This window comes from Phodopus roborovskii, unplaced genomic scaffold (genome assembly GCF_943737965.1).
Source record: "Phodopus roborovskii unplaced genomic scaffold, PHOROB, whole genome shotgun sequence".
Lineage (NCBI taxonomy): Eukaryota > Metazoa > Chordata > Mammalia > Rodentia > Cricetidae > Phodopus > Phodopus roborovskii.
The window spans coordinates 40408768-40480030 of record NW_026126511.1 but is presented as its reverse complement, the minus strand read 5'-3'; the positions used below and the strand labels follow the sequence as shown (position 1 = coordinate 40480030).

General features: G+C 41.3%; 3 protein-coding genes across 3 annotated transcripts in view; 2 read left to right on the top strand and 1 right to left on the bottom strand.

The window, feature by feature from the left end:
• Positions 1–5059, top strand: part of Med4 (mediator complex subunit 4) — an 8534-nt gene extending 3475 nt beyond the window's left edge. Inside the window, exons 4-7 of the mRNA XM_051195387.1 lie at positions 1452–1509; positions 2960–3046; positions 3499–3630; positions 4381–5059. Coding sequence (XP_051051344.1) covers positions 1452–1509; positions 2960–3046; positions 3499–3630; positions 4381–4553 — 450 coding nt within the window. The 3' untranslated portion in view covers positions 4554–5059. The remainder of the gene's footprint in view (positions 1–1451; positions 1510–2959; positions 3047–3498; positions 3631–4380) is intronic.
• A 2360-nt stretch (positions 5060–7419) lies between these two features.
• On the bottom strand, positions 7420–12537 carry Nudt15 (nudix hydrolase 15). The gene is made up of 3 exons (XM_051195385.1): positions 12300–12537; positions 10025–10221; positions 7420–8061 (listed from the first exon to the last, which is right to left on the bottom strand). Exons 1-3 carry the CDS (start codon positions 12452–12454, stop codon positions 7901–7903), a joined length of 513 nt encoding a protein of 170 aa, XP_051051342.1. The 5' UTR covers positions 12455–12537; the 3' UTR covers positions 7420–7900.
• Positions 12538–36220: 23683 nt separating this feature from the next.
• Sucla2 (succinate-CoA ligase ADP-forming subunit beta) lies at positions 36221–69249 on the top strand. Its single transcript, XM_051195384.1, has 11 exons — positions 36221–36384; positions 43426–43606; positions 50121–50220; positions 50328–50490; positions 55152–55280; positions 57442–57580; positions 63631–63792; positions 63884–64026; positions 65567–65687; positions 67265–67353; positions 68838–69249. Exons 1-11 carry the CDS (start codon positions 36295–36297, stop codon positions 68910–68912), a joined length of 1392 nt encoding a protein of 463 aa, XP_051051341.1. The 5' UTR covers positions 36221–36294; the 3' UTR covers positions 68913–69249.
• The last annotated feature ends 2014 nt before the right edge of the window (positions 69250–71263 follow it).

The following is a 71263-nucleotide window of genomic DNA, read 5'->3' as shown; positions in this document are numbered from 1 at the left end:
GCCTCTAACTCGAGAGATCGCCTACCTCTGCCTTCCAAGTGCTGGAATTAAAGGCGTGCGCCATCACGCCCGGTTCTAACTATATATTTTATTTGAACATTTTAAATTACAGAAATAGGAAGCTTTCCTTGTATTTGGCCTAATTCAAGTTTGATATTAGTAGTCAAGAACTCCAGTTTATGAAATATTTTGGGTCAGTAAACATATACTAGTTTCAAAAATTTTTAAATTTTATTCTTTTGTTTGCCCTTCCATCTTAAGATAGGTGAGCTTCTTAGTGATCAAGGCTCTATACTAGGTTTTCTTTTGTTCTCTATTTAAAACAACATTTTTATTCACATTTTTAAAGTGAAGTATTTTTATGTATATGAATGTTTTGTCCATGTAAGGGCACCAGATGTGTACAGTGCTGGCAGAGGCTAGAAGAGGTTCTTAGGCCCCTGAAACTAGACTTAGAGATTATTTTGAGCTGCAATGTGGGTATGGGTGCCTGGAACGGAACCTGGGTGCTCTGCAATTGGTCTTAACTGATGCGTCCTCTCTCTCAGCTCCTTGTCTCCCCCTTTGCCTTGAAACAGGCTCCCAGTGTAGCTCTGGCTGGACCACAAGTCTCTAGGTAGAACAGGCTGGCCTCAAACTGCCTCTGCCTCCTGGGTGCTGAGACGAAAGATGTGCACCACCATGCCTGGCTTGGCTACTTATTTTGAAGTGATTTATTTGCTTTGATTAGCCCAGTTGTTTTGCTTACTGCCAAAGTAAGTTTTCTGTGCTCATATTACAGAAACGGCTGAGCTTAACTTTCATATGATCCAATGAGCTGCCATTCTTGTTCCAAGTATGTCACAGTGGGCTCCAGGAAAAGGAGCCTGGGTGGCTTAGGATAACTTAGAACCCCCAGAAGAAGGAAACCCCAGGAAAATGCTTTGGGGTTTTTGTTTTTAAATAAATGCTTTAAAAAAAAAAAAAAATCAATGAAATATTTACTTACCAGGAAAAAATTCAGAAAATACAGAAAAGGAGAAAAAAGAGAAAATTTGCCTTTTGTCTCATAGCTTGAACAATGGCTCAGTCCACATTTTGTTATATTTGTTTTTAGAGACAGGGATAGTCTATTACTTTTGAGTTCAAGCATATTATTACTTGCTTCCCCTCATTTTTTTCTCCTGTCCTCATCCTCCCAGCCCAGTCCCTCCAGTATTTCCTCTGTCCTTCCATGTCATGTATTCCTAGCAGCTTTTTATTAATGGGAAACGAAGTCATGAATATATTTCTTTCATTAAACAACTGTGATGCAGATGCTATCAAGTGTGTTTCAGAAGGTCACAGATAAATTTTAGGGATTTCCAAGCCTTGTAAATTGTTCCTGTGAGTGGGTAACCTTGTAGATTAATCTGAAAACTCTGCTTATTATAACTAAGAGTAATTTGTATTTTAAATTGTGTTTAAATTAGGCAACAGCTGTTTACCAAGCAAAGGAGAAACTCAAGTCAATAGAGAAAGCAAGAAAAGGTTGGTACCAGGGGCAGCTGGCGGGCTTTATCAAGTGTGAGGCTGGGCGTGTCTCAAGAAGCCGTGAAGGCACAGGCAGATATTCAGTGGGTGAAAGTTTGTTGTGCTTGTGTGATCCCTAGAACCCATATAAAGCTGTGCATGTGCCCATGCTCAGACACACGTGCACGCTCTCACATGTGTGCACACATAAAGTCTTTTAAGCTGATAAAATACTGCTAGTCACACTGTTGAAAGGGTGCTCAGTAGTTTTTATTGTAAGTGTGTTGTGTTCTTACATTGTGCTTGACATCCCAGAAAGGGTAGACATATCTTACAACTGTCCTCTAGTTACAAGACACAGCCACAGAAGGGATCTTGTGCTTTTTATTTACACGTATAGTAAAGACAACGGTCTACGAAAGTGTTGAGAAAAAAGTGGGTTTACATGGGCTCCTGGGGGCTGTACAGGAAGAACAGTGGCGGCCACTAAGATGGGAGCACTGCCTGCCAGCCCTCACTCACTTGAAAGCCTTGCATCCTGAGCTCACTGGGTCTTCAAGTACTGAGAGGGAAATTATGGTTCTTTAGCTAAATGTAAACCAAATACTTTGTGCATTTGATTTACATTTGGCCATCTCTGATCCCCCCCCCCCCCCCCCCCCCCCGTTTGGAATCTACTTTCTGATTATTGAAACAGCTAATATCCTTTGAGAGGTGGGTGGACTTCTATAGCAAGAAGCAGTATTTTTTAAAATATTTTATTATTTTTATGTACATTGGTGTTTTGCCTGTATGCATGTCTGTGTGAGAGTATCAGATCCCCAACTGGAGTTATAGGCAGGTGTGAGCTGCCATGTGGGTGCTGAGAATTGAACTTGGGTCCTCTGGAAGAGCAGCCATGGCTTTTAACCACTGAGCCATCACTTCAGCCCCAAGAAGCGAATCTTCAGGAGTGGTGGCTGAGTCTTATCAGTGAGGACTGTGGTTAGAAGTCCATAGTCCCTTTTGAAACAGGTCTAAAGTTTATAGAATGAAGAGCTATTTCTGTTCCTTGGAGGTAGCTGATATCACTACTGTTTTGTGCACAGCCCATTTAGCACCTCCTTAGAACACAGAGGCTATGGACTGCTGGCTTAGCAGCCTGGATGTCACTGGAATGAGGCACTTGCCCCTCATTTTACAGGTCCTCGCTGTGCTGTTTGGAAGTTTGCATTTGATGGCAGCTAGTAATTGAGATTATTGAATATTATCATGCAGGTCTCATTTATGTTAGCTGGTTTTGCTGAGTGATGACTTGGTTCTTAGGAAATGTTTTATAATAGTTTCAGTGTATACGCAGGGGCTAGGGAAGATGGATGGCTGAGATTAGCTTATTTTCTGATTGTTGGAAATTAGTATGATGTGACTGATGTGTGCCGTTTCTAAACTTATATTTACTGGTCTGACTTGTTCTGTTTTCTCAACTCAGGTGCTATCTCCTCTGAAGAAATCATTAAATATGCACATAGGATTAGTGCAAGCAATGCTGTGTGTGCACCACTGACTTGGGTTCCAGGTAACAATGCTTCCTGTCAAATTAAAACTGCTAAATGTAGAATGCACTTATCTAAAACAACATCTGCTGATGAAGGCAATTCTCTTCAGTGGCCTAGTAATGCCATCTGTGTGACCTCTTCTCTCTCCAGAGGATCTATTATTGTTGATATTTCTTACTAGGAAATAGAATTAAATTGGAAGAATTGAGATTACTACAATTTGCCTACCCCTGCCTCCTGAGAGCTGGGCTTAATGAACCATGCCCAGCTTGAGAATTCTAAATGCAGTCGGGCAAGATGTGATGGTATGACTGTAAAGCAACAGCTGGAGAGGCAGAGGCGGGATTGCAAGTTTGAGGCCAGCATAGGCTACATACAAAGAGCTTGAGCATTTTCTTGTGTACCAAGGAACATTAATACATCAAAGAACATTTTTTTTTTAATTGAATTAAAACTGCCTTTACTGTTTTAGGAGACCCTCGGAGGCCATATCCAACAGATTTAGAGATGAGAAGCGGGTTGCTGGGCCAGATGAACAATCCTTCCACGAGTGGTGTGAATGGTCATCTCCCAGGGGATGCTCTTGCAGCAGGTAGACTGCCAGGTAAGCTGACTAGAAGGGTGTTTTCAACAGGCCAGGGGTTTTCAGAAGTGCCAGCAAGGCATCATCTAACAGGGAACACTTAAGATTCCAGGCCCAGCCTTGCCCATCTACTGCCTGTTTGCTGTTCTGTGCTTGCTTCAGCCAAAGACCCTGCAGTGGCATGCATGCCATGAGCTTAAGGCCTTCTGTCCCTGTGTGCATCTCCGGCCACCCTCCTTAGTCATAAAGGACCTTTCCTTTATGACAGTGAAGAACATTTCCCATCTGAGGCATGCTCCCCAGATAGACTAAGCATGTTTTGTAGGTGCCATTTTTTAATATGAAAGAATCTTTCAAAAAGAGAAAGGACGTGGGGGGGGGGCATTGTTTCCTTTAGCTGTCCCTTCTGTGCTGAAGTGTGGATTGGGGATTCTGTGCTTATTAGTTCCCAGATATTCCTTGTCTTTCTCATTGCAATTGTACTGTAGTAAACCACACCCGTAACTTGAGTAGGGAAAGTGAAAGAATTATTAACTAGTAACATATATGGATGCCATTATATATAGGACCATGGCACAGGACCCATGGCTGGGGTATAATGGATGTAGTTTGTGGTTTGTGTGTTTAGCATGTGTGAACCCCTATCTTATCAGGTCGTTGGTACTACAAGTTAGATGAGTAGACAGAATTAAGTTACTTGCATAAAGGGAGGATGATTGACAAGTAGATGGGTTACAAATAGAACTGATCCCATGTGCTTCTTTCCTCCAGATGTCCTTGCTCCGCAGTACCCATGGCAGTCAAATGACATGTCTGTGAACATGCTACCACCAAATCACAGCAGTGACTTTCTGTTGGAGCCTCCTGGGCACAACAAGGAAAATGAAGATGACGTCGAGGTTATGTCAACAGACTCTTCAAGCAGCAGTAGCGACTCGGACTGAAGAAGGTGTGTGGCAGCACTCCACTCCAGGGCTGCAGAGCTCTGACAAGAGGGACATGCAAACCGCGGCCCACTAAAAATCAAGGGGGGGGCGTTTCTTCTTAACACCCAGCCCCCTGGTTTTGTGTCTCTTCTGCTGAGCAAATGTGTGAGGATCAGTCAGCATTACTACTTTGGTTTGAACATAGCTCTGGAGGTGAGACTGCAGGAAAAATGACAACTCATGGGGGTGGCCTGAAAGGGCACAGAGCCAGGCATGGCAGCTCATACCTGTAATCCCAGCACCTGGAGATGGGGATTGCTGTGAGATACATCGTAAACTCAGCCGTCAGGGCTACAGAGCAGCCCTGGCCAGCACAGAGGCAGTAGGGCTGAGTGTGGTATTTCAAAGTGAAAGTGCTCACTTGAAAAGTCGGCTGCTGCTGTTACAGCGGCAGAACTATCACTATTTATGTGGTAAATACTGTAATTTGTGTAAATAAACTTGCTTTTCTTTGTATTTTTTAATTTTTTCAATTGTCTTTCTGATATATAACATATAACACCTTCAGTATAAGAAGGAAACTTACTTAGATCTGGTTGCATTTAAGCTGGGCTGTGGTGGCACATGCCCTTAATCCTAGCACTCTGAGGGCAAAGGTAGGCAGATGTGAGTTTGAGACCAGCCTGAGTTACAAAGCGAGTTCCAGGACAGCCAAGGCTACACAGAGAAACCTGTCTTGAAAAACAAACAAAATTCAGTTGCATTTTATAATATTTAAGTAAGGTCCTGGTATGTATCAGAGTATATAAGATAAAATGACTATATCTTAACTATTAATCACAATTGGGCTTCTGAGAACACTAATAATTGACATTTATTACAATCCCATACAGACAGTAAATTTTATGGAAGGTTTTGGGATAGGAGGCCACTATCTCCTGCCATCATCTTATCTCAACTTATTTCTCATAGGTTTCTCTGTTTATGTGATGTACACAAGCCTGGGGCTTGCATCACCTGCTTTAGCCTGTTAACTGTAGTTTGTCAAAAAGGAGTTACATTGAACTGTTTTTAAGTTCAAGCTGTTAACATCTATGTCAGATCTGTTTAGTTATTGATTTTAGGCAGGTATTTTTGATTTCCTCCAAATGTAATATAATACTATATTACATTTAGACAGCATAAAACAAACTTGGCCTACCAGATTTAGTACAAAAAGTTAACATTTTGGTACAGATTACTTCTTACAAGTCTACACAGGCATACCTTTAATACCAACACTTGGGAGGCAAATGCAGTTGGACCTCAGTGGGTTAAAAGCCAACCTGGTCTACAGAGCAAGTTCTAGGGCAGCTAAAACTATTGAACAAAGAAACCCTGTTTTTTGTTTTGGTTTTTTTTTTTTTTTTTTTAAATTCACATGTGCAGGGCTGGAGAGATGGTTAAGAGGACTGGCTGCTCTTCCAGAGGACCCAGTTTCAATTCCCAATCCACATGGCAGCTCACAACTGTCTATAACTCCAGTTCCAGGGGATTTGATGCCTTCACACACATACATGCAGGCAAAACACCAACATACATAAAATTGAGAGTCCACATGTACCAGGCATGGTGGTACATGTCCCAGCACTGTGCGGCAGGTTTTGAGTTCCAGGTAAGCTGATGTGGGTGCTGGCTCCTTAAGACAGAGCAGGGAGCGTCTCCCCAGTCAGTCCCAGAAGTTTAGGGGAGCATACATTTACCATACTTAAACACAAACATTGAGAAAACTTTAAGTAAGAGAAAATGGGATTTATAAGTAGGTGTAATTTTGAAAAAAAATATCCTTAACAAATGTCATGTAATGCAGTATTTTAAAAGAATAAAATTCATGTCCCAGAGACCAGATAGGATTCACAGAAATGGGCTTGTAAATGAAAAGATGAGCTATTACCTAGTGCAATCATTTAAAATGCCTGTCAAAAAATAAAAGTGGAAAAAAGTTAATGATATCTGGATGTAACTGGATTGTGCAACAGCACTCTTGAACCATCTGCCAGGGCTGTGCACGGGAGGTGTGACCATCGTTCCCCACTATTTTCTTTCTTTTTTTTTTTTTCTAACCAGAAATTAATCCATGAAAGCGTGGCGGCACACACCTTTAATCCCAACACAAAGGCAGAGATGGGTGGAGCTCTGAGTTCTAGGCCAGCCTGGTCTACAGAACAAGTTTCAGGATAGCCAGGGCTATACAGAGAAACCCTGTTTCACAAAACAAAAACAAAAACTAATCTATGTGAAACAGGATCGCTGGTGAAACAGACCCAAAAGTAACGAGTACGGAGCTCACGAGGTGCCTATGCAGCAGAGCGGCCTGGTAACAGTGAAACGACCTCACGTGAAGAGCTCACCAGGGGCCTGTGCAGCAGAGTGGCCCAGTGATTGCCTGGCGACAGAAACATGGCCCAAAGCCATGCCCTGCCTAACCATGGAGATACAAGCAAGCACATGCGATCCAAGGGCTTGGACGATGCTTAACATGGGCTATAGAGCATTAGCTAAGTCCAAGGCGATCCTTATGCCAAGATGGTGACTTTGCCAAACCCAAAGCCCCCTCGGAAGCGAGAAGCAGGTTAAAGAGCAATCCTCAGCTTTCATTGTGGACAGAGTACAGCCCCGTGCGCGCCACTCTGTGACATTTTAACTGTTCAGTCTCTCACGGTAAGACTTTATGATTTGCTGGGGGTTGGGGGAGGGCAACCAACCAACCAACCTTTGGCCTTGTCCTGCAAAGTTCTTGAGGACCCCGGGAGAACCCCTACATCCAGGAGACCCAGTGCACTGCTCTGTGTAATCCCAACATACAAGGACTCATACAAGATCTCAGGCAGAGAAAGAGAGAAACGCAGATGACTTGGCCTTTAATAGTAGGATCCAAGTTTAGGCTGTCTCACATTTAACACAGATTCCTGTTAGAAACCAGGGAAGTACATGTCATGATCTCTCTAGTTACATGGTCACTTAAAAATTCCTTTCAAGTAAAAGGAAAAAGGAAATCAACAAGCATACTGAATCTTGCAGTGGGCAATTTGCTCCTGAACTTGAATGAGTTCTGTCCGACCTCTATTTGAATCAGAACAGTAAGACAAATACTGTGACACTCGTCTTCATGTAGCCATCAATGGTAACTTACAGCAGTTCAGACAGTTAGCCACAAGGTCCTTATCCATCTTCACAGCGACACGCCTCAGGAAGATGTTCTTATGAGTTCAAGTTACTTTAGGAGACTGTAAACTGGTGACCACGTGGCTTCGTAGATAAAACAAAGTTGTCTTGAAACAGTGAACCTTTCATTTACTAAGTTTTTTTTGTTTTTGTTTTTTAAATTAAGGAATCTCCTTGGGTTCTTCGAGGTGCTCACCTCTGTACCCGTCCAGGTGGCTCAGGTCCTCTCTAAATGGGTCGTAGCCTTGCTCTTTTAAACAACGGAGAGCCCAGAAAAGCTGGTGCGATGGAGGGAACTCTTCCCAAGGAACCCACTCCCAACCTAGAAGAGAGACGATCAGTGCGCAGGGATGGCAGGGCAAGGGGCTGTCATTTGGTGAACTAAGCTATGGGACATTCAGAGGAACGTTAGCTGAATTTACAAGTGACCGAGCACTAATCAAAGCAACAGTGGTGTCTGGGGCTAGCTGGGCTGTGCAAATCAAACCTAGGTTTAGAAGGAAGACTAGGAAGACAGGGGCAACCTGGGAAACGCTGGGCTGTTTCCTTTCTTTGTTTGGAGTCAGGGTCTCATGCACCTACTTGAACACATGTGAGGTGTCTACTGTTCTCACACAGGAGAAAAAGATGTCCCACCACTAACTCTGTGCACTTACACTCTGGGCTCAGCTCAGGCTGGTCTCTGACCAGATAAATGGAAGTACTGCTGGTACATACACAAAAGCCTAAAAGTGGCATTCCTTAAAAACTGGTTCTCCCTCTCCCTAATGCTTCGACCCTTTAGTACAGTTCCTTGCGCTGCGGTGACCCCAACCATAAAATGATTTCACTGCTACTTCATAACTGTAATTTTGTGACTCTTATGAATCCTAATGTAAATGTCTGTGTTTTCTTAGGTGACCCCGTGAAAGGGCTGTTCGACCCCAAAGGGGTCACATCCCACAGGTTGAGAACTACTGCTTAAAGACTTGTGAATAGGGTGTCTGTCTGTCTGGAAGAGTCTCTATTTCCCTTACCTACCCCTACAGCTCCATATGGGACATCTAGTTCTATATAAGACATACCTGTAACATATATCACAGTCCCCAAGCTGGTATGTCCTTTCTTATCTGCAAAATCCCCCCACCTGTAAACTTCCAGGCTAGTCCAGTTTACAGGCTTCCTCCCATTACAGCCTATTTCTTTAGAACCGTCGAGGCTTGTCCCGCCTTTCATTACTCCCGTTCCTCCCTTCTACCCCTGGAGATAGCCATGACAACTTTCAATTTTGCCAAACAAGCCTTTCTTTCCTCATACAGAGTGGTCCTGTTCGGTAGTTTCACTGCATCCTCGCAAGAACACAGTGTATGAACCATGGCACAAACCCAGGCAGGCTGCATTTCATATCCTCCAGGATCTGTGTGTTCACATCTCTATATTGTCTGTCTGTGCTGCCATAACAGGATAGCTTGCACTAAGTGGCATTTATTTCACACAGTTCTGCAGGTTGGAAGACTTCAATCAAGATGCTGGCAAGACATGATGTCTAGTAGTGGCCCGTTTCCTGGCTCACGGGACAGCCATCCGCCCTCTGTACCCTCATATGGAGTAAGTGGTGAGGGTGCCTCTGGGGTCTCTTTTATAAATGTGAGCACTAATCCTATTTGTGACAGTGGGTCCCAGCTGCTGCTGCTATTCTGGGAGGCGACGGTAACTTTAGGAGGTGTGGACTGCGTAAGGAGGTCACTGGGGATGTGCCTCAGAGGGCTACGCCTGGCCCTACTCACGCTGCCTCTCTGCTGAAATTCTACCTCACAAAGGGCCCCAAATCCACAGGACCATGGGCTAAAACCTAGGAAATCAGAGCTAAAGGAATCTTCTCCCCTTTATACTGTTAATGTTGGGCATTTTGTCACAGCAATGCAAAGACTAAGCTTTGCCCTCATGACCTAACCACATCCCAAATGCCCCATCTTCTGTTACTATCACCTTGAGAATTAGAATTTCAACAGGGGTTTTCATTTTTAATTTTTTGTGGGTTTTTTTGAGACTGAATCTTTCTATAGCTTAGCTAGCTTGGAACTTGCTATACAGACCAGGCTGGCCTCAAATTCAAGAGTTCTGTCTGCCTCTGCCTCCCGAGTGCTGGGATTAAAGGCATGTGCCACCACTCCTAGCTCCAATTCAAGGAATTTTGGAGGGGCGAAGACAGAAATGTGAGACTCCAGTTCTCCTTACATGACAATGATACACTCAGTGGCATGTTTCTTTGAGGAAGAATGGATTGTTATATATGATTCTCTTACTTTCATTTTTCTCAGGCTCCATGTTCTTTGGCTCTGAACCGTGAGCCACGTCCACCTCTCCTTTCATTAGTATGGTGACATAATGGTAATTCTCCCTCTCAACAAAAGAATTCACCACAGATGCAAAGCGCACGTTCTTCAGGTGTAGCCCGGCCTCTTCCCGGGTTTCCCTCTGAGCGCATTCTTCCCAGGTCTCACTGGAAGAAGAAACAGAGCCTGTTCAGTGTACAAACAAAATTAGATTCTTGGTGGAATGCTGTAGTATAAAATAAAAGCAACAGTAATTAATTTATGTTTTAAAATGATAAAAAAAAACCCTCTGCCTTCACATTCTGCATTTCTATATTAGTGATCTGAAGACTCAGCGTCTTTTATATAGGACAACAGTCAGCATTTAACCACCAACATTGCCATCCAGGTCTGCAGCTACTACCTAGGCAGCTGGGCGCAGTTCAGAGTGTCAGGTAAGAACCCAGGCTTTTAAGTCAGCTGTACCCAAGCTGGAACCTGAAGTTCTACTTTCGATCTTAAATAGAAAAGGGAAACATTAAATTTCTCGTATTGTTGTTGTGTTTCGAAAGTACATTAAATGCCTTCCCTAGGCTTCAGAATCTCAGTTTAAGCCTCAAAACAGAGGCCATTACGCAACCCAGAGAGCAGAGTGCTGGCATTTGGGGACTTGCTGCAGTAGGCCAGGACAGTGTGCTCCCAGGCCACACAGCAGGGCCAGGTTACCTTCGAGGGGAAAGGAGCTATGCACTTTCAGCCTGGCAGGAATGTTTCTCTTTCTGATGACGAAGAGCCAGTGTGAGGCACCTCCAATGACTCAGTTATGCCACAACACCCAGGAAGCTGAAGCGGTAGGAACATCCTAAGTCCAGGCCACTGTGGGCCACAGTGAGTTCTAGGCCAGCATGAGCCAGAATAAGACACTGCCTCAAAAACAACAAAATTCCCCAACACAAAAGCAAAAGCAAGAGTTAGTCATAGAAGCCGGGGGATATTGGCACTTTGCTCCCCTGTCAAAGGCATACTGAGCTGCTGAACTTCAGAGCAGGTGTGGTAAGGCAGAGCTCACAGGTAAATCTGACTGCACGGCGGAGGAGACCATTTGGCATAGGTCCCTGTGCTGAGATAGAGAAGGGCAGCCACACACAAGCATCGCTTCCATCCTGGAATGCATGTCTGGCCCAAGCAGATGCCACAGGAGACTGCTGGGGCCCAGTGCAGTGGTGCAGGTCTTTGACCCCAGCACTCAGGAATGAGAGGCAGGCAGATCTTTATGTGTTCCGGGCCAGCCAGGGCTAGTGAGAGTCCATGTCTTAAAACAAACAAACAAACAAACAAATCTGTAGAGAGCCACCGGTGCCATTCCCGAAGATGGCGCCGGTTTCCTGTCCATAAGCCAGCAAGGCGCAGATGCGCGATCCACGTCATGGGGTGACCGTTACGAGCGTTGCAGGCTGCACCTGTCAGTAACGGACACGACTCCTCTGAGCATATATAAGCAAAGCCCTTTTTCCTCCTGGGGTCTTCCCTCAACTTGCTGTAATGAGCCACGCAATAAACATAGCTGCAGAAGAATCCTGTTGTTGAGCGTCATTCTTGCAGGCAAGGCGATAGTGCTCGACACAAATCTATTAGATAATACAGACCCACATATTTACAGATAATAGGAAGTCTAGGATTTCTTTTTAAACCTTAGTTTAGAAAATCAAGTATGATACTTGAAGAAAGAGCCGTAGGAGGGCTTGAGGAGCCACCTTACACGTTTTATATGTATATTATCATACATTACTAAAGGAGACCACATTGGACCGTGGGGATTTAGAGACTTTTATCAGTTCTATTGAAAACTCTTTTTAAAACTCACTTATGAGCACAAGGTCAGAGTTTCTTCGTGTTGTGTAGAAACTGACTCAGCCACGCTTCCCACTTTGTGGGTCTGACATCCACCACGGGCCAGTCTCATAACACGCCCACAGGCAACGAGGCCAGAAATTAAACACATCTAAATCTCAGGGGACAAAGTGAAAACTCCCAGATTTTAATAAACATCCTTTTTCTGTGAGCGCCAATAAATACAGACGACTCCCACTTGCAGTCAGGGTAGGGAGGAGACAGTGCCCCCTCCTGGCAGGAGCCCGGAAGACCCCGGGGCCGTAGAGAACGCACGGAACGCAACTGCGCAATTACGCGTGTGACACGGACGCATTTGTCAGGCGGTCTAGAGCTACTCGCACAACTTCCGTTTTCCCGAGATTGACCCGCTCACCCGAATTCCAAATGGCCCCCAGGAAGCTGGAAGCTGCCGGCTCCAAACGACCCTTTCCTCTTCCCCAGAAGGACGCAGCGAGGATGCTCGCAGCTCAACACCACCACGCCAACTCCAACTCCGGGGCGCCGCCTGGGCTCCGCGTTGGCGGTCATAGCTCTTGGCTGCTCCCGGAAGTGGTTGACTGCTCCACATCCGCTTTTAAGCTGTACGGGAGCCGCCTGGAGCCCCTTGTGTAAGTGTCGCCTGTCACAGACCTCAGGTGGTGGATATAGATCGTGTAGAAACAACCCATATAAATAACTGATTTAAGAGTATTCGGAGAAGTAAATAAGACTAATAAATTCAACTAGAACAAATTATGTAGTTTAGAGAAAAGCGTTACTATACTAGATAAAAATATGTACCAATTAAAAATGAAATATTAAAAGAAAAATGTCTTGGGGAAATCAGCTGTAACTGAACAAATTTGACATCCTACATTACTGCACGGGTGGATTTATTTTAAAAGTATTAATATATTGCTACTAAAGTAATATGTGCATAATTTTAGAAACTCAATAGTACAAAAACTCCCAACAAGAACACTGTCTCCTTTAGTCCTGATTCCAAAGACAGGTTTAACTCTTTGAAGTGTTAGTGTTTACATTTGCACACATATTTCTAAGTGCATGCTTAATTTTATATACTACGTAATCCATTAGAAAGATACAATATCAACTAGGTCTGCTTAGCAAAGTCCTATCTTTCGACAGTCAACAGATGTGCAAATGAATTGAATAGACGATTTTAAAACGAGAGTCAGGAATAATCACTATTTTTAAAAGTGTTGGATATCTCCATCAGGGATTGCACAACAAAACTACCCATCAAAATGGCTGTCATCAAGAGATCTGATAACAAATGTTGGGGGGGTGCAAACTAATACAGACATTCTGAGGGAGAGTTTGTCGATTTTTTTCAAGAAGTTAAACATAGACTATACAACCCAGCTATTTCAGATCTGGATATATACCCAGAGAATTTCATACCCTATCATAGAGATATGTGTAGCTCCATGTTTATTGCTTCTCAGTGCTCTACAACAAGAGAATGGGTCCACCCCAGTTTTCCATCAATTACTGACATATATATAATATAGTATTCTATTCCACTCTAAAAAAAATGAAATTTAAGGATTTTCAGGGAAACAAAGCAAAACAAAAAACAGAAGGACTCGGGATTACAAAAACGCAAAAAGAAAAAAAAAAGACACTGCATGTTCTTCTCATATGTGGACTGTATCTGTAATATAAATGTATACATGTAAACAAATGTATATGGAGGCACAGTAAAACATAGAAAGGATAAATGAAAGGGTGACCAGGAAGGAGTTAATGAAGGTCAAGGACACATAATTGTAAAAGAGGAAGCAAGAGTAATTGCTTTTCTGGTTCTACTCTGTCATGACTTTAGGTGTTTTAGTGGTGAATAAGTACATATCATGGTCAAAGTGTAAAATCCAATGGGAGGCTTCCTGGCTTCAGAATTGCCACTCTTACAGTATAGTTAATTAATTTTGGTGTGAATACTTCCTAAAATGTCACAGGCCAGGCGTTGGTGGTACACACCTTTAGTCCCAGCACTTGGGAGGCAGAGACAGGTGGATCTCTATGAGTTCGAGGCCAGCCTGGTCTACAGAGCAAGTTCGGCTCCAATCCCTGGGAGTGGAGTGTAACAACTTCACTTTGCCTGCTCTGTCCCGGGTCGTTTCTGTGTCTGTGCGGCAGCTAAAGCAGCGAAAGAAGGTCTCATGGGACAACTGAAACTATGTATGATGGTCAACTTCAGTTAACTCGAATGTATTTGGAATCACTGGGGAAACAAGCCTCTCAGCTTGTCTGTGAAGTTGCTTATAGGAAGATTCGCTAAGACCAAAGAGCCACCCTGAAAGTAGGTGGTATGATCCCACACATCCAAGTCTGAGTAAAAAGGGAAGGGGAAGGCCGGCATCCTCAGTCACTGCTTCTTGGCTTTCCCAGACATGAGGAGTACCAGCTTTGTGCTGCCGCCTCCATGAGCTTTGCCATGCCTTCCCATCTAAAGTGCAGGCCAAATGAGCCCTCACCCAAACCTTATTCAAGAGATTTATTGAGAGGGAAGAATCTAGGAGAGTGGGTGGCAGAGGACAGCCAGGGAGGCTGAACAGCCACAAGCACAACAGACACAGGGTTTATATAGGGCTTCTTAGGCGTAGAGTTTTACTAGGGAGATTTCCAGGGTGGGGATTGGTCAGATTTCAGTTCCTGAGCTCAGACTGGCTAGATGTCGTGCTCAGGGATTGGTTGTTTTTCTCCACAGGGTTAGGGTCAGATTTGGCTCTGGTTTCAGAAGGACCAAAATGTGTTTCTTTCACTGATCCTTTTTTTTTTTTTTTTTTTTTTTTTTTGGCTCCAGTTTTAGGACCGGGGTGTATTTCTTTCACTGGCTCTGATTCCAGGAGCAAAATGTGTTTCTTTGGTACTGGTTTCATGGCCAGGGTGTATTTCTTTGGTTCTGGTTGCAGGGCCAGAGTGTGTTTCTTTGGCTCTGCCCAGGGTGTGTTTCTTTGGTTGGTCCCTTTCCCTTACAAATATCCTACCCTTCTCAGTAGATAGGTCATCCAGACTAAAAATAAATGCAGAAACTTCAGAATTAATCTGTACTTTAGGCCAAATGAACTTAACAGATATCTACAGAGTATTAATTACATCTAGCATCTTCAAAAATTTGTACTCTTCCACAGAACTTTCTCTAAAACAGCACATTTTAGCTCATGAAGCAAGTGCTAACTAATGCAGAAAAGCCCCTGAAAAAAATTTCTTGCACCTTGTCACAACATCTGGAAATAAAACGAGAAATCAATAACAAAAACACAAAACAAATAAAAAATAGTTTGAAAACATTTGGGGATTGAGCAACACACTCTTTTATGGAATGACCTTGTGTAAGCTTCCAATGTGTGTTGCTTTTATTGGTTGATTCAAAAAAAAAAAAAAAAACTGTTTTGACCAATGGCCAGGCCACATAGAGCTAGGCAGGAAATCCAAACTGAGTTACTGAGAGAAAAAACATGGAGTCAGGGAGATGCATAGCCACCAAAAGAATAACATGCCGGAGCATTACCTACAGTAAGCCACAGCCTGGTGACAATACACAGATTAATAGAAATGGGTTAATTTATAAGAAAGAGCTAGCCAGTAATATGTCTGAGCCCTTGGCCAAACAATTGTAATTGATATTAACCCTCAGAGTGTTATTTTATAAGTGGCTGTGGGGACAAAACCAGTCCAGGGGGACCAGCAGGACAGAGAAAAACATTCAACTACACACTCTTTTTAAACTACACGTTTTATTTGTTTTTAATTTCTCTGTGACTGTTTTGCCTATGTGCTTGGTGACCACAGGGGATGGAAGAGGGCATCCATCAGATCCTTTGGAACTGGAGTTAGCAGTTGGGATTCACTATATACAGAGGCTGAACTTGGTTCCTCTGGAAGAGCAGCCCATGCTCTTATCTGCTGAGCTGTCTCCAGCCCCACAAGATATACTCCTGAATGACATATGGGTCATTAAAGAATCAACGGGGCTATTGAAAAAAAATTCTAGAATCAAATGAAATGAAATACAAACTTTCTAGTACCTCTGAGACACAACCAAGGCAATTATGAGAGAAAATTTGTATGTATAAGTGTTCATGTTTGTTTGTTTGTTTGTTTGTTTTCTTTAAACAAATCAAGACTGGGAAGATGGCTCCATGGATAGTTCTTGTGCTCAGGCCTGATGATTTGAGTTTGATCACTGGATCCACAAGGTGGCAGAAGAAAACCAACTCCTGAATGTTGTCCTTTGGCCTCCATACACATGCCATGTCATACACATGTCTGTGCACACACACATACACAGACACACAGACACACACACACACACACACATGCACACACACACTTTTTAAAAAATCAGAGATATCACAAATAAATAATCTAATAATATAACTCAGGGTTTTAGAAAACACCAACAAAACTCCAAATCATCAGATAAAGATATAAACTGCCCAGGTGGTGATGGTGCATGTCTCTAATCCCAGCACTTAGGAGGCAGAGGCAGGTGGATCTCCAAGTTCAGGGTCAGCCTGGTGTATAGAGTGAGTTCTAGGACAGCCAGGGCTACACAGAAAACCCCTGTCTCAAACAAACAAACAAACAAACAAACAAAAAAAAATCCAAAACATAATTAGTTAAAGAATTTTAAGATGTGGGGATATAAAGTGCAACAGAAATTAATAATGGAAACTAAAACACAATACAAAGAATCAGTGAAACAAACACATAGTTAACTAGCACTGAGACCGCAAAGTCGTAGTCTTCAAACAACAGTGTCCTGGGACTGGGTGCCCTTTGCTTAGTTCTACCAAATCTTTAAGGAATGACTAACACTAATGCTCCTAATGTTTTCCACATGGTAGATAGAAAAGAACAATACTACATCTGTTCTATATAGTCAATGTTGCTATGACAACAAACCCAGGCAAGGACAAGGTCATATATGGTCATTCTATTTTGAGCTTTTGAGGAACCTCTGTGCCAGTTGCCAAAGAGATTGTACCAGTTTCCATTCTCACTGGCAGTGTGTAAGCGTTCCTATTTCCCCGCATCCTTGTTAGCATTCTGTCATTTATTTTTGTGAAGATAGTGTCTCTCCAGGGTGAGACAGAATCTCAAAGCAATTCAAGCTTGCATGTTCCTGATGGCTAAGGATGTTGGAACACCTTTTCAAGTATTTATTGGCCATTCATATTTATTCTTTTTAGAACTGTTCTTGTCATTAGAACTATGGTCTGTTTCTCTACCCATGATCTTGAATGCTGGCATCAACCCTAAGCAAGTGTCAGAGATAATGTCTGTCAAATCCAGATCTCTGCTTTGTCTCCTTCCTCCTTAAATCTGGTAAATTCTTGTAGTAATTGAGTAAAGGGAAGAGCTAGTGCTTGGTGTTGTGTAATGAAGTAAGATAGCACCTGTTTACATACCATCCTTAGTGTCTGCTCAGAACCGTTGCTTCTGTGGGCTTATATTTTTCCCACCTGCTGGCCCTCTATGCTGTCTACACAGCTCTAAGGACATCATACACCTTTCCAGGCTTTCCCTGCCCTTGGGACTAAAAGTCACTTCCAACTAGAAGATGCAAGTCTGTAACTGTCCTGGAAGGAATGAAAATGGTGCGTGCATTTGTGTGTGTGTGTGTGTGTGTGTGTGTGTGTGTGTGTGTGTGCGCGCGCGCGCGCACGCGTGTACATATTCAACATCCATCGTTCACCTTGCTAAGGTCTGCTGATGAACTGTGTGCTCCAGGCTATTTAGAACTTCTGGACAGTTCTTCTGTCTCCTATCTTGCTGTAAGACTTCTGGGGTCACAAACTAATGCTGTCACATCCAGCTGCCATATGGGTGCTAGAGATGGAATTTGGGCTGCCAGGCTTGTGTAGCTAGTGATTTTACTGACTGAGCCTTCTCCCCTGGAAAGAATAAAAATTTTCTAAAGACACATGTTTGTCCTTCCCTTTGGCCCAAAAAACTATTAAATAACAAACCCCAGAGAAATTGGGACTTCGCTTGGAATCTCATGGCAGAAGGAAAAGAAATAGTCCTAGATCCAACCAGAGCAGGAACTTGTCTCCTGAAAATCGGTCACACAGTTCTGATAATTGTTCAGACCATCTTACAGGAGAGACTGGAGCCCAGACAATGATGAGTGAGGCCACAGCTCAATCGGGGTTGCTTTGTGCATTTCTTTGCCCTTTATTTAAACTGAAGCCTTATGTACAGACCCTGAAGATGGACTTGGTAGGGGGTATCCCTAGGCCTCTTTGTTCCTCTCCCCAGCGTGTCCACACTGAGCAAACCTTTGTTTTTCCTGCTCTTCTCTGTTACTTGGCTTTTATTTCTTCCCTACACGCAAGGGATTTTGTGACCTTGGCTGTCCATCCAATGCTCCTTGTTCTAGATCCCCAAATCTCTCTAGGGTAGTTCACCCTTTGTCCTGGATACTACAGCCCTTGGGAATACACAATACACAGCTCCTTCTCAAGGAACTACCACCAAATATCTTGTTTCTGTCCTTATCTTCCTCTCATTATCCCCTCTAGAGTTGAGAAAATGGTGCTGGAAATAGTGAGTTCAAGGTGGAGGGGTAAATGTGTTATTGGACCTGAATCAGTACAAAGGTTTTAGGAAAGAGTATATGCTGTGGACAGAAACTCAGAGGGTGGAGGGGAAGGGGAGAGGGAGAGACTATGAATTGCTCCCCCGTGGGCCAAAGGGATTCTATTAGAATAGCGAACTTAACTAGTCTTCTCTCTGTGGGCCATTTGTTTGGGAACAGATTTTAATAGATAAGAGGTGCCCAACTGTCTGCATTGTTAGATGGTAAATTTATACCTTTATCCATTCTGAGACTGATCTTTTAAGGTAAGATGCCAGGGATTCATCAGAAATTAGCCTTCGTTTGTTTAAATTCTGGAACTTCTTCAGTGTTGAAAAGGGGTGTTGAGAGGGGGTGGCTCATTGGCATTATTGACCTGTGCTGGGTCATAGTACCATCAGGCCAATGACTCAAGCCATATATTGGGGAAGGGAAAGATAATGAATATTGTAGGAGGTTAAAGACTGGACTGTGTCACATTCTTGGAGGCTGAGATGTCCTTGGTGGGAGACAGGTGATGTAATTGGCAGTTGATATCCCTGAGACAATAACATTTGGAGCTTAATGCCCTGTAATTACAACCCATAAGATAACACTTACATCAGAAGATTAAGCATGCAGGGGGCAGAGATACAGAATACACTTTTACAAAGCAAGAAAGTTTCTGTAGGAGCTAATCAGTCTTCTAGACCCATCTTGATAAGATGTTTAGAAGCTGTTCCACCCACATCTGTACACTTAACTTTGATTTAGGCTCTTGGGAGTTTGGGGTTATTTTGAGATTTTTTTTCCTTTCTCTCTTCCCACAAGTATTGATCTAGCAGCCCAGATGTCATTAAAGGAACCCATGTTCCTCCTGCTTCTGCATTAAGGCTGAATGTGAACCCACAGTGTTTTAAGGTTACTCTTGCTAAGGAGCTAGAACTGTGTTGTTGTGACTCTATAGAAACCATTGTGACTTTCCAGATACTGTCTAAGAGAGATATTTCTGTTATTTATTTCTGAATTCCCATGTGTCAGAGGAGTCCTCTGAGAAGAGACTAGCCTAATGCTGCCTGTTTCAGCAACAGGTTGTTTGAGGCTAGCGCTTCAAAATGGGGAATTTCAGACAATCCTGGAATTTTGTAATAGAAGGATTGAGGGGCCTTGGGAATTGAATCCCTTTGACCTCATACCGGGGAAGTATTCAGCTACACACAGAGATTGCTCAAAAATAGGGTAATTGTAAGGGATTTGATAAGCCAGGTTTTGAAAGACCAACGATGAAAGGAAAAAGTGTAGTCTCACTTAACTACAAAAATTACATTTATCAGAATGCCAGCGGCTTCTCCCATTGCTTAGTGGTCATGTGAGTGCTGTTTGAGGGCAAAAATGAGGACTGGGGAGATACTCAGTTGGAAAAAAATGTGCTTTTGCAAACATTAACATCGTTAACCCTAACTGTCACTGCTCTAGAGGCGATGGGATCTGGGAGAATAGATCCGGTAAACGACTAAAGTCTCATGCAATAGCCAACTTTATTCAGTGTCAATTTATACCCTGAGAGTTAAGAAGAGCCACACAAGTAAAGTGTACAATCACAAGGACAAGCTGCTCCTGACTGACAAGCCACACATGACAGACACGCTGCAAATGGCAAAAGCATGTTTTCTCATGGAGGCATATAAGCATCTCATTAAATAATAGTAAATAATAGCAGCAAGCAATGATGAGTACTCTGGAGTAAACTCACTCTATCCACTACACTGAGTTCTATAGTGCTAGGCTAGTTTACCTTCCCAGCAGCAGTATATATAGGGTTCCCTTTCATACATGTCCTCAATCAGCATTTGTTTGCTTTGTTTTCTTGATGACTGACATTTCTGATGGAGCAGAGTCTGAATCTCAGTATACCTTAGATTTGCATTTCTCTGATAGTTTGTGAAGTGGAATGTTTTTAAATGTGTTTATTGAACACCTGTGTTTCATCTTCTGAGAACTATTTTATTTTACAGCCCTCTTTCTGATTGGATTGCTCCATTTCTTATTGTTTAGATTTTGAATTATCTATGTAGTCTAGATACTAATCATCTGTCAGAGGTATAGTTAGTAAAGAGGGTGGAGTGTTGTTAATGATGTGTAAGAAAGCTACTGATTTTTATATTCTAATTTTGTATCTTTTTGCTAAAGTGTTTATCAGTTCTAAGTGTTCTCTGGGTGTCCTAATTAGGGTTTCTATTGCTGTGATGAATCACTATGACCAAAAGCAAATTGGGGGTGACAGGGTTTATTTGACTTATACATCCATGTTGTGGTCTATTATTGAAGGAGGCCAGGACAAGAACTCAAGAACGGTAGGAACCTGGAGGCAGGAGCTGATGCAGAGGCCATGGAGGGGTTCTGCTTATTGGCTTGCTCCTTGTAGTTTGCTCAGCCTGCTTTCTTATAGAACCCAGGATCACCAAGGCTGCTTTCTTATAGAACCCACCCTAGAAATGGAGCCACCCACAATGGACGGGGACCTCCCCATCAGTCACTAATAAGAAAATGCCCTACAGCCTTGCTTATAGCCCAATCTTATGAAGGCATTTTCTCAACTGGGGTTCCTTCCTCTCAGATGGCTCTAGCCTGTGTCAAATTGACATAAAATTAATAAATTATCCAGCACACTGGTGGAGTTTTTTTTTTTCTTCCATCTCATGTGTGCAATCAGATCTTCAAATAGCATCTACCTTTCCTTTTTTGTATACATTTTTTTTTTCAATCTCAGTCTCTTTATTATGTAGAGTTGGTGTTTTAAGCATATTACCTTGATGGGTTCTTTTCTGGTCTTGTCTATTTGATGATCTAAATGTATCCTGTACCAAGATAGGCATCTCTTTATCTAGATTTGGGGAATTTTCTGTGATTATTTTATTTAGATTTTTTTCTTTAAAAAAGTTTTATTAGCCTTTTTATTAGCCAGAGGATCCAGCTCCTGCCTCCATGTTCTTGCCCTGCTAGTGTAGTTCACACCTTTAATCCCAGCACTCAAGAGGCAGAGGCAGGAGGAGCTCCAAGTTCTAGGCCAGTCTGGCCTACAGAGTGAGTTCCAGGATTATACAGATAAATCCTATCTTGAAAAGAAACAAAACAAAACCCCAATTTCTTATTTTATATAATGTGTATGGATGTTTTGCCTACACATATGTACCATGTGTATGGCTGGTGCCAGCAGAGGCCAGAAGAGGACATTGGATTCCCTGAAACTATTGTAAATTGCTATGTGGGTATTGGGAATGAAACACAGGTCCTCTGGAAGATCAATCAGTGCTCTAACCATTGAGCTATCTCTCTAGGCCCTTTAATACATCATTAGCATTAAATTCTCCTATGTTTATGATTGGTAGCATTGATCTTTTTATAGGTCTTGAATGTTTTCTTCATAATTTTTTAAAAATAAGATGTCTCTTTTAGACATATTATTTTGGCCAGGTATGGTGGTGCATGCCTTTAATCTCAACACTTACGAGGCAGAGGCAAGCCAGTCTCCGTGAATTCAAGGCCAAGCTGGTCTACATTGCATGTTCCAGGATAGCCATGGCTACATAGAAAGATCTTGCCTCAAATAAAATGAAATAAAAATGTTATTTTATTATACGCGTATGAGTGTTTTACCTGCAGGTATGTCTGTGCCCATGTCTATGCTTGGTGTCCAATGAGACCAGAAAAGCTTCCCTCGAACTAGAGTTACAGACAGTTGTGAGTGGGTGCTGAGATTGTACCTGGATCCTCCTGAAGAGCAGCTAGTACTCAACCCCTGAGCCATCTCTCCAACCTCTCTTCATACTTCCTCATTCCCTTATTGTGGCCATTGTTGCAGTGCTCCAGCCCCTCTGCCTTGTCTTCAAGGCCAGATGCTTTGTTCTCTTCCTGATTCCTTCTATAGATGAGGCTCCATTGAACTTTTTATTTGAATTATTAAATTTTTCATTTCCAACATGCAGTTTGGCTTTTTTGTATGTATTTCTATTTACTGGCTTTCACCTTTATGTCCTTTGTTGACTTGCTTCTTTAGCCTGTTTACTTATGTTTTCCTGGCATTCCTTGTGAAGTTAGTGGTGGTTTCTCTAAGTTCTTTGAGCATTCTTATAGTCATTTGAATTTTTCTGTCTGGGATTTCATTTAATTTGCTGGCACTGGAAGCCATTCCCATTAGAATAGTGATTTTTTGGAGAGTTGTGCTGCCTTGGTTTTTTTTTTTTTTTTTTTTTTTTTTTTGTGTGTGTGTGTGTGTGTGTGTGTTTCTTGTGTATCTGAAGTTAAACCGCTGGTTGAGTTTTTAAAATCACCCTTCCTCTTTCAGTGGAAATGTGAGAAACTAGGTTATGTTAATTGTCATTCTCCTCTACTAGACTTGCGTTGGAGGCACCAGGCTCAATTCTTAGTACTCCTTTGACAGTAGAATATTATGTGCAAAACCAAACTCTATCACCGGGTAGGTCCGTTATGAGACTACAGTAATAACCAAATAAAAAAATAAGTATTTTCTGAATGCAAAAAAGGAAGCCTGTATTGTGTGAACTAACGGATCAGTTACTGTGAGTATAATTGGAAAGGAAATAAAGCAGTGTAAGACCAATAACTAGCAAAGAGTTACAGAGAGAGGCAGAGGGGAGAAGAGTTGATTGAAAGGGAGCAGACAGGGGGAATAGCTCTGGTAAAAGCTTGAATGAGAAGGAAAGTTAAAGAAACGCAATCCAGTAACTCAGAAGAATCCTTGCTCTCAGAGGCTGAGACATGCAAGCCAATGCATGTTATCTCTGGAAAGCTGATCAAAAGCAAAGAGAAAGAAAAAAGAGAAGGTGTGTGTGTATGTGTGTGTGTGTGTGTGTGTGTGTGTGTGTGTGTGTGTGTGATGCGGTGAGAACAGAGCAGGACGAAATGACCCGCTAAACTGACCCTGGCTACTGAAGATCAATAGCTGTGAAGGGAGCGGGTTGAGTGGGAGGTGGAATGTGAGCACAGTCCTGCCTGCTTTCTGTTTAGTTTGAGTTTTCCAAGGACATTCTTCCTGGCCCTAGGTGCATGTTATGTGTCCGTTCTGAGTTTATATCAAGATGGTGGGCGTTTCAATGGGTTGTCCTTCCTGAGTCAGGCCCCAGAAGCTGGTGAAATCTCCTCAGGCTTGGGCTGTAAGTGCTGTTCTAACTTCTGCTAAGATGGGGGTGTGGATGGGATGTTGCTGTCTGTGAGTGGTTCTTCATGGGTTGGGTCACAGACATGGGTTGTACCCCTGGGAAGTCCCTCAGGAGACTGGTTGTAAATGCTGGACCCACCCCTGAGTGGCCCTTCCCAGTGTGGGGCATGCTGCCTAGAACCTGTGCCTGCGTTTCCCTGAAGCCTGTCTCCAGCCAGGTTCTCAACTTGCCAAATAAAGTGATTCAGAATTCCTTTCCCTCAGTCTAGAGGTATTCTGCTGGTCAGGTGTCAGTATATGATCCCAGAAGTTGGTTCCTAGAGGTCCTGGGATGGCCAAACTGCTGATTCAACATGGTCTTGTTAAAATGGAATCTCACTTCCAGGGTCAAGATTTCTTCTCACATTGAATCAGGAGAGTAGGTCTATCTTAAAACCCTCCCACACGGGGTTGGGAGGTGGCCCAGTGAGAAAGTGCAAGCCAGAGGGCATGGATTCAGATTCTCCCACATCCACATAAAGATCTGGGCACAGCTGTAATCCCAGCACTGGGAGGTGGAGGCAGGAGGCTCCTTAGGGCTCACTGGCCAGCCAGTTTCACTAAAATGCTGAGCTCCGAGTTCATGAGAGATCTCATCTCAAAAAATTAAGGTGAAAAAGCAATTGAGGCCAGTATTCTGACATCAAACTCTGGTCTCCATATGCTTCAGCATGGACATGCACAACTACATGCATATGCATACAACACACACACACACACACACACACACACACACACACACACACACACACACCCTACTATAGGAGAAATGGAACAGAAAGCAAGCCAGGAATACACTCATGGAGTACACTGAAACCATAGAGTTTCAACTGTTTACTGAGAGATTTCTTAAGTGGTTAGGTTTGTCCTTTTGACCTTCTGGGAAGATTGAGGGTGTTGGATGTCAGGCTATGTGGAAATAATCCTCACTCACTTCCTGAATGATATTAAAAATGAAAGCCTAGCCATAATCCATCTGAAGGGATCAGAGGAGCCTGAAGTATAGAATATATATTCTGTGAGGACCATGGTTACCTCTGAGGCTGTTTCTGCTTTAGCAGGAAAATCCCCCCCTCCCCCCGTGAGGGCATCCACTGCATTCAGTAGTTATTTGAGTCTCTTGTATGGGGACTGTGGTTGAGATCCATTTGTAAGTTTTCTCTTACACTGGATTGACTGTAAAAAGGGAGGATGTCTGAGAACCCTTTCAGGATGGGCCTGACAACAGGTGGGTAAAGATTTGGAAACAGAGTACCGGTCTAATGAATGTCTGTGCCTGTGAAAGAGGTTCAGTTAGAATTTGGAGGATGTCATAATTATTGTCAACTTGACACAAACCTATTCTTAGCTGGGAAGAGGAATTATCGATTGAGAAGTGCCTCCATCGGACTGTCCAGTGGGCATATCTGTGGAATGTTTTCTCAATTGAGAAGAGCCTCCATTGGACTGAATGCTTTCTCAGTTGAGAAGAGCCTCCATCGGACTGTCCCATGGGCATGTCTGTGGGATGTTTCCTTATTTGCTAGTCGATGTGGGAGAGCCACACCCAGCCAGCCCTGGACTGGTGGTCCTGGGTTGTATAAAAAGGTAGCGAAGCAAGCTTGTAAACACCACTATTTCATGGTCTCTGCTTCAATTCCTGCCTTGTGTAGGTGTTTGCCTTTTACTTTCTTTCTACTCTTTGCTCTTGGGCGGGGGGGGGGGGGGCTGCCACCCAGCTCTCAAATAAATCACACACGGAGAGACCTAAGCTTGCCTTGTTTATAGCCAGCTTTTCTTATTTTAAATTATCCTGTCTTTTTCTTTTGCCTCTGGGCTTTTATCTTTCTCCATTTCTGCATACGTTTCTTTACTTCTTCCTCTGTGTCTTCCTCTCCTTGCCATTGTTGGACTATAGCCTTTAAGTCATTCCAATAAATTCATTTCCTAATTCTGTGACTCTAGAGAACTCTGACTAATACTCTTTCCTTGATAATGGACTGCAACCTGGAAACGAATTAACCATTTCCTCAGTTGCCCTCAGATGATTGGTCCCATGGAGGTTGCTGTGAAGCCTTGATTTAAAGCCTGTCACATCTCTTCAGGGTGTGTTGTGGATGAGGGAGTGTATGCCTGGGAACTAAGGCAGCCTTCAGTGGAAGCAGAGCCACTAGTTTGCTCTGTTGATCCACTGGGTTGTTACCCAGGGAAGCATCAGACACCTCCTGTTAGTTCTTGCAATGAATGTCCACCTGATCCGTACCAGCCAAGAGCCCCTTTCTCTGAGGAGAAAGCACAGATGAAAGCTGTGTATAGTAAATTTCATTCCTCACCTATGACCTCTGTGATACAGCTCACTAACATCTGTATCCTGCCACATAAACCTGTTTTCACCTGTGAACCTGTGAACCAGATGGCCTTGCAGTGGAGATGTGGAGAGTCTCCTAAGTCTAGTCCAGCGCTGTGGGTCAGGTCAGGTATTTCACAGGAGGGTGGTAGAGGCTTTAGAGGCAAGGTCTAGCCATAAGGTCACTGTATTTAACTTCTGGCAGGTCTTCCCGAATGCTCTGGTGTTTGTAGGAGCAGCTCTGGCACTTGTTCTACCAACTGTAGCTCAGTGGAAGGCTCTGGAACGAGGAGTTTCAGAGATCTGACGAGGCATGTTAGCTGACATACTTAGCTGTTCAAGGAAGTCTAGGGACCATGTTATTTTAGGGCCTTATTCTCCTAACCATGACAAGAGAGTTCATTGTCCTTGTTTTCTGGCTGGGATCCCCTCCATCAAAATGAAATCCTTATGGTTACCAGAAAGGCTCCTTGTGACTGGAATTAATATAAATCCCATTGACTGGATCTTTTGATGCAAAATTGGGGCTTTTGATAGAGAAACCTTACATCTGCATGAGGCTTGTTTTTGAAGAGATAACTGTACTTTGAGTGGCTTTGTCTGGGCTAAAAGTTAACAAGTCATCCACATATTGAAGGAGTCTCTTCCCAAGGGGAAATTAAGGAAGAACAGGGTTTTGACTAGGGCCTATTCAGAGAGGTAGGGACTTCCTTGAAAACCTGGAGGGGTGGGTAGTTCATTATCATTTCAAGTGAGCCCACACTATGCATACTGGGCATGGTTAGACACTGGGAAAGCCTAGTAGCCCTATGACCTTGGGTACTCTGCACTGGACTGTTGTCTTAGGGTTACTATTGCTGTAATGAAATCCCACAACCAAAAGCAATTTGGGGAGAAAAGGGTTTATTTCGTTCACAGTTGCATATAACAGTTCATCACCAAAAGCAGTAAGGGCAGGAGCTCAAACAGGGCAGGAACCTGGAGGCAGAAGCTCTGGCTTGATCAGCCTGCTTTCTTATACAACCTGTGACCATCAGTCCAGGGATGACCCTCCCCCATCTTCACTAATTGAGAAAATGACTTACTGTCAGATCTTGTGGAGGCATTTTCTTAATCGAGGTCCCTCCTTTCAGATAATTCTAGCTTATGGACAAGCTGACATAAAATTAGCCAGCACAATTGTCTTAGTTGACCACAACAATGGCAAGAAAGAATCCTTTTATACAAGTATGGCTTGGTTTTCTTAGACTGAACTAGATGGTGACTGGATGAAAACCCATGATTTTCTGAGAAGGGCAAGGAGGAAGCGGTTGTCATTTATTTCACCTGTTTTTTTCTCTCTTCCTTCCACAATTTGATAATTCTGGCCCTCAAGTTCCTTCCAGTTCTTAAAGATCTTCGAAGTTGTGTTTAATAAAGTAGAGAGTGGAATCTGGGATCTCTGGTCTAGTTTCTGAAGCCTTTGTTTAATATTCAGAATCACTTAGCTTATAACATGTAGAGCAAGGTCAGCTTGGCCCTCTGGACTCTCTGGGTGAGTGTAGTGTGCATTCTCTCAGCTATTTGAGACTGAAAGAGGCCAGGGTTTTCAGAAGATCCCCTCGTCATATCCTATAACTTGCTAGAGTTAACGGGCTAGATAATGGTCCTTTTCATTCCTTCTAATAGAAATGTAACCATATGGTTTCAGCAAATCCTTCCCCACTCACTCCTTACATTGCTGATCTGGTATGATCCACGAAGCTCTGTGTTGAACATGGCAATGAAGTCTGAGCAGGCTGTATCTGGGTTATGAGTGTGAACTGTATTTTCCTGCTATGCCTGAAAGACCAAATTTAGGGGCTTTTCCTCTTTTGCACAGGCATGCAGCAGGTGGTCTGATGACATAGGCATCTTGTCAGGTGATATCAAAAGCCATAGTAATGTTTTGGAACTCTCTAATGAAGGTGGCAGGATTCTGGCTGAACGACCCTGGTCCAGATTGTCCTTGGAACAGGCCAGGCACTGGGAAGGGAATGCTCTGAGAATGACAAGGTTGACCACTTTGTAAAGCAGTTGTATTTCCTGGGAAGAAGGAATAGATTTTATTTATTTTCCGGCATTCCCTGTATGACGTTTCCCATTGAGTGTGTGAGAGGGTTTGCCTGCATAGGGATGGGGAGCTGTTGGAGAGAGCTCCATGGGTGGAGAGGAAGAGGTGGGAACAGGGAATTGGCAGAGAAGGCAGAGGTTGAACAGGGTCTACATGAATACAAACGAAGGGCCATCAAGGATGCCTTCAGTGGCTGACTGCTGTGGATATGGACTAGTGTAAGGGGACTGGTGAGGCCCTTACGGCCTCTCTCCCCTGGCTAAGTGATCTCTGACAAAGCCTTGAAAGCTTGGTCAGTGGTGTCAGAGTCCTTTCCTAAATCACAACACAACTGTAGGATATTACTGCTGACTGTGCCATCAGGAACAATGTTCTTTGTCCTGGCAGAGAAGGAAGGTCCAATTTTGTTAGAAGGAAACTAAATTTTCTTACTGAGAATCAGAAGCTCAAATTTGAACATGTTTTTTGAGGGTACATCGTTGGGGCGAGTCAGGGGAAATAGAGGATGGGACACCTATTGTGGGTCCTATCAGAGGTGGAACACAGACAGACCCTGGAAATGTCCCAGAGGGTATCAGAGCTCATCCAAGGATGAGTCCGGTGTCATTGAACCAACTCCTGAGCAGTGCTCTGCTTGTGAACATACCCTCAAGAAGCAGCAGCCTCCCAGCCTGTGACGGTTTCACTCTGGAGCTAAACTGGCCCAACAGGTCTGGCCAGACCAGCCTAGAGGGGGATATTCACAAACCGAAACTGGCCACAGATTAGCTGTGAGGCAGGCGACCCTCCCATCCTGGAGAGAGTGAAAACACAGGGGCATCTTGGATCAGGGATTCTGGCCAGGAAGGAACACGTTAGCCACCCATGAACACCATAGATGGCCTCATGTCCCGTTTCCTCCCACACTGAAGCACAGTGGGGAAAAACAGGGATGGGAGGCAGGGCTGAGGGAGTGTCACAGATTGTGTGCACCTGCCCTGGACAAGCTGCCCTTGTCAACAGCCCCCCTCCAGGTTGAGAGTGAGGGTGCTCCTAGAAGGAAGAAAAGTAGCCCCTTATCTTTGCGCGACTATGGTAGACTAACTTCATTTCTCTGTTATCTTCAGGGCCCACTAAAGCATTCAGCCTTGGCCAGGCCCTTCATGAAGATGCAATAGGAAGTAAAGCTTTATGCCATATATGAAACGCATTCCCCCCACCCCCATCCCAAGACAGTTTCTTTGTGTGGCCCTGGCTGCCCTGGAACTCACTCTGTAGACTAGGCTGGCTTCGAACTCACAGAGACCCACCTGCCTTTGCTCCCAAGTGCTGGGAGTAAAGGTGTGTACTGCCTGGCCCTGAAAGGCATTTCTTAGCTTTTACCTGAGGCGCAAAGTGGTCTGGAATTCCAGCTCAGAGGCCTTCAGGTCCAACCGGAGAGCAGTGTCAACCAGACATCTTTAGTTTCTTTCTTTTCTTTTCTTTTTTTTTTTTTTTTTTTTTTTTTTTTTTTTGGTTTTGTTTTTTGAGACAAGGTTTCTCTGTATAGCTTTGGCACCTGTCCTGGAACTCGCTCTGGATAGTGGGCTGGCTTCAGACTCACAGAGATCTGCCTGCCTCTGCCTCCCCAGTGCTGGGACTAAAGGTGTGCACCACCAACACTGGCAAAATAGTAAATACTTTTTAAAAACAAAAAGAATATACACAGTGGGAGCTGGGACAATTGCTCAGTTGGTAAAATGCTTGCTGTACAAACATAAGAACTGACGTCAGATCCCCAGCACCTAAGTAAAAAGCCAGGTACAGCCTTCCACACCTACACTCCCAGTGCTGAGACAAGATCCCTGGGGCTTGTTGGCTACTCAACCCAGCCAAATCTGAAAGCTCCCAGTTCAGAGAGGCCCTGTCCCCAAAACAACAATGAAAAAGTAGAGTGTGATAAAGGAAAACACCGAATACCAGCTTGTGGTCTACACACACACACACACACACACACACACACACACACACACACACCCCACAGAGGTGGGTGGGGGGACAGAGGGGGGACTATGGATAGAAACAAAATGAGAGAATTCTCAGAGAGAAAATCAACCCCCTCTCCAGGGAATATGGTGTCTTTTTTTATGGCAGTTAAGAGTAGTGATATAGTTTTAAGTGGGCTGTTCCCTATCTTACATATTTTATTTTATTTTTTTACTTAAACTTTCTCTCTATGTAGCCTTGGCTGTCCTGGAACTCTCTTTATAGACCAGGCTGGCCTTGAATTCACAGAGATCCTTATGCCTCAGCCTCAGGAGTATTGTGATTAAAGGTGTGCACACCCATGCCCAGCTCATAAATTTTATGATGTCATTTGCGTTTCCTGCGTGTGGGCATTTGGAGTAAGGCTATACTTGTTGCTATAAGTTTAACCATTACATCTCTGAGGGGAAAGGTTTCCCCAATGCAAGTGTTGCAGCTCTGAAAGGAAAGGTATCCTGGTAATTGGGAGCCAAGGTTTACTAAAAAGTCACAATGCACAGCAAACCTCATACAAGATAGATATTTATTGGGAAAGACACAAGAGGGTGGCAGCCTCTGCTCAGTCCAGAAGTGGCAGAGAACTGACTGGGAGGCAGGCTTATCTAGGACTTTTTAGGGCCAGAGTTTCCCATGGTGGAGATTTCCAGGATGCAGATTGGTGGGATTTCAAGTCCTGAGTTTGGGTGGAGCTCAGGGATTTGTGGGGTTTTGAACTCAGGGACTGGTGGGTTTTCAAATCTGGGAAGTAAGCTCAGACTTTTTACCCTACAGTAAGACAACATAGGTCAATGGGTCAGGATCTAAGCAATCAAGGTCTTATTGAAGTAAAGTGTGGGAATTCTGGTTTTTATTTTATGCCCCCTGCCCTTTTTGCCACTATAGAATGTTTCTAGTAAGGTTTTTCCTTGCCACCGGTCCCACAGCCATGCCTGCCCCAAATAACACACAAAGACTCTGAATTTGATACAACGCTGTTGGCCAGGTACTAGTTTCTTATCGGCTAGCTCTGTCTTAATTATTAACCCATTTCTATTAATCTAAGTACTTCCACATGGTCTCATCTTACCGGAGAGTCGGCCAGGACCTCTGTTCTCTAGTCTCTCCATGCTGACCCCTCCTCACTACTTCCTCGTATCCTCCTTGTCTCCTAGTCCCTCCTATCTTCCTTTCCTATTGGCCAACAGTGCTTTATTCATTAACCAGTGTGAGAAACATATTTACAGAATGACATCTCCCATCATCTCCTCTTTTCTGTCTAAATAAAAAGAAGGGTTTTAACCTTAACATAGCAAAATATATAACACAACAGTTATCAAATAAGAATCACAGTTAACAATATTTAGTCCATTAACATTTAGTAAGATTTAAGAAAATATTTTATCATCTATTTTATCTTTGTGAGTCTAAAGTCCTGTATGTAATTTATCTTTAATCCTAACTAAGGAAAACTATAACCATAGCTATCTGTCTTCAACTCCTTCAGAGACTACAGAAGGATAGTATATAAACTCTAGAAATGACAGAGACAACATACTACCTGGTCAGTCTTCTGTAATGTTCCATCTTCAGCCTATAGGCCACAGTGTGTCTAGCAGACTCCTCAGTAAAGCAGGAAATTTTAAACTGTTCACCTGTATTGGCAGTTTGTCAGTCATTTTTCTGTGTCCTGCAGACTGTCTGGCAGACTCTTCCATGAAGCAGGAATCCTGTAACAATGCGCACCTTTTATCAGCAGCAATTTTCCTGGTGTCCTGCATGCCCATTTTATACAGCATGAAGTTGAACAGTCCAGACAAGAGCAGTATCTTGTAGGAGACAAGGAGGAATCGAGGAAGTAGTGAGGAGGAGTCAGCATGGAGAGACTGGAGAGAGCAGAACACCAGCCCGCTCTCCGGTAAGATGAGACCACGTGGAAATACTTAGATTAATAGAAATGGGTTAATACTTAAGACAGAGCTAGCCGATAAGAAACAAGTAACTGGCCAACAGAATTATATCTAATACAGTGTCTCTGTGTGTGTTATTTGGGCTGGCATGGCTGTGGGACCGACCAGCGGGAAAAACTACTCGTAACAGCTATACTTGGGTCCTAAATACCTGAGTGTAGTCCCAGCCGGCTCGGATAAAAATTTTCAATTGGCCATAAACTATGTCTGAGTTCTTATCTCTGTTGGACTCCTCATAACTGTTTCACACTTGAGACAGAATAGTTGCCACTTGTCTTCCAGAATCTGGCTTATTTCTGTTGACATAATGTCCTTCTGTTAGCATCTAGGGGTCTCCATTGGGTTTGTTTTCTCTGACAGTTAAAGAGTTAAAAGGCAGAAAAACAAACAAACAAACAAACAAACTTGAGCAGACACAATCAGCAGTTACAGAAAGGCTTTTATTAGGGGTGAGTAAGCACACACAGCAGGCACACAGAGAAGAAGACAGTCACTAAGCAGGCCGGGCCTCAGGAGTCTGCACATTCAGTCTCATCACTGGAGCTGGAAATTTAAGTCTCTGAAGGCTCTTCCTCTCCTGATTTGGGCTTGATCAGTTTGAAGAAAGACTGATGGCTGACTGTCCCACAACTGAATCATGTCTTTATTCTGCTTTGAACTTGTGGAGCCACTATCAGCAGCGGGCCAGAAGAAAAGCCCATAAGGCCTAGTTAGTCTTTTTCTCAGATGGGGGGATACAGAAAAAGCCAGACATCTTAGAAGTTCACTATCTCTATTACCTAGTCATGGCCTCTCTCCCCATCTCTCTCCCTAGAGGGGAATCTGTCTTTCTCACATCAGTCCTCTAATCTGTTTTTTTGAGACAGGGTTTCTCTGTGTAGTCCTGGTTGTTCTGGAACTCACTCAGGAGACCAGGCTGGTCCGGAACTCAGAGATCTGCCTGCCTCTGCCTCCTGAGTGCTTGGATTAAAGTCGTGTCCATGGCCAGCTTCAGTTCCCTATTTTAAGGCTGCTTGCATAATCATAAAACAAAGTTAGCTGGTGGGAGGGGAACAATCATCCTTTACCCTCCTATTTTTTTTTTTTAAATGGGGTGTCAGTGTGCACAGAGCACAGTCCACAGAGTATAATTTTAGGTTTACCCACATGTCCTTAAAATGCCTTCACTCATATGGTTAATTGTGTTTTGCTTCCCTTCACTTTTCTTCCTTCCTTCTTTCCTTCCTTCCTTCCTTCCTTCCTTCCTTTCTTCCTTCCTTTCTTTCTTTGAAAAAGTTTCTCTGTGTAGCCCTGGCTGTCCTGAAATTTGCTTTGTAGACCAGATGGCCAGCACTAGGGAGGCATAGGCTGGCAGATTTCTGAGTTCATGTCCAGCCTATTTGCAGAGTGAGTTTCAGGACAGCCAGGGTCTCAAAAAACAGTTTCAAAAAAGCAAAACAAACAAACAAATAAACAAACCCTGCAAACCAATGTTATCAATCTATTTCCACTTGTTGCTTCCAACATTTATAGAGTATTTGTTTTAAGGTTGCTTTCAGTTTTTTGGCTGCTTTCAGCAAATAATAACCCCAACACATACATACATACATACATACATACATACATACATACATACACACACACACACACACACACACACACACACACACACACACACACACGTCCATTATTCTTGGCCAGGGCATGGAAAAGTCTTTAATTTAAGAGTAAAGCTAAACTCTCAAGGAATATTATTACCTCAGCTGCTAAGTCTGGAAAAGGTTCAGTCTTCTTACAGGCAAGAGAAAACATGTTAGTACCCACATCCTGGAACTTACTATGTGGCTGGCTAAAGATTACCTTTGGACTTCTGATCCTCCTACCTCCAACACTTGAAATGCTAACATTACAGATATGTGCCACTGTGCCCAATTTTGTGGTGCTGGGGGATTGAGTTATGGCTTCATGTGTGACAGTTAAATACTCGATCACCTGAGCTATGTTCCCAGTATTTCTTCCACACATGTTAAAACTCAGTGCTTCTAGGAATGGGAGTAGACCCCAGTCGTGTCTAGCCCAGGACCGATGGCTTTAATTATGAATCTGACACAATTTGGAATCACTTTGGAATCTAGTGAGGGATTGTCTAGTTTAGCCTAGCCTGTGGGCATGTCTACCAGGGTGACACTATTTCCTGGGTGAGAATTCTGGATTGTATGGAGTTGTGAAAAACAGCTGAGCACGTGTGTCCAAGGCAGTAACCCATTGTTTTCTGCTCTGGAATGTGCATGTAATGTGTCTAGCTGTTTGGGTTCCTATAATCTTGATCTCCCACAATGATGGACTGTAACTTGGAACTGTGAGTCAAATCAGCCTTTCCTGTCTTTTGTTAGGGTATTTATCACAGTGACAGGAAGTGAGATTAAGATGATGTGTGAGTCTGCTCCACCCAGAGACTCTGTTGAAAATGCAATAATTTCTCTTGGGTGGGGCCTATGGTGTTTTTCTTTTTTTGGCTTTGTTTTTTCATTTCAAAATATTTTAATTAGCATATATTAGCATATATCAACTGTACAGAATAATAGGTTTTATTATTGCATTTCACACTTGATTTAATAGATTTAAAATTTTCATTTTGTGTGCATGGGTATTTTGCCTGCACATATGTCTGTGTACCACCTGTGTGACTGGTGCCCTTGGAGGCCAGAAGAGGGTGTCAGGTCCTCTGAAACTGGAGTTACAGGTGGTATGAGTTGCCATGTGTGTGCAGAGAATCACACCTGAATGCTCTGGAAGAGAAGCCAGTGCCCGTAAGTGCCGAGTCATCTCTCCAGCCCCAATGTATAATGAATGTATTTTGGTCATATCCAACCGTTCTCTTCTTTCATTTCCCTCCCAGTTCTGCAGATTTCCTCTTGCCAAATAATCTCACTTCACCTTCACGGTTTTTTCTTTGATGACTGAATGGGTTTCAGTAGGCTTGCTACAGCAGTACAGGCTACTCCACTGAAGAAATGGGCTCTCCAACATTAATAACCATTACTGCCAATTAATCCTCAGGGAGGGGCGGGGCCTCCTGAGACTCTAACTCCCTCCATGACAGGATGCTGACGATCCCGTTTATATGGGGGTATTTCCCCCTGTTTTCTTTTCTTTAAGACAGGGTCTCAGTGTGAGTTTTAGAGTAGTCTGGAAGTCTTTAACCTCCTGCCACGGCTTCCAGTGTGCTAGGGTGGCAGGCATACACCACCAGGCAGTGTTGGGGTGGGTATATCTTTAGAAATTAGCATGCTCCTAGCAGGTTTCCTTACAATATTTTTATTTGTGGTTTTGGTTGATTTCCCCCCATCCTGTTTTTCCTTACCTCCCTGCCCCTTCTCATCTGTGTCCTATTAGTTACACAAAGATCATATCTTTAAATTTACTTGTATTTATGTGCTAGTAAGGGTTAGAGGCCAGGAAACTACAGAGGAGCCCATGAGAGGAGAAGATAATATGCTTGCTAATAGGACACACGAGAGAGAACATGTAAAATGTCTTTCTGGGCCCTGGGTTATTTCCCAGTTCAAAAGTGATAGCATTTTCTTCTAATTGTATGTATATGCTGTTGTATGTGCTGTTGCATGTATGTGCACAAGGGTATAGGTACCTAAGGAGGCCAGAAGAGGGTTTTAGATCCCACAGGCAGTGGTATGCCTCCTGACATGGTGCTGGGAATTGAGTTGAGGTCTTCTGCAACAGCAGTACCAGCTCTTAACCACTAACCATCCCTCCAGCTCTCTTTCAAAGACATTTTTGCTAATGTTTTCAGAGTGCTGTTAGCTTTAATTAGTGACAAGCTTTCGAGTATTAGGGTGCTCTCTGATTTATTTCATTTAGGCTCTTGTGTCCTAAAGGCTCACACATTCACTATCATGAATTAACCCCATTTTACAGGCGAGGCCACTAGGGCTCAGGGAAAACAAGAAGACAGAAGTGGCGACGCTGCAGTTCTCTAGGAAGTGTTCTGGTGGCCCTTTGTCCACAGGGCACACTTGGAGGCTGAGGTGAAAGATCTGAGGGTCAAAGTTTGCTTTACGCTCGCCAATCCGGTCCGGCCCGGCAGCGACAGGGTTAACCCGAGGCCCCGCCCCTCCTCCCCGGGATGGTCCAGGGTCGCGGGCTCGGTGCGCGTCTGAGACAGCGGCGTCTCTGCGCCTGCGCGGTGCCCAGGGGACGGGTCGGACTCAGAAATGGCGGCGTCCATGTTCTACGGCCGGCAGTTGGCCGCGGCCGCCCTGAGGAGCCACCGGCCGCAGGCTACGCTGCGTGCCGCCGCCCAGGTAAGTCCGTCCGGTCCGCTTCAGGCTCGGGGGTCGGCGGACGAGGCGCGGGGTCGCGGCCGTCCGCGGCGCTGGCTCGTCCCGGGTGTCTTGCGGGGCTCAGCGGTGAGGCTGCGAGCGAGCAGTGCGAGCCGGCGCCCGGGCAGCTCCGCTCGGCTCCAGCCGGCGTCGTCAGGAGGCCCGGCCCGGTGCCCTGGCTGCCGGCCTCGGCTCTCGGGCCGGAGCCCGGGGCCGTCCTGGCCGAGCGCCGCCGCTCCCGGCCCCTTTTGGGTAAGGGGGATGCCCTTCAAGTGTACTTTGATGTCCCCGCAGCTGTCGTCCCCGGGAGGACTCCGGAACACCAGCAGAGTCGGCCTACCCACCGTCCCAAGTCAGTCCCGGTAGTGAGCGCTGGTAACGAGTTTGAGTTTTCCAGCTGATTAGCTGGGGGCGGGGGGGAGAGAAAGATTTTTTTTTTTTTTTTTTAGAGAGGACTTCATTTCTTCAGTCGCTACTGTAGTACCGACTTCTTTCTGTTGCCTTGATATTTAGAGTGTGGCAGATGTTGACCTAAGGTCGTTAGACTTGTCAGCAGCACTGGGGTTGTCATTAATACCAGTTGTCATAGATGACAATCTTGTGGCCGGGACAAGTACTTTGGCCTGAGAGACATAGCATAGATGAAGGCTGAGGTTTAGTTCCCCAACTGTCCGTTTCTGAAGCTGTGTGCTATGTGCTAGTGTCTGCTCTACATCTCAAGAACATAAAAATTGGGTGCTGGGGATGCTGTTCATTTGGTGGAGTGCCTGTCTAGCCTGTAGGAAACTCCGGGTTCCAGGCCCATCATCCCTGTAATCCTAGCACTCAGGGTGGAGGAAGCAAGAAGATCAGACATTCAAGGTCATCATCTTCTACATAGAAAGTTCAAGGCCAGCCTGGGCTACAGGACACCCTGTCGCAAAAGAACAAAACAATTAAACAGCAACAAGCCCCCTAAAAATTGACCCTCGGTGTTAATACCTTAAAACTATAAGAGCAAGATCAGCTAAGATAGTTCAGTTTTTTTTTGTTGTTGTTGTTTTTGAGTATGTTCTGAAGTAACTTTTCAGGTGCAACATATTAAATATATTTAGTTTCCCCCCACTCTTCCCCCTTAAATAATGCTGCCTAGTTTTTCAGAATAAGGATTTACTAAACAGATTGAATATCATTTCATTCTAGTAGTTTTCATCCATTTGGAAATCCAGTTAAACATACCTTTGTCATTGGGTGGTGGTGGCACATGCTGAGAGGCAGAGGCAGGTGGATCTTTGTGAGTTTGAGGCCAACCTGGTCTACAGAGCAGGCTCTAGAGATACACAGAGAAATCCTGTCTCCAAAACAAAACAAACAAAACAAAACAAAAACAAAAAACAGAAATAAAATAAAACAACAAAAGTCTTGGCAGTTCCCTGTGGGCTGTGCAGTATGTTGTCTTTGTTACCGCTCTTTCTCTTTGACTCCAGCAGTAAGAATGTATCTTACCTTGCATTTGTAGATGTGGACACAATGTCTTAGGAGGAATCTTGTTCAAGGTCACACATTAAATTTAGCAATTCAGTTGTGGGTTTGTCTTAGAATTGATCACTTTTTCTTTTTCCTAAAGTTTCCTTTTTTTTTTCTTTTTAGTTGATACATAATGATTTAATTTACATATACTTAATCAAAATCAGGGTAATTAGCATGTTGTTACATCAAATATTTGCATTTCTTTGTCATGAGAACATGCATAGACACCTTTCCAGTTGCTTTAAAACAGAATTACATTATTGATATCCATTATAGGAGAACACCTAAACTCCCTCCTCCTGTTCAACTGTAATTTTGATGCTGCCCTGTCCTTGAGATTATGCAGGAATTGTATTGCTAACAAAATTTAAAACTAATGTAATTTGAAGTTACAGCAGCTAGTACTGCAAGAAACAATTTATTTAACATTTTCAGACATTGAAACTCTTAAAGAGCTGGGCATGGTGGTGCACACCTTTAGTTCCAGTACTCAGGGAGGCAGGGGCAGGTGGATGTCTGAGTGCAAGGCCAGGTGATCTATAGAATGAGTTCCAGGATAGGCAGGGATACACAGAGAAACCCTGTCTCGAAAACCGTTAACTCAAAAAACCAAACTAAACTCAAACTAATGAAAGTGTTCCAACAGTAGTACAGTGGATACTTGTAATGCTTTCACCTAATTTAACACCCCCCCCCAACCACCACAACCACAAGGTGTCTCTGTGCGGTCCTGGCTGTGCTGGAACTCTGCTCTGTAGATTATGCTGGCCTCAACTCAGAGATCTGTTTGCTTTATAGGGGTGTTACCCCACCGCCACCGCCACCCAGCTCCATGTGCCTTCTCATTAAAGAATTATATGCTTGTGTCTGAGAGCCAGAGAGCACCTAACAAAAACCCCAATACTAGACATGAGAAAGCCAAGAAACTCCCAAAACATGCAGCCTATTGCTGTTGCCTTTGTTACCCCCAGAGGTGAAAGCTAAGTCTCTGTTCCTGAGAACACCATGTGCTTCAGAAACAGGGCCCAGAGACCCCTGATCTGGAACTGATCCAATGCTCCCTCCCTGAAGACTGGCATTCAGGGTACCAGAAGGCATCATGAAATCTTCCCAAAGGAGGGAGGCAGCCGACACTCCTACCCTGCTGTGATGCCTGTGAACCACATCAACAACCAGCATGGTAACTAAGGGTATAGTAGTGGCACACAAAAACTTGATGGTAATCAACAACTTTTTAATTAGACCTAAGACCTCTCAATAAGAGGGAGACCATGCTTTATACTGGAAACTTAGCTACTACTCAGTGCTGTTGAAGTCATGGTTATTGGAGGAGAATCTATAGCCGCTAATTAATTAAACCAGTATAATCCCTAACAACAGTCTATTAAAGCTTGTCCTCACACCCATAGATAAGTGTAGTCTTCATCCTTTATGAAGGAAACTTCTCTTTGCAGATGGAGACCACTACAAAAACCACAACCAATGAGAATGCAGTGTTGGGGAGGCCAGTCCATTAGATACATCTACTGAACATTCTCATACCTAAGTCTCAGGTGACATTGCAGAAGAGGGGCCATAAATATATTAAGAGCCAGGGAATCAGGATGAGAGAATCTGAGATTGTGTTTTTATAGTAACATCAGAAGCTATACCCATAAAGTCTCACCAGATGACTGCCCAGATGTGAGCTGAAAAAGGATGACACCAATGGACATGATAAACTGGGTGAAGAAAAGCCCACAAGGCCTCCACCCTACATCAAGAACTATTGGCAACTAAGAAAAGTAGGAAATGGGAGAGGTGGCCTTCCCAGGGAAGAGCACATCAATTAGTTGCTCAGTGCTGAACAATTATCCCTGAAAACATACATACAGGTAGTATTAGATGGTAGCATTTAGGTAGCAAATAGGATTGTATTTAGGAATATATTTGTATATGTGGAAAAAGAAGTGACAAATTAGGAGAGTGGAGAGAGAGGGGTGTATGGGAGCATTTGGATAAGTATAATTAAATTATAATCTCAAAAATTATATATGGAAAACCCCACCATTTCTTTTTTCTGAACCACTTGAGAGTAAGTTGCAGGTCTCATGCCACTTCATCCCTGGATACTTGCTCACATATCTTTAATATTAAAACATTTTGCCGGGTGTGATGGCCCACATATTTAATCCCAGCACTTGGGAGGCAGAGTCAGGTGGATGGATCTCTGTTGAGTTCAAAGCCATCCTGGTCTACAGAGTGAGCTCCAGGATAGCCAAGGCTATACAGAGAAACCTTGTTTTGAAAAACAACAACCACAAAACAACAAACAAACAAACAAAAACCAACCAACCAAACAAAAAGAATAAAACATTTTGAAACTCTTAGTATGTGTAGTACTAGCTACCTGGGGACTGCAATATCAGGATCACTTAATTCCTGGAGTTCTAGACTGGCTTGGGCTATCTCAAAACAAACTATACCAAGACAAAACACCCCCAATCCTCGAGGAATAAGACCTTTTCCCAGTTAACAGTCGTGTACTCATCTATGTAGGAACTTCATTGATTTAAAGTGAATAATGCGTAATCCCTACAGTACCTTTTAGCTCTTATGTTTCAGGAAATGAAATCCTTTTCTGTGGTATTCCTTTTTGATGCATGCAGCTAAGGAGGTGCCGTCTAGTGGCTTAGACTGCTGATTGACTCTTCTTAAAAAGATTTATTTGGTTTTTAATTATGAATATATGGGTATGTGCACATGTGTGTAGGTGCCCATAGAGTCTGAAATTGAGCATCTGATCCCCCAAAGCTGAAGTTCATGCAACTCTGAGCTGTTCAGTGAGGGTGCCGGGAACAGAACCTGGGTCCTCTGGAAGAGCAATAGTATGTGCTCCTAACTCTCTAGCCCCAGCGTTACAGTTTGTAGCATTAGTGACACGCTGTCCCCTATGAACATATTTAAAAAATAATGCGACCACCTTTCCTAGGTTTATCTAGGTTCTTCCTCTACCTTTAATTTTTGAGGTATAGTTTATGTGAAATAAAATCTATGTTCAATCAATCTAATGGCTAGATTGATTTTTCTGTTTGTCTACAACTTTTAAGTGACCACTTGAATAAGATAGGTATCTGAGTTGTCAGCTCACAGTTCTATGCCCTCTTACTTGAAATACTCCCTTGAAAACAAACTACTGATTATGGCTTCTGCCACCATAGGCCAATTTTGACCAGTTTGAACTATGTAAAAGAAGAAGGGCTCAGTGGGTAAAGGTATGCACCACCAAGCTCGAAGTCCTAAGTTAAATCCCTGGGACTCACATGGTGGAAGGAGGGAACTGACTCATGCAAGTTGTCCCTTGACCTCATATGTGTACGCACATACATAAATGTATAAATTAATAAAAAATAGGAAATGTCTTAGAGGTTCTTCTTTTCTTTGGTGTCTTTGCTTGAGCATTACATTTGTGACTTTCGTTCACTATGTGTGAACAGTATGGTTTTTTTTCCCCTCTGAAGTATCCTATTACATAAATGTAATTTACTCTGTTGGTGAACTATTACTCTGTTCACATTTCTATCTTAATGAGTAAGGCTGCTGTGAATGTTACGATCTGTGCCTTTGGGTAGGTATAAGACTCATTTCTGTTGATGATATCTAAGTGTAGGTAAGGAGGTAGACACCCAGGACAGTGGGAAGTTGCTGGCTTCTTCCAGTATTGGAATTAAAGTATTGAGTTAGCCAAATGAAATGCTATCCAGGTTTACTTTTATTATTGTTTCTTCTTGTTCATGTTCTTTTCTTGTCCCCCTCCTTCTCTGTCTCTTCCTCCTCCTACTGTTTCTTCTTCCTTGTCCTCCTCCTCCCTCGGGTGTGTGAGTGAGTGTGAACTCTTTTATGCAAATGGAATTCAGAGAACAACTTTGGAGTCATTTTTCTCTCACCCTTACTGGTTTTGGGGCTTGAATTCAGATCACTAGGCTTGCATGACGAACCACTTTTCCCCACTGAACTGTGTTGTTAACCTTAGCCAGGCTTTAAACTAAATGGATTAGTAATAAATTGTTATGTTATATGTGATTGACTTGTTGGATTAGAGGTTCTCAAACTAGTGTCCTTAAGAATCAACTGATTTATGACTAGGTCCGATTTCTTTGAGTACAATCCAGAGATTCTGATAGAGAATAGATACAGGAATCTGCATCTTAAGAAACAGTATTAATGTGATGCAATAGAGCAAGAACTCATTTCAAAAAAACAGACTTTATGTACTGCTCTTTTAAATTTAACTCTTTTGATGCTATATTTTTGACAAGAATTATGTTTTGGTATGTTGGATTTCATGTGAAAGTAATGGGAGTGTATAGCTAAAGCTTGAGAGTTGGATTTCAGTGCAACTTTGGAAGGCTTTTGTGGCTAATTTGTTCTGTATGTTGCCTTGGATGTTTGAAAGGATTGAGGGCTTTAAAAGGGAAGCCAGGTATTTCAACATTTTGTTAGGTTTAGCTTAGGCTGACTTGAGATGTTGGGACTTGATAGATGTCAGAGATCTAACTGATGTGTCTCCTTTCTGAGTTGTGGCCTTCGTACAGGAAACTGAGAAGCTAGCTGCATATTCTCATTCAGTAGTAAGATACAAGTTAATGATTTCTTTTTGACAATTCTGTTTCAGAAGAAAAAAAAATGTGTTTGGAAGTATGTGTGAGCATTCCCCACAGTGCACGTGTGGAGATGTGAGGACAACTTTCACTTCTGCAAGGCATCTGAGGATTAAACTTAGGTCCCCAGGCTTGCATTGCAAACACCCTTATGCTCAGAGCCTCCCTGTTGGCTTTTTTGCTCATAATTCTGATTAAGTTGATAAACGGGATGGTTTAGTTTTTTTCTCTGTATGAGCATTCTTTGTCATTCTTATTGCCATATGCCATATTTGTTTGCAGATTTTTGTGTGCAAATACACGCTAGAATTAAGCCTCAGAGGATAATTTCACTATTCTATTTCTAGTCCCTACATGTTTTAAATGTTTAATAGAACATTCAGCATGAATTAAAAAGAGAAGGAGTTTGTAGTTGCCATGTTCTCTTGGGAGGAGTGTGGGTCCAAATCATTCAGCTATCATATATCTAATGCCAGAGAATGATAGAGAAAACGATTTATGGAAAAGATGAGATTGGCCTTAGAGCTTCTGTATTTATAATCCAGCTATCCATTTCTTGTAGGGCAGTGGAGATACAGCAATGAAACACAGATGTCAGAGAAGGCCTAGGGATGGATGATGAAGAAACAGTTAAAGTTACAAGGATGACATTTGATATTTAACTGGTAGACTGGCCTTTAGTTTTATATCATAATTCAGGTACTCTATTGTGTTTGTATGGTTTAACGTAGCAATTTTGTTGTGATTATGGAGAACTGAGCAATCTACACTCAAATACGAAGAGGTGGCTTGTTTGTTTTTTCTTTCTTGTAAAACACCTGCCAAACCACTGTCATACTTAAATATGTCTCTCTCTCTCTCTTTTTGTTTTTAGGTTCTGGGAAATTCTGGACTGTTTAACAAGCATGGACTCCAAATACAGCAGCAACAACAAAGGAATCTCTCACTGCATGAATACTTGAGTATGGAATTATTGCAGGAAGCTGGTGTCGCTGTTCCCAAAGGCTTCGTGGCAAAGTCATCAGATGAAGCTTATGCAATTGCCAAAAAATTAGGTACTTAAAACAAAATAAAAAACCTTATTCACTTGACACAGAAACGTGGATAAGATGTGAGCTTTGCTTTTTGTTTAGTGACTTTTGACATTTATTTATTTTGGTAGGTAGGTTCTCATGTTGCCAAGGATGTCTTTGAACTCAGATTCTCCTGTCTTTACCTCCTTAAAAAATGCTGGGATTAAGTGTGTGCCACCACATTTGACTTGTTTGTTTGTCTGTCTACCTATCTACTTTTGAGATGGTACGATTTTACAACTGTTAAAAGTTTACAGTTATTATAAGATGATTTTTGAGCTGTAGTGTTTGTGATTTAGGAACCACTTATATTGGCACTAGGATGTTGAAAGACCCTTTTTAGCTAGAACAGACTTATAGAGAAAGTGATTCTTTTTACTTTGTAGCTTGAAGGATGGTGGCTGTGGTGAGGGTTGGTTTGTTTGTTTGCTTATTTTTTGTTTTAGGAAAACTCTGAAGGGAAATCTTAGCTGTTTATGTGTGTGGCAGTGGAGAGTGTGGCGTGACTTCCTTGCTTGCAGTGTGGGAAACAGATAGATGAGGATGAAGAGGCTGAGCTCTAGGTTAAGCTCCCTACGAGTGAGTTGTGTCTTACTTGCTCACTGACTCATGCCAAAGTCAGAAAGATGCCTGGTAAAATTAGGTTAGAGTTTGTTAAATGAGTTCAGGAGTTGCCCATATTTTTCTACTATGTTCTTTTATTGAGAAAATTTTTAATAACTTTCATTAATTTGGATTTATAGAAATATAAAACAGTTTTTGATTTTAGGAAATAAGCCTAAATTTGCATTTTAAAAGATTTATTTTGAAAACATAATGAAGTAGTACAGTGTATGTACACTGTTTTCTGGTTGAAGTCCGACCAGTTTTTAGGTACATGAGTAGGCAGCCAACTTGGATGGACTTCTGATTACTGTGACTTTAAATGTGCTTTGCTGACCAAACTTTGTGTTTATTAGCTTTTCACACAGACTACAGAACAGTTAAGAAATGTTTAAACTTACATTTATCTTAGCTGTAAAAATGAAAATTTTCTTTAAAAATGAGACTATAACTATATAAACTATGTTTTGAATAAGATGGCTCTCTTCTTGACTTGAGAATCTGACTTTATAGTTTTTATTGTTATAATCAAAATTTCTTTCAAGTTATTTATCAGTGAAATGCCTGTTAATTGAATGCAATGGGATTTGAATTTGTGTGGTTAAATGTCAACAGGTCCTGATTTACTTATTAATGAAGTCAGTAAAACTATATCTACTTCCAAATTATTACTTTTTCCACTTAATTTGTTTTTCTGGAAAAAAAAATTGATAATTATTTTGATACTTTTGATTGTGAGCCTAGCCTTTAACAGCTGAGCTATCTATCTATCTCTCCAGCAGGATCTCTGATACTAATTTCTGACAACTTCTGTGGATTAGGATTTAGGCATGTAAAGGGCAGGTAGGAACTCCTGACTTTTTAAAAAGATTTGCTACTTTTTAAAATGTTATTTGTGTGTAGCGTGTGTGCCTGTGTGAGAACATGTACATCACACGTATGCAGGTGCCCACAGGGCCCAGAAGAGGGCTCAGGATCCCCTGAAACTGGAGCTGCAGGCGGTTGTGAGCCTGCTCTGATGTGGGTCCTGTGCCAGAGGAGTCACTGCTCCTGACCACCAGGGAGCTCTGCCTGGGAGGCCTGTGGAAGAGAGGGAGTTCGTTCTTGATACAAAACACCGAGAATGCCCAAGCACGGTACAGTCTGTGAGAGAGGACAGCACTCTAAGCTCCGAGGGAGGCTCAGGTTCTCTTCCCTGTCGTGTCAGCATCTTCTATGTGTGCCTATAAGGAGCTGTTGCATGAATTAATGGAGTTGATTAAACTATTCCTATTACTAGTTTCCATATACTTGTGAGCGGTGGCATATTGAAAAGGAATGGTCTTTCCTAAGTAAGGCATTTCTGAGATTCTAGTATTTTCAGTTCTGAGGTTTTATAAGAACAATGGAAAATAATCTAGATTAGATTTACAAGAATTCTGCTCATTTTAAATATGTTCCCTTTTTCAACCTTCCTCAAGGTGTGTCTTGGGAATTCTTGCAGCAGCTTATAAATAAACATCAGTGATGACAGCTAAGGTTCTGCAGCCTGGAGTCTTGTGCTAGTGGGGAAGCCAAGCAACAAGTGATACAGAAGAAAGTTATGTATTATGTTAGAAGTTGTTCTGGTGGGGGAAGCAGATCAGAGAAGAGAAAATGATCAGAGGTAGGCAGATTGCATTATTAGGCTTGTCAGCTTAAGTAAGCCTAAGGGGCCATGTGAGACTTCCAGAAGCTTGATGGGACATCTGATTGAAAAGTACTTCAGATGGTACATTAGATTGTTCCTGATGGCAAGGTGGAAGGATGTGAGGTGCAGTGAGGCCCAGGGGCTGAAAGGGCTCTTTTAGGGTTTAGGACCACATAGGCCTTTGTAAATAATTCAGTGGATGTTTAAGCAGTTTTGAGTAGAGTAGCATCTTTTCATTGGTTACTGCTTTTAAGTACTTCCTGGGACTGTGAACCATCCAGATGAGAAGGTGGCTGGCCAGGGCAGGTGCCCAGCTGGAGGGAAGAAGCAGTGGCCAAGACTGCATTGATGGTTGTGGGAGTGAGTGTTCTCTTTGTTCCTAAATGCCACCTTTAGGGCTGTGCTGTCATTTAAGCAGTAAACATTTCCAATGCAGGCTAATTTACAGCATTACTTTTGTAAGTGTTCTTTTGTAGTAATTCTGTGTGTAGTTTTGTTTGTTTCTGTTTTGTTTTCTCAAAACAGTGCTTCTCTGTGTAGTTTTTGAGTCTTTCCTGGAGCTTTCTCTGTAGAGCAGGCTGTAACACGAATACATGGATGACCCAGAGATTGATACTGGAATTCAAACTTAAAGCTGAATATCAGAAAAGCAAAGCAGCTGGCCACTAGCTTCTTACCTCTGGCTCAGGCTGAAAGGGCTGAGCCACACACCAAGTCTCAAACTGCTGCCTCTCTGTGGCTGAAGAACAAATGTCTCTCTGAGACCTTGCTTCTGTCTTATAATATACACTTCCCTAATGTTGGGATTAAACGTGTGTGTAGTGAGATATTCACCCTGCTCGCACCTGTCCCCACCCCAGTGGGTGTGGGCGGTCAGTGCAACAGGTGCAAGCAGGGTGGATATCTCCCTACAGGTGTGAGCTATAATTCTCTTTTAGACTGATTCACTCTTGTGGCGTTGGATTTACAGAGATCCAGCTACCTCTTAATCCTGAGTCCTAGGATTAAAGGTGTGTACCGCCACCTCCTAGCTTCTGGCTTCTGGGATTAACGGTGTATACCTGGCTTCTATGGCTTGTGGCTGACTTTGCTTTCTAAATCCTCAGGCAAGCTTTAATAAATCATAAACAATATATCACCACACCAGGCTGGCCTCAAGGTCACAGAGATCCACCTGCCTCTGCCTCCTGATTGCTGGGGTTAAAGGCACGCATCACCATCACCCGGTTTGTAGTTTACTTTTTGTCTTTGTTTTGTTTTTGTTATTTATTTTTTGAGACAGGGTTTCTTTGTGTAGCTCTTGTCCTGATTGTCCTGGAACTTGCTTAGTAGACGAGGCTGGCCTTGAACTCAGGAGTTCCACCTGCCTCTGCCTCCCAGTGCTGGGATCAAAGGTTCGCACTGCTATGCCTGGCATAGTTCACCTCTTACTTGATCACCAAAAGCATTTATTGTCTCATTTATTGGTTTGTTCATTCTGCTTTGTGCAGTAGGAAATGACTTTTTCTCATAGTAGACAACCCATCTCAAATACATATTTATAGGGTAGAGGTTATATCCCAGAGACAACTTTGTGCTTGAGATACAGCAGTAGCGCTAGTATGAGGCCCTATATTCTTTTGCCATAATATGGTAAATGATACTACACTGCTAAGGTAGGCAAAATGTTAAAGGCAGAATGAAGCAGACCAGAAATTCCATATGTCTTTGCCACAAGAATGTCTTTCTAAAAGGTTATTACCCTTAACTACGAACAGTGAATAGCATCTAGATTAACTATCCATTTTGCTAGGTTTGGGTGGGAATGCTCCAGTGTAAGTGCATGTGAGGCCAGAGGGTATTATTGTTATTGGGGTATGTGTGTTTGTGCACAGAGGGAAACCTTTGGGTTCTCTTCTGTGGGTCTTGGAGATTGATCTTGGGACCCTAGGCTTGTGTGGCAAATGCTTTACTTGATGAGTATCTTATTAGTCCTCCAGTTATGTTTTTGAGACAAGGTCACCTATTGAACATGGAACTCACAGTGTCAGTGAGGTTGGCTGTCTATAGATGTGCACCTGTGCCTGGCTTCTTATGTGGGTGTTGGGATCTGAACTCAGGTCCACATGCTTGCACATAAGCAACTTAGCTGCTCAGCTGTCTCCCTGACCCCAAGTTTGTTGGTTTTGTTTAGTAATTTAGAAGGGGAGAACATAGTGTTTTTCTGATGGTTAAAGAAGAAGTATTATTCTATTTATAAACTATGTGAATGACTTATGAGCATAGCATTTGGGAATTTTTTAATATGCCTGTCTCCTAACTCATAGTAAGTCACTGCTCAGTGATGAATGGTGACAGAATTTGCACAATGCATCACCAGTCCAGGCATTAGAATTATCTAAAGTCCTGCTTAAAGTAGTGTTTGTGATTCAGCATTCACAAGTTTACATCTGAACAGAGAGATTGGGAATTTTTTTTTTAAATTATTTAGACTTGTTTATACGTATGAATATTTTGTCTGCATATATCTATATTTGTGCACTACATGTGTCCCACGTGCCTGCATAGGTCAGAAGAAGGTATTGGATTATTTAGATTCGGAGTTAAGGATGGTTGAGTCACCATGAGGGTGCTAAAAACTGAGCCTTGTTCTGCTTGATGTGTGACAGTGATCTTAACCACTGATCCAGCTGTGAGAAGTTTTAAGGCAACATTTTAGTCTCAGTGTTGTGCTTTTAATACCTTCCAAAGCTTTAGTTTGAGAATTGCAAAATACTTTTAGTACACTATTTCAGAAATGATTTAATGTGTCTAATCTTTCAAAGGCATAGATCTTTTTGTAAATATTTATTCTTTTCTTATATTTACATCACCAACCATTGTTTCCCTTCCCTCCTCTCCCATTCCCTTCTCCCACCTTTCCTCTTCCCCAGATCCACTCTTCCTCCATTTCCCTCTAGAAAAGGGCAGACCTCCCAGGACATCAACCAAATATACCATAACAAGTTACAATAAAACCAGGCATATGTTCTCATAGCAAGAGTGGATGAGGCAACCCAGTAGGAGGAAAAGTGTTCCAAGAGCAAGCAAGAGAGTTAGAGACAGCCCCTACTCCCACTGTTAGGAGTCCCTAAAGAACACCAAGCTATATAACTGTAACATATATGCAGAGGACCTAGATCAGACCCATAAAGGCTCCCTGATTATTGTTTGTGTCTCTGTGAGTCCATATGAGTCTTGATTAGGTGATTCTGTGAGCCATGTTCTTGTGTTGTCCTTGACCCCTCTGGCTCTCCTGTGGAACTTTCTAAGCTTAGCCTAATGGTTGGCTGCTCATATCAGTTGCTGGATGAAGCCTCTCTGATTGATGATGATTATGCTAAGGCTCTGGTCTACAAGTATAGCAGATTATCATTAGGAATCATTTCATTGACTTTTTTTGCCAATCATGTTTGGCTCTATCCTAGGTCTCTGGTTCCTGGCCTTCCAGGCAGTGTCAGGCATGGACTCCCTCTTATACATGGTTCTCAAGTTGGACCAGTCATTGGTTGGCCACTTCCACAAGTCTGTGCTACCTGTATCCCAACACATCTTGTAGGCAGGACAGATTGTAGGTTGAGGGTTTTGTGGCTGGGTTAGTGTCCCAGTCCCTGCACTGGAAGCCTTGTGTAGTTATGGAAGATGGCTAATTCAGGCTCCATGTCCCCATTACTAGGAGTCTTTGCTAGGGTTACCCTCATATGTTCCAGGGAGTTGACATTGCATGAGGTTTCAACCTTGCTCCCAAAATGCTCCTCAATTCCAGTTGTCTCTCCCAGTACTCTTTCCCTCCATCTCTCCAACTTTACTTAATTTCCCCTGTTTCTATCCTGTCCCAAGTCCACCCATGAGATATATTCTGTTTCCCCTTCCCAGGGAGATCCATGCATCTCCCCCGCCCCCAAGCCTTCCTTGTTACTTAGCATCTCTAGGTGTGTGGACTGTAGCATGATTATTGTTTACAGCTGATATTCACTTATAACTGAGTACCTATTACATTTGTCTAATCTTATAAAGGCATAGCTCTTTTAGATGGTGAATGCTCTACTTTCAAATCTAGAAAATCTTACATGGAATGTCTCAGTCTTGAGAGTGTAGATTAATGGAACTTCATTTAATAACACCTATTAGTATGAGTGTTAAATAAAATACTGTCTTTCATGTGACTCCCTGATTCCTGTGTAATAAAAAGTATTTTTCTTCTAGGGTCAAAGGATGTTGTGATAAAAGCACAGGTTTTAGCGGGAGGCAGAGGAAAAGGAACGTTTTCAAGTGGCCTCAAAGGAGGAGTGAAGATAGTTTTCTCGTAAGTCACAGTTTTTATCATATTGTTAGAAACACTGACATTTACTTTGGGTATAGATTTTTCTCAGTTGGAGAACAGAAGAATTTGAATTCTTTTTCTTATTATAGTCCAGAAGAAGCAAAAGCTGTTTCCTCACAGATGATTGGGAAGAAATTGATCACCAAGCAAACAGGAGCAAAGGGCAGAATATGCAATCAAGTTTTGATCTGTGAGCGAAAATATCCCAGGAGAGAATATTACTTTGCAATAACAATGGAGAGGTCATTTCAAGTGAGTACTTGAAGATAAGACACATAAGGATTTGTTCATGGCTTTCAATTTCAGAAGTTGAACATTATGCATTTGAGGAATAAGAAGTATTATTTGTAACACAGAGAATTTGTCATTTTTAAAAATCAGTATGGTAAAATTTGAAATGTAATATAATTTTTAAAAAGCTTTAGGAAAAACCCCACTGTAATACATTGGATTTTCAAGTTGTTAATTCGTTAGAAATAGCTTAAATGTCTGAAGATCATATTTGGGTTAAAGGACTGTGGAAATTAGTTCCTTGCATAGCAAAATAGTCTTACCAAAGCAAAAGTCAGAATAGACAAAAGCATATATCTCCTGTCCTGTTCTTTTTCTACTTCTAGGTATATTTGATTTTACTCTTTGTTAAAATGTTATGAGTTGATGGTTACATTAAAAAGGGAGTGAATACAGTTTTAAAGGAACATGGCATTTTAAGGCACATCAGCACAACTTTCTTTCTATGGTACCTAAAGTTCAAGCATTGAACATAGGCATTAGCTTCAGTTAGGCCTTCACAGAGAAGATGTGTGGATGGTAGCCTATATTGTAACTGGCCTTTGGGGCTCAGTAAGTGTTTACGAACAAGTATCTTAAAAGTTTTAATTTTTATAAGAGGTATTTCTTGAGATATAACACTAGGTGGTAGTAAAAACTCACTCAATGATTTTAGAAAACATTCATTCTTCAGTGGGAGACAGCTCTGTAGGTAATTTGTACCTACAGAGACAGCTCTGTAGGTAATTTGTAAGTTATTTCAGAAAGTACACGGCACTAATCTTAACCACATAGATTTGCAGAAGTTGTGTTTTATGCATTTACTTGCTTTCTTTACATACTCATTTTCTACTTGGTATACATCAGTACCTTTTGTTGTGTTAGTCAATGTCTGGACAAACTAAGAGAGACTTTATGGTTTTTTTTTATTATATTTATTTTGTTATAGTGTGTGTGTGTGTACGTGTGTGTGTGTGTACATGTGTGTGTGAGTGTGTGTACAAGCATGCATGGGTGGAGATCAGCAAGCTCCCAGGACCCTGGCTTCAGCATCAGTGGGTTATGGAGTATGGTGTTTGCCTAGACTTCTTTCTTTATTAAAAGCTCCTTTTGAGCCAGTCTCACTCTGAAGTTCATGCTCACCTCAGACTTGCATGGATCCCTTTGCCTTAGCCTCCTGGGTGCTAAGGTTACACTTCTGCCCAGAATGACTTACTTTAAATGTAGTGGATGTGGTGAACTGAATGCTTTATTGTTGAGGAAACTGAGTATGTTGTTAAAGATATGGCATAGCATCTGGGAGAGGATCAAAGTATAGTTCACTTTAATAACTTGAATATACAGAGAAGCATTTGGGTCTTTTCTTACTAATGCAGATATGCCTTTATTTCAATTATAAATGTACTATATTTGTAATGATTCAGAATGAAAATACTAGCAAAATGAAATCATTTGGTCAAAACCACCACGCTCATTTTGTTGAGACAGAGCATCCCTTTACACTCCCTGATAGCAAATTATAAAGTCCTTTGATGTTATCACCTTAGATTGATGTAGAATTGGTTATGCTTTCTGAAGTATGACCAGCTTTGAGAAAATTTCATGGATAGGTCTCGGTTGAGCAAACAAATCGGGCAGCAACTGGGGACACAGCTCATTGTTCACATAGTGTGAATAGGCTCTAGAGTTTAAAACCAGCCTTATCAAAAATCATTCAGCAATTAAAGCTAGGAAGAAAAGGCTATTTCTTGATTGAATTAAAATTGTATACAGGGCTAGGTATGGTGATGTGTGTTATAAAACCTGTACTGAGGAAACTCAGGTGGGAAGCAGGAGGCTCTTGAGTTTAAGGCTGTTTGGGCTTCCTAAAGCACATCAGTCAGCCAGGGTTCTTTTTTCTTTTATACTTTAGTTGGGGTTCCTCTGGTCGTTGGTAGCAACACATGAGAATACTTGAGCAGGTATAACTGTGAGTCAGTGTGCCAGAGGGATGGACATCAAGTTACCCACTCTAGCACTTTGTTAAATGAGAGTTACCAACATTTGCCTGCTGCCTTTTGTTATTAACTTTGTCCCAAGAAAATCCAGTTCATCAAATACCTTTGCTACTTTACTTTTCTAGTAAAACTTGATAACCTTCAGGGGCTGGTGAGATGGCTCCAGAGAGCCCTACCTGTTCTTCTAGAAGTCCTGAGTTTAATTCCCAGCGACCACATGGTGGCATACAAACCATCTGTAATGAGATCTGGTGCCCTCTTCTGGTAGGCAGGGATAATGCAGACAAAATACTGTATACATAATAAATATTTTTTTTTTTTTTTTTAAACTTGATAAACTGCTGAATAAGTGATTCACCTGATTGTCAGATTTTTGCTTTTGGCCTGAGGTAGATGTATAAAAAGTACTAAAACAATTCCATAAGTTTTTCTTAAATAGATCTTTATTATAGTGAGTGCCTTCTATATACTTTAAATTCAAACTTATTTTAAGGCAAGAATTCTTGAAAGACAAAAAGGACAAAAAACTTAGATTTGAAAGTGAAAATAACATTTTTCTAGAAATTAAATTATTTTGAACTATTATGACTGAGTTTTAAAAGTTAAAACTAAAAGTCATTCTGAAGTGATTTTCAAAGTACATATAGAAAATGAACAGATCCTTATTTACCTGTGAAGGATGTCATAGAATTAGTATGAATACTTTTCACTTTGTTTTATATATTATTTCATAGGTATCAATTTTTAAATTGGAAGATAGTTCTAATTCCTTTTTCTTTTTACATTTTTATTTTATTTTGTGTGTGGTATGTGTTTATGTGTGTATGTGCAAACAACTGCCCACATTCATCTGTGTTTTAGTATATAATAGGTTAAAGTCAGGACAACTTACAGGATTCAATTCTTTTCTCTTCCCTCTGCCTTGTGGGATTTGGGCTATCAAACAAATATCCTCATGTTTGGGGGTAATGTCGTCATCTGCTGAACAATCATCCTCCCTCCCTCCATCCCTCCCTCCCTTCCTCCATCCCTCTCTTTCCTGAGACAGGGTTTCTCTGTGTAGCCCTGGCTATCCTGGAACTTACTCTGTAGCCCAGGCTGCCCTTGAACTCTAATAGCCACCTGCTTCCTTCCTTTTTCTTTCTGCTGATTTTATTGTTATTTGAATCTTAGTCTATTTGAGAGTTTGTTAGTGTTGACCTTTCTAACCAGCTAATTCTTAGTTTTGTTAATTGTTTTAGAATTGTGTTTGAATCTCTGTCATACTATCACCAAATGGCTGTTGAATGTTCTAGGATGTTACCATTGGTTATGTTTTATGATGGCTACTCAAATGAGTCTTCCCAGCCACTCTGACTACTGCTCCTCCCTTGTCAGCTGTCAGCAGTTAAGAGCAGTGTCTTAGTCAATGTTCTGTTGCTGTGAAGAGACACCATGACCACAGCAACTCTTATAAAGGAAAGCATTTAATTGTGGTGACTTGCTTACTGTTTAGAGGTTTGATCCATTTTCATCTTGGCGGGAAGCAAGGCAGCATGTAGGCAGACATGATGCTAGAGAAGAAGCTGAGAGTTCTTACATCTTACAAGAGGAAGTGGTCTGTCTTCCTGGGTGTGACTTGAGCATATATGAGACATCAGAGCCTGTTTGCACAGTGACACACTTCCTCTAACAACCTATTCCAACAAGGCCATACCTCTCAATAGTTCCACTTACTTTGGGAGCCATTTTCTTCAGGTAACCTCAAGCAGTATGATCCTCAAAATCCCTAACAGCATTTTAGGTTACCTAGGAGAGTGAGGAATGAAAGAATGAAGGACTAGGAGTTAGACAGATTCCCAGAGAGGCAGACAGATAGGGAGAAGGGCCATATCTAGATAATAAAGATGGTGAACTTGCAAGATAGCCTTTTCTTCTTATGACCAGAGACAAGTCTTAAAAAGATCTTATGATATTTTCTCCTGACAGTGAGGCCCCTGCTGATTTAATCACTTGTACTTGTATCTTATTATTATTTTTAACATTGCTTGTGGCAGTAGCCAGGGCTGTTCTTGCAAGGTGGTTTTTGTTAGGAGCACTTTCCTGCCAGTCTGGTCCCACCTATCTTGCTTCCCTATTGGCCAACAGTGCTTTATTCACTAACTAATAAGAAAAACTTACTTACAGAATAGCATCTCTCACCATCTCCTCTTTTCTGTCTAAATAAAAAGAAGGGCATTCCCCACCAGGTTTGTTTTCTTTTTATTTGCTTGTAGGAAGACTAGGAGCTTAGAAAACATGCAAATACTTCCTTAGATGCTTTCTTGTTTTTACTTAAGCAATACTCTAATGTCTCTTTAGTTTTATGTGAAAAATGCATGTTATATTTCATGTATTTGATTATATTTACTTATTTGGTATAAGCATGTGTATTTTTTATCTTTTTCTCTTGAAGACAATGTATCATTTCTGTTTTCTTTTTCTGCTTTTCCATTCTTCAGTTAACCATTTGTAGTGGTTATTTGTTGGAGATATGTTACATTGTCAAAAAAATTTAAATATGATGTGGAGGCAGTAGATACCCAAATCTGACAGTGTATAGATTAGTTTTAAAGTTGTACAGAGTCTAAAGTAAAATGTGATGCTTTTCTTCTTCATATCTTGTAGGGTCCTGTATTGATAGGAAGTGCACAAGGTGGTGTTAACATTGAAGATGTTGCTGCCGAGAATCCTGAAGCCATCATTAAAGTACCTGTTGATATAATAGAAGGCATCAGAAAGGAACAAGCTGTGACAGTATGTTATTTTCTGAAACATCTTTAGTTTTTAATTAGATAATTATAATACTTACTGTAAAACACTAAACAATTAAAGCAGTTTAATTTCTTTTTTAAAATTGCAGTTTTTGGAATTACCTACAGTGCTTTTTTTGTAAGCTCTTTAAATATTTTTATGTTTCTTTAAAAACAGGGCTGCTTTTAAATGGGCCACTGTGTCATTGCTGTATCTAGTAACATTAGCAGGAATTCCCTTAATGTTTTCACATATCCAGTCATTCCCAGTTCCCTGATTATCTAATTATTGATTCTTAGAGAAGTTACCCGAGTCAGGATCCACAAGAGGTTCTTCACTCTGACTCATTAATTTGTCCTGCAGTACCTTTTTTCTAATTTATTGGTCTTTTCCTCACTTTCAAATTTCAGTTTAGTTTTTGAAGAATCAAGGGTGATTATCAATCATCGATTTTCATAGTGCGAGTCATTGTAAATGTTTCCTATCCCCATTTTTCTCTGTAAATTGTATATAGTGGTAGAGAGGCAGTCTTAAAACACACACACAGAAACATTTGTTTATGGTTTCTCAGGTTTTCTGTGCTGTCCTTTCCTCCCACTCCACCTAAGCTCTGTATGTCTGCTCCTTCTAAACAAAGTGCTTTGTGAGAATTGCTTGATATTTTAATGATATTGATGAATTAGATTATTTGGTTTGTGTAGAAAAGAAAGTTAAATAGTTTGCTGTGGATATAAACACAAGGCTTATCAGTTGCTGTGAGAAAACATTAAAATAAGCTTAGTTATGGAAGTATAGCAACAGCAAGCTTTGACTGACATAAGGCTCACAGGACAGAAGAGGTTTCTCTAATGAGACCCGTGGTATAAACAGATGAGTGGGTAAATATGCAAAAAGCAGTTTTGGTTTATTAGGAGTTATATGAGAGTGATGACTAGAATGCAGTTCAGATGGGGAAGCAAATGTTTAATTTATAAGAGCTAAGATAAAGCATTTTGAAAATAGCAGGAATGATGTGTCTCTCAGTGCTTAGCAATATAATGGCATATTGGATTAATGAGGACCATTTTCCAATTCTCAAATGTGTAAGTCTATACAAAGCTAATGAAAATCCTTATAGTGAAATGGTGCTTATATAGTATTATTTTTCATTAAAAAAATGACCAAGTGACTTTTTTTTTCTTTTTTTCTTTTTTTCTTTTCTTTCTTTCTTTCTTTTTTTTTTTTTTGTTGGCTACTTTATTTTTTTGCTATATGGCTCTTTACATGAATCATATTCTCCTTCAAAGGAATTATCTGTAGTGTTTCTGAGCAGACTACTGTCATGTGTTATCACTGTTTTAAAATTTCTTATGGAACTTTGAAATTGATAATTGTTCCAGCTGGGAAAATAGCTAGGTGGTAGAACACTTGGCATGCATGTAGCAGGTCCTAGGTTCAGTGTGTGGCAAGAACCCACTAAGGGGAGGGATACTTGCTTCATCATAGACATTGTGAACGAGAACTGCTGGCTTGTGACTTTAATATTTGTTGTTTAAAATGTTTCTAGATGTCTCTGGTTCAGATTTCAGCTCAACTCTGTAACTGGTCTAGATGAGAGACTTAAGTACCTGCATCTCTAGGGCCTGCCAGAGAAGAGTTCTGAATGGATGTGATAATGTCCTTTAGCTGTTTCTGTCCTTTTGGCCCAGGAGACACGCCTTGTGTTACCTTAAAGAGGAAGTAGGATGCTTTAACAACTTTAGTCAGTGTTTGGACTGTTGAGATTATCAACCTACTTTTTAGATGTAGTTTTCACTAACCCTGAATCTCTTTTTCTTGTATGTGTCATTGTGAGTTTTAGTATATGTGCTGCTGAGCGCATAAGTCTCCATTTCAGTTTAGGTTGTCTATAAGCTCAGAGGCAGTGGGAGGCTACGGAATGAATGCTGGGACTGTAATCTAGGATAATGGCCAGCACTTGACCTCTGGGTCAATTCTGACTTGTAAAATGGCCATAAAACCTACCCTGTGAGGATTCTGAAGTACCAGGTTTTGTTGTTTAACCCTTCGGTGGTTGCTCTTTCAGTGATTGTTAACCACAGCTCATGCTTATCTTTTTAAATGATAAAGTTTTTGTTTGTAATATTTTAATGCTCACTGCTACTAAAAAGGCTGTTATTTTCAGCTTGCACAGAAAATGGGATTCCCGACTTACATTGTGGATTCTGCAGCAGAAAACATGGTCAAGCTTTATAATCTTTTTCTGAAGTATGATGCGACTATGGTAGAAATAAACCCAATGGTAGAAGATTCTGATGGAGAGGGTAATGTATCTTCTTCTATCGGGTGGTGCCTTGTGTCATCTAAGCAGGCAGGACTCATTCCTGTGTAGTAGCTTATGTTCTCATCAACTGAATGTGAGCAGATTTGAAAGAAACCCACTGAAACACAGATTAGTGTTGCACTGCCTCATATGGTGACCACCAGTCTGTCACAGGTGTCTGTCTGTCACGGGTGTCTGGTTAAATTAATGAAAATGATGCAATTTGAAAATCCAAGTGAGTAGTCACATCAATTACATCCCAGGGGTCATCATATCAGAAGGGACAGAAATGGAGCATTTCCACTTGGGCAGAAGGTCCTGAGGAGCAGCCGGGTTGGAGTAATGAGGGTTGTGATCTGGGAGAATTAGCCATCCAAGGCTGCATGCCTGCATCTTTTGTGTGAAAGGGTATGCTCAGGCATGAAGTCATTTCAGGATTTGGAGCCACCAGAGAAGAGGAGCTTGTTTGCCTGTGGGCTCCCTTTAGCATGTTGTAACCATACGCCATTACATCATTTAAATTACTGTGCCGTCCACATAGACAGGGTTATTGTGTGTGTGTGTGTGTGTGTGTGTGTGTGTGTGTGTGTGTGTGTGTGTGTAGTTTTATTTCTACTCGAATTTTTTTCTTGTTATTTTGTATTAACTACTATAATTTCTTTGGTTTTGTAATAGGCTCTTTGGACAGCTAGCTCTTCTTAAGTATTTGTAGTCCTTTCACTTTTATGCTGACAGTTATTTCTGTTCTTTATCAAAAAGACTAATTTGTATTTAGTCACTTATACGATAATGAATAAATTGTCCTGTAATAATAAGCACAGTTTGTAAAATAGAATATAATGAAACATTTTCAAAGAGTGAGGAGTTACCCATGTAAAATATCTGGTATTGTTGTTCTGATTATGTTATTTGAGAGAGGTAAATTAACCCTGAAAACAAGCCCATGGATTTGTTCCCACTGAATTATAGCAGCTACGATCTGCTGCTGTGGGAATGCCTTCATGCTCTTAATCGGGCGTGCTTTTCTTTGTGTACTAAAGTGTGTGTTAAGGACATTGTGTGCTCGTTAGAGACAGCAGTGCTGGGCGGGGGTTGCTGCCCAGGACTGTCTGTCTGTGCATTGCCTACTGGGCCATACTACTCTCTCTGTGCCTTCACCTCTTACCTTAAAAATCACACAGAAGAACCTTTTCTAGTTATCCTTCTGACTGTATTGTGATTGTCTTTCATTCAGATTTTAGAAGATTTTTGGGTCAAATAGTATTTTTAAGGTATGTTTTGATCTTTCAGCATTAAGATTTTGTGATACCTTTTCCCAAGGCAGATTTCTTCTCATTCCCCTAAATTCTAATATATTTTCAGAGTCATTCTTGCTGCATATTTTGCATGAAGTGGGTTTTATCTTCAAAATGATGATGAAGAAATGGTGTTTTATCTAATTTGGTCAGTTTCTACTAATGTGTTTTTTCCATGTTTGTTGATGCTCTTTGTTTACCAATGTCAATTTTCTATGTCTGATAAAGCAGATTCATAGCTTGAAGTGACCAGTTTTTTTCCTTTTAGTTCTAGTCTAGAAGGCCAGAATGGTTCCCAGGTGTTAGCAGGATTGCATGTTTTCAGAGACTGTAATGAAGAACCTGTTGCGCTCTTTGGTCTGTAGGCAGGTACTTCCTTCCAGTCTCTGTGTTGGTGGCCACAGTGGCTCTTTTGTCTTCTGTGTATATCTGCCTGCTCCTCTGGTTTTCCCTTGTGAGGATGCTCCTGGTTCCTGTAATCCAGGATATGCGATGTCACCATCCTTACTTTAACCATATCTGTAGAAACTCCACCATATCCAGTATTACAGTTTCTGTGAAGTAGTGACTTACTTGCTATAGTACACAAATTTGATAGTTTTTTTTTTTTTTTTTTTTTACTACTTTGGTGGCATCTGGATATTTTTGTATTAGTTCTTAATATAAGTCAGAAATTAATGTAATGAAGTATGTTTACTCACCCTTAAAAACTCTCTTCTCTCACCTGTCCCCTCTCATTTTCTGTTCTTTTTTGTCTAATATCCATTTTTAACTAAAACATTAGAAAGTATGTTCTTAATTATTCCCGTAAACATTGTAAACTGTACGCATTTTCCATCTTGCTTTATTTACTTAGTCATGTATCCTGGTAATATCTCCAGGTTTATAGACATTTTGTTTATTTAGGATCCTAACTTCTTTTTTTGGCATTTGATCTGCATATTCTTCTTAATCTTATTGTTTGATTTTGCTCACCTTGGGGGAACTTAATAAAAATTTTAGTTTTTGTCTTAGTTAGGGTTTTTACTGTTAGGAAGAAATACCATGACCGTGACAACGCTTGTAAAGGAAAACATTTAATTGGGCTGTCTTACAGTTTCAGAGATTAAGTCCATTATTGTCATGGCAGGACATGACAGTGTGAAGGCAGACATGGTGCTGGAGAAGAAGCTGAGTTTATATCTCTAGCTGCAGGCAATGGGAGGAAGAGAGTCTCTACTGTGCATAGCCTGAGCAGGAGAGATCTCAAAGCCTGCCTTCACAGTGACACACATTTCTTCTATCCTTGACTCTATAGTCAGAGCAATGTGGCTAAAGCTGCCAAGTTCTGCTGCTTGTTGGAGCTGGAGCATGAGCCTCTTATTCAATCATGTCTTCATTTGCATTCTGTTTTCAATGGCTTTCTTCACTGCCTTAACTTTGCTAATTCGAAATTAGTCTGTAGACTAGGCTGCCCTTAAATTTAGAGATTTTCCAATGTCTGCCTTCTGAGTGCTGGGATTACAGGCATGCACCACCACACTTGGCTCTTAGCTTTCCCTTAGTTTCTTTGTACAAGTTGGAAACTTAGCTGGGTGGGGTCCTGCCCTGAGGTCACCACTCCCTTTATTCCATTTAACATCCAACTCTTCTTTAATCTGTTTATCTCCTTGAATTTAGGATTTAGCTCCATTCCACTTACTGGTGTCACTTTTTTACCTCATTCAGTACATTTTGTATTTTTACTTACTCAGCATTCTCCTTTTCATTATAAAGTGTTGCATAATGTTCATAAGGTAAACACTAGTAACCACAGGACAGTCTGTACTAGGTTGCTTTGAGATTTCCTTTGCCAATTCAATTAATCCAAAAATTCACTTTAGCCTCAGACAGACTTTTTGGACAGTGACCAAAAGCATCCACATTCTTAGCCAAAGTATCACAAGAATAGTCTCTAGGCTACATACTAATTCCCCCCCCCCCCAGACCTCTTAAGTGTAGCCTTCACAGTTCAAATTACCCTTAGCACCAGTCTTCCATGTTCCTACTAGTATGGCCCAGTAAGCAGTGCTTAAAGCATTTCACTGCTTTCCTAATCCAAAATCCCCAAAACCACATTCCTCCAAACAAAAGCGTAGTTAATCCATCACAACAATACCCCACCACTACTAGTACCAACTTCTTAGGGTTTTTACTGCATTGAAGAGAACCATGACTACAGCAGCTTTTATAAAGGAAAACATTTAATTGGGGCTGGCTTACAGTTTCATTTCAGAGGTCTAGTCCATTATTTTCATGACAGGAAACATAGCAGCATGTTGAAGAAGGAACTGAGAGTTCTACATCTTGATCCACAGACAACAGAAGGAGAGTATGTACCACACTGGGTGGAGCCTGAGCACGGAGACCTCAGAATCTGTCTCTACAGTGATATTTCTCTAACAAGGCCACACCTCCTAATAGTGCCATTCCCTGTGGATCAAGCATTCAAACACATGAGCCTGTGGAGGGCATACCTATTCAACCCACCAGTTTTCAATAGTCAGACCCCCTTTTGACTTCCTTTCTTTTCTTTCTTTTTTTTTAATAATTAAAATTTTCATTTTACATTCCAACCACAGTTCTCTCTCCTATCCCCTCCTCCCTTATCTCCTCCTTAGCAGCCCTACTCTATTTCTCTTATGGGTATGGGCTCCTATGAGGAGTCAATAAAGTCTGACACAATAGGTTAGGGTGGTACCAAGCCCCTCTCCTATGCATTAAGGCTGAGCATGGCGTCATTCTTTCCAAACTGCTTCCTGCTGGTAGGTGGCGCTGTCATGGGGATCCTAAGAAGACACAGATATCCTGGCTGTAGTGGTCTGCAAGGCTGCCTTGTCCAAGCTGTTTTGAATGTTGGATCACCTGGGATGCTGTTTCAGTGGATCTGGCTTGATCAAACTACATTAGTCTGGGAGGAATCCACAGCTTTTCATTTTCTATAGAAACAAAAATAGAAAGCCTTAACCCCAGTAACCTGTCCTTAGACTTAAATTTTGAAGTCAAAGCATTTTTAAAACATGTAAGATGAATTAATCCAGCAGCATTTCTTTTAATAGTTGTTGTTATTTCCTCAATAGTTAAATGATACAAAGACAATATAATACCGTATAGTACCCAGATTCTCTCTGTGCTTTCCATCTTTATGTGGCTTTTTTTTTTAATTCTATTTCTACTACTTCTATTTTTTTTTTTTTTTTTTTGAGACAGGGTTTCTCTGTGTAACTTTTATCTGTCCTGGAATTAACTCTGTATACCAGGTTTACTTTGAAATCACAGAGATCTGTTTGCCTCTGTCTCCCAAGTACTGGAATTAAAGGCATGTGCCACCATACCCAGCTTCTCTCTGTCTTTTTAAAACCATTTTATTCTTTTTCTCTCCTAAGCCTATAGGTATTTTAAAACACATTGTAAACTTTTAGCGGTTTTTCTTAATGTGAATCTGTCTTTACTGTAAATCTTTATTTTTCTCTGGCCATGAGTCTTTTATCTGGTAAACAACAACATTGTTAAAATGAAAGCCATAGTTGTGTTAGCTGTGGTCTATCCTTTACCGCCAGCACTGAGAGCTGTGCTCACTGCCTTGGTCTATGCTGCACCCAGCAGCATGCTGCTGGCTTGGAGATGTGGTCACTGCCATTGCCAACTCTCATACACACCAATGAATTGTTAGCAGAGCTCTTTAAAAGCCTTGCAGGTTTTTTTTTTTTTTTTTTGCTGCTTATGCTGAGTCAGGAAATCTCCCTTAAAGGAGCCGCACAAATCTCTGCTTGTCTCTCGCAAAACAGTCCAGCCAAGAAAAATGTGGCTACCAAGAAGCCTTGCTTGTCTCTGTTCTTTTGTTTCTAAAATCCTTTTTTAAGCTTTTCTTAAGTTTTAAGCCTAAGTTCTTATTAGCAATGTTGGGCGCCATTATGTTATGAGTAGGTTTTTTTCTTGCAGGTCTGGTCTCACAGCTGCACCAGCCCCAAATAACACACAGAGATGCTGTATTATTGATATAATGCTGTTGGCCAGTTACTAGTTTCTTATTGGCTAGTCCTGTCTTAATATTAACCCATTTCTATCAACCTAAGTACTTCCACGTGGTCTCATCTCACTGGAGAGAGGGGCCAGCACTCTTCTCTCAGCCCACCATCTTGACTCCTTCCTACTACTTCCTCTCTCCTCCTTGTCTCCTACTCCTGCCTATCTTGCTTTCCTATTGGCCAACAGTGCTTTATTCATTAACCAATACGAGAAACATATTTACAGAATGACATTTCCCATCAGGGGGGCTTAAGGGAAAATTGCATCAGTGCAATTCGATGCATGTTGATGGAATTTAGTCATTATAAAATAGGTAGTGGGGTTTAGGATTTACCAGAAAACAGAGTATCCTTGAGTGATAAGGGGGTGTGGTATCTGGGTCCGAGGGAAAGGCTTTTAGCTAAGAACATAGCCAGTTAATATTTGGAAAGGTAAAAAAAAAATATGTGTAATGTCTTTGAGGAAAGTATTTTTAGTTTTTGTTTTTTTGGAGCTGGGATAGTTGCAGAAACAGTAATTTTGGAGTATTTTAGAGTCCTAGTTTTCTTTAAGAAACAGTTTGAATTCATATTGTGAACATAAATTGAAATACTTTGAATAAATGGCAAATTAAAATGTTTTTTATCCTTAAACTAAATCATGTTTATTATTGGATAGGTCCTTGTATCTGTCATAAAATTAATACTGCTTTTCTCATTTCCTCTCTAAGTGTTGTGTATGGATGCAAAGATCAATTTTGATTCAAACTCAGCCTATCGCCAAAAAAAGATCTTTGATCTCCAGGACTGGAGCCAGGAAGACGAAAGGGACAAAGATGCAGCTAATGCAAATCTTAACTACATTGGCCTTGATGGGAACATAGGTTGTCTAGGTACCTAATGCGTTCTCATGTTACAGTTGGCTTTGTACAACTTCATGCATGTTCTCTGTTCCTTATACAAGTCATCTCTCCCTCTTGATAGTAAATGGTGCTGGCTTGGCTATGGCCACAATGGATATAATAAAACTACATGGAGGGACTCCAGCCAACTTTCTTGATGTTGGTGGAGGTGCCACAGTCCAGCAAGTAACAGAAGCATTTAAGCTGATCACTTCAGATAAAAAGGTAAGGGATGGGCTTATGTGTTAGAATTGGAGTTGTGAGAAGTAACTTGATTAATTGTTTGTTGTCATTATGCTAGTTCAACACTAAAATTCAGAGTACTACAATAGTTTGAAAAGAGGAATTGAAATCTTTTAAGTGAAATACAAGTTACAGAACCTTTGGAATTAATTTATGTTGAAATTTAGCAAACTGAAGAAATTTGATATAATTAGATATTAATGCCTCTGGTGAACTAGCTTGGGAGCCATTCATATGGTGGTATTATTCAACTTCAGAAGCCTGGGATTCTGCAAATATGTGTACCCATGCATAATTACTTAGTTCATTAATAAATATTGTTGATGTTGCTGGCAATATTTAGTCTTTTTGGTATTAAACTTTAGGAAAAAGGAAATCACTGTAGATGCTAGAAGGTGGAAAAATATTCCTTGTTCCTAGCTAGAATTAAAAACATTTTATTACTGTCTTTCCCTTGGAGTCCCATAGAGTAAGAATTCAGCTAAATTGAGGCACATTGGGAGTTGGTGCCTGTTGTACTGTAGGGACAGTGGTTAAGGATTTTGGAATCAATGTTGTGGTGATTTTCTAGTAAATAAATGTCTATAAATATGCTGTACTTTGAAAACATTGTTTTATTTTCGTGTGTGTGTGTGTGTGTGTGTGTGTGTGTGTGTGTGTGTGTGTGTGTGTATGTGTGTGTAAGTGGGTGCCCATGGAAGCCAGAAGAGGCTCTCCTGATGCTGGAGTTTTTGAGAGCCACCTAATGTGGGTTCTGGGAACTGAACTCTGGTCCTCTGTAAGAGTGGCAGTCACTTTTACCTGCTGACCTGTCACTCCAGCTCCAGGATGTTACACTTCTTCTAACGGTTGGAGATACATGTGACTGTCCTCAGCACACTGGTAAAAACTTGAGTTCTTAGGAGATGGGGAGATGAAGAAAACAATAGAGCCTGTCCCCTCAGTGTTGTAGAAGAAATCTTGTAACAGAGAAAACCTGATGGAGGTAAGGTCACATCAGGAGAGGGCGGATGACCAGGGCAGACAGTCTAAAGAAGGAAGACTATAGGTAGCAGCGAGGAAGAGAAAGGACTGAAAGAGCTCCTGAGATTTGATTAGCAAAAGCGGCTGTGGTTCATAGGAGAAATAATTATAGAGGTATTCTGACCTGGGTTTGAGTAAAAAAAAAAAAAAATGGTTGTATTGATTGGGCTGAAAGAAGGGGGGGGGGGGGATAGGCACTAATGGAGATGCTTTCTGTGACGTTGCTATAGGACAGGATCTGAAATAATTGTGTTGGTAAACAGGAAGAAGTAGATGGAATGACAGGTTTTTGTATGGGATATAGTCGAAAACAAATATAAGCAGGTGTTGAAATTAGTGGAAGTAAGTTCTGGTTGCTAGTAGACTGAAAGGTAGAAAGGGAAATGATGGTTTTATCTGAAAATGTTTCCATGGAATTGATTTTTATAAGACACATATCACGTTTTTTTTGGGAGAAAAGGATAAGTATTCATCCTTTTAATATTCACTTTATTGATAGGTGCAGTCTATTCTGGTCAACATTTTTGGAGGCATCATGAGATGTGATATTATTGCAAAAGGGATAGTTATGGCAGTAAAAGATTTAGAAATTAAAATACCTGTTGTGGTACGGTTACAAGGTGAGTGTTAAAGATATTGTTTCTATTTAAAATATAATTTTACAAATAGCTATGTCTTTTCAGTGAAAGCTTTAAATACAAAACTTGGAAACTTGTTATTTTTTATTACTGTGATAAAATACTAGGATCAAATGCAATTTAAGGCATGGCTAGTGCGTACCTTTAATTCTAGCACTCAGGAGGCAGAGGTAGGAGGATCCCTGATTTCAAGACCAGCTTGGACTACAAAGTGAGTTCCAGGAAAGCTGGAACCACACAGAGAAACACTGTCTCAATAAAAGAAAACAAGGGGCTGGAGAGATTGCTCGGGAATTAAGAGCACTGGCTGCTCTTCCAGAAGTCCTGAGTTCAATTCCCAGCAACCAAGGGTGGCTCACAACCATCTATAATGAGATCTGTTGCCCTCTTCTGGCCTGCAACGATATTTGCGGGCAGAACACTGTGTACATAATAAATAAGTAAATCTTTAAAAAACAAAAGCAAAAAGGCAACTTAAGGAAGAGTTTATTTTGGCTTACATTTCAGAGGACAAGATAGCCATAATAGTGGAAAAGGCACCTGCAGGAGCAGGAAACTGAGATCACATGTCAGTCATACACACATAGTAAAGTAGCATGAGACTGTAAACCCTTCTCTAGTGATGTATTCTTCCAGCAAGGTTCTCTACTCAGAGTTCTGTAACCTTCCCACACAGTGCCAGCAATTGGGACATCTCTCCCTCAGACCACCACAATGTGATTTCTTTTTCTTTTTCTTTTCTTTTTTAAAATTTGCTACACTGGGCAGAAATGCTCAAAGCATTGCCTTTTGTAATGTGACATGTTAGGCCTTTTCTTCTGGACTACTAATCAGCTCCCAAATCATGTCATGCAAACTTGTTAGTTATGAATGCTTGGCCTTACCTCTTATTTTGATATGTTGCCCTTTGCTTATTAACCTTTCTTTCTGTGTATCTTACTTTCCTGCTGTCTCCATGTCTGACTGGCAGTTGCCTGGCTTCTGGCCCCATGCATGTCCTTCTCTTTCTCCCTTGTGTTCCCCTGTTCCTTCTCCTTTACCTAGATTTCTCCTACTTATTCTCTCTGCCTGTCAGACCCCCCTGTCCCTCTCCTGCCTACCTATTCTCTGTTCAGCTTTTTATTAGACCAATCAGGTAGGTGCCTTAGGCATGCAAGGTGAAACAGGTGCAGCACATCTTTACATAACTAAACACATCCTTACATTGTTAAACAAATGCAGCTTGAACAAATATAACACATCTTTTTACAGTTAAAGTAATATTCCACAAGAGTGATTTGTTTTGTGATTTTTTTTTCTGAAATTCTGACTTTGCTTTTATTACTATGGATATAGTAAAATGGAATGTTTCACAAGGTAGTTCCAGGCTCTTACAATATTTTCTTAAATACGTGTTTGTTAAATAATAGAAATTCCTGTGAGAAATACTTACAATGTTAAAAAGATTTTAAATGCTTTTGTGTATGTATATGTGCATGTATATATACGTGTATATATACTTACATATACATACACACACATTTAATTCATTTACTTATGTTTACATAAATCATTTCCAGGTACACGAGTTGATGATGCTAAGGCACTAATAGCAGACAGTGGACTTAAAATTCTTGCTTGTGATGATTTGGATGAAGCTGCTAAAATGGTAAGTGGGTTCTGATGATCTAAGGACAAATTTGTAGTATGGAAAGGATCTATAAGACCTTTAGATTCCAAAATGATCCAGCTGAGTATTAATACCGCTAATACTAATGTTTAAATATATGGAAAACAAGCTTAATTCTGGAGAGTGACAACAACATATACATGTATTGCTAAAATGGAGTTTGCAGTGGGGGATAAAGATTGTACTCAGCCACAAATGCAACTGGAAAAGCAGGAATTTCTGTCCAACGGTCCAGACAGGTGGCCACCAAGTGGGCAATTATTAAAAGAAGTCAACATAAGTGACAATGCAGAAGAGTGGAGGCAATGAGAATTTAAAAACTATTTTTCAGAGCCTCTTCTATCTTCTCTCTATTATCCATCTTAAACAGTGGCCAATTTACACCCAATCTAGTCTAATCTATGTTCTTAACTATTTCTTCCCTCATCTTTTAGTAGTGATTAAATCCCCATATGCATCATTTTATACATGGCAGTCATGTAGATGAGGTGAAGTACTCTAATGATGTAAAGGAATTACTGTTACGGGATGCTACTCTAATGATGTAAAGGAATTACGGTTACAGGACGCTGGCCTTCTGAGTTTGCCAGTTCAACATTATCTCACACCATCTAGGTTCCTTGTTAGATTTGGGTTAAACTGTACAGCAGTTGGGTAACACATAACTGCATTTCTTAATCGGTAGCCCTCCTGTTTTAAGTAATTCTCGTCTGGAGTTTATTTGAAATACTGTGTTCTGGTCTTGTAGAGTCTCCCTTGGTCTGGGAATCATTTGTATACTATGTTCTTCTGTTCTCTGTATTTTCTCCTAGACTCGAAGTTCACTATGTTTGACAATGATTCCTTCCCACCCACCAGGATCTGGTGGGAAAACTTCCATGGGTATAGATGGAGAAATAGCTTATATAAAGTCATTTATTTAAAGTCATATTCCTTTAACCCTAGACTCTTTTTTGTAACTACCAGGAGAGAAGCTAAATTTTGGTTTTAGACGTGTCTAATTTGTATGACATTTTGTATGGAAACAGATATTCTCATATCTTACAGGGCATTGGTTATTGTTACCTCACAGAAAATATACCAGCAATTTTTATAACTAACTCCTACTCCAATATTATAAATTAAGCTTGTAAGCTTTTTCAAAGTAGGTTTTATTTAGTTGTGCTTTGAATTGTGGGTATCTTACAAGGATACTCACTGTTTTTGTCTTCATGGTAAAATTTAGGTAAGATGTGTCTAGTTATGTCATCTTTATCAGAATATGCTTAGTTGGTTATGAAGAATGTTAGACTTGACACTTTTACAAGTGTCAGTTCCTAAAAGGAAGTTGTGTGACTTACAGCAATGTCAGAATAGCCCTGGTGTTTTAAATGGAAAAGATTCTGTATTCATTTTGCCTTGGTTTGTAATGTGTATTCACCTTTTTATGAACATAGAATCAGAGCTGCTGTGTTCTCTTTCAGGTGGTAAAGCTCTCTGAAATAGTGACCTTAGCTAAAGAAGCCCACGTGGACGTGAAGTTTCAGTTGCCAATCTGAGCAAGAACTTGGCGGCTGGCTGACGTGTTACTGTGCTGTAATTGTCTATTATACTGTGGTCTCTGCTATTGTCCCTTTCCTTTTCAGTGTGTGGAGAATGCAATCGCCACATAGCGCCTCACAAACCCTTGAAAGCATTTGGTCTGTGTTTGATTCTGCTGCTCAGAATGGACTGTTTGTATAAAGAATGTATGATGCACATTGCTGGCTTCTTTTGTTGCAGCCATGTTTTTTCTTCCTCTACAGAATGTCACCTGCAGTATGTCTCTTTTCTGTTGTTGGATACAGCGTTCTTCATTGCTAAGAGTTCTATAAATAAAATAACTACAAAGATGAAGCTTTATTCTTTAGTATGAAAATATATCTTAATAACTGCCTCATTATAACAGTGGTGTGTTAAAACAATGTTTATATAAGAAATATTTATCTTCAGCATCAAATGGATCTTAAATGTATCAACCATTATTTATACACAGAACTTTCAAGCACTCCTCAGAATATCTTCTAAGTATTTCAGAGAAGTAACTTGTTGATTATTGGAACATTCTTTTGATCATTACAGGACAACAATAACCACAAGTCTTCATGATTCTGTGGTGGTGAAAACACCTGCAGGTTGATATCTCAGACATTCATTAAGAACATGCTGGGCAAAATTAAGATTGCCAATTTAAGTTAATAAAAGTTTCCCAATATAAATTGGAGTAATGTATTTTTTTTCTTTTGAAATAACAGTTGTAGGTGATCATTTTAGTAAGTAGGTCTAAGGAGCCAATTTATAGATCGTGCAGCTGGACATGACAGTACATACTCTAAAGCTTTCTATAAAAGATTCAGTAGATTTCTACTGTTGACAGACAATACTTTCTAGTATATGTTGTTATCACTTATGTGTATGTTGTGTCTTTGAATTTGGGGAGGGTATGTGGGGATGCTTTTCTCTAATTTAAGCCATATGTACTTTTTTCTTAAGGAATGCCCCCCCATTTTGTTTTTGTTGTTTATTTGTTTGTTTGTTTTGGTTTTTCCAGACTGGATTTCTCTGTGTGGCTTTGTAGACCAAGGCCTCGAACTCACAGAGATCTGATTGCCTCTGCCTCCTGAGTGTTGGGATTAAAGGCATGTGTTACCAAGGCCAAGCTAAAAAACCCATTTTAACATTTTAAAATCTTTAGTTTATAACTGAGTTTTAGACAAATATGCTACAATAATTTCTGTGGAGACTACAGCAAACTTTAAGTGTGTGTATGGGTACACAGATGATTTTGGGGTTAGAATTTATGTCCTCCTGTGTCAGTCAAGAATTTAGCTACTGAGCTACATCACTAATCCTACCTAATTTTGCCTCTTAATTGTCTTGGTAGATACTAGATCTCCTTGATTATATTACTTTTAGCAGATAGGTGCACATGGTCAGAAGGAGAGAGCAAAACAGTGCTCAAGCAGCATACTAAAGCTGTGGATGTTTTGGTGACATGTTTTTATCTGGCAAAGAATTGTATTTAGAGAAAAATTTAGATGCTGACTATAAATGTTTGACTGAGGCCAAGTGTAAAGGATTGTAGTGAGAATCATGTGCTTTTCTGTGGAAGCAGGAGCAAGAAAGTGTATGACAACCAGTTTTCATATTGCAGTAATTTATAGTATTAAAAATATAAAATTTAAGCTTTGATTTTTAAAGAGTTGAAAGAGTAAAAAAGAAGTATTGATTTAGAAGTTGGTATCTAAAATGATATTGAAGAGCTGGGATAATGAAGCCATGTGTTAGGCTAGATCCACTGGCCTAACACTGATCCACCCAGTGTCCACAGTGACACAGAGGAGCTGAGATAATGGAGTCACGAGTTCCTGGAAATCAGGACTGGCTTCCCTGCCTAACAATTCGATCTCTGGAGCCAACCTGGCCTACATAATGAATACCAAAACTACATAGAAAAAGACCCTACCACAAGGGGGAAAAAATCCTCTTGCTTTTTAAATTTTATTTTTAAATCAGTGTACAAAGTATTTATTGGGTTTCTGTAAGGTTTTTTTTTTTTTTTAATACATCCCTAGTCTTAGTTAAAATCCCTTACTACTCCCTTCCCCCACCCTGCCCAATACCCGACTAAAGCTTTGTTCTGTTTCCTATCATGTATATTCTCCTATCTCCTCCATTGAGGTCCCTGCCCCTGCCCAGGTGTATGTGCTCTCCAGACACTCTAGGTTAAATGTACAAGGGTAAACCATCAAAACTGGGCTCCGCATGCAAGAGAGAACTTAGTGCTTGTTGTTCTGGGCTTGGTTATCTCTCAGTGTATTTTCCAATTCCATTTTTCTGAAAATTCCCCAGTTTCATTTTTTCCTTGCAG

What these genes read in the sequence shown, in the direction of transcription:
- Nudt15 (XM_051195385.1), bottom strand. Translation starts at nt 12,454, where the DNA reads ATGACCGCCAACGCGGAGCCCAGGCGGCGCCCCGGAGTTGGAGTTGGC. An exon ending in GGGGGCCATTTGGAATTCGG is followed by an intron (nt 10,222 to 12,299) that starts GTGAGCGGGTCA and finishes TTCTTCTTCCAG; the next exon opens with TGAGACCTGGGAAGAATGCG. An exon ending in GGAGCCTGAGAAAAATGAAA is followed by an intron (nt 8,062 to 10,024) that starts GTAAGAGAATCA and finishes TCTCTCTTCTAG; the next exon opens with GTTGGGAGTGGGTTCCTTGG.
- Sucla2 (XM_051195384.1), top strand. Translation starts at nt 36,295, where the DNA reads ATGGCGGCGTCCATGTTCTACGGCCGGCAGTTGGCCGCGGCCGCCCTG. An exon ending in CGCTGCGTGCCGCCGCCCAG is followed by an intron (nt 36,385 to 43,425) that starts GTAAGTCCGTCC and finishes TTTTGTTTTTAG; the next exon opens with GTTCTGGGAAATTCTGGACT. An exon ending in TGGGAACATAGGTTGTCTAG is followed by an intron (nt 63,793 to 63,883) that starts GTACCTAATGCG and finishes CCCTCTTGATAG; the next exon opens with TAAATGGTGCTGGCTTGGCT.